Source organism: Kogia breviceps, chromosome 4 (assembly GCF_026419965.1).
Source record: "Kogia breviceps isolate mKogBre1 chromosome 4, mKogBre1 haplotype 1, whole genome shotgun sequence".
NCBI classification, from domain to species: Eukaryota; Metazoa; Chordata; class Mammalia; order Artiodactyla; family Physeteridae; genus Kogia; species Kogia breviceps.
Window position 1 is genome coordinate 109,786,512 of NC_081313.1, and position 72,089 is coordinate 109,858,600.

Sequence of the window (72,089 nt, forward strand, 5' to 3'; positions counted from 1 at the left end):
AGGTCCCATGAGGTGCAGTCCCTGCTGAAATTTGCTGACAGCCCTGCCTCAGGCCCCCATAATTGCAGTTGTGCTGATCTGTAAATTCAGCTTCCTCAAGATCTTTTTCCAGACTCTTACAGGCTTCTTTGACCCTCCAAGGAGCTAGAAATGAAAACTGAGTCCTTCTTTCTGGTTCTCTGTGTGATAAGCTTTATTCTCCCACCTTCCACCTTGAGAACCAAGGAGAGGGGTGAGGGCAGGAGAAACCCAGATGCTCCTTCAAGCCAGCCCTCCCTTCCCGGCCAAGGACTCAGCCCCTCTTGGTGGCACAGCAGCCTGGCCCTGGGGTAACAGCCCATGAACAGCTGAATTAGGGGTGTTGTGACCTGCACTGTGATGCCCAGAAGACTGGGCTATGGGTCCAGAGAGTCCCGCTGACCACTCAGGGAGTGCCCTGCCCCCTCCTCCACCTGTGGGTCTCCCTGCCCAGCTTATCTGCACTGTAGCTCCATCCTGGGGCACATTCTTACCCAGGGTAACAGCTTCTTGACTTTAGTCCCCATGCTAACCCCTGATTTCCTTTCTACAACTCTGGGTAATTTCCTGGTTTATCATTTTCTCACATAATGTTCAAAATTTTCCCATAAAATAGTCCTTAGCACCTCTGAAAAGAGGTGGAAGTCTAAAAAGAAATGAGGGTAGTAAAGCAGTCTCTAATAAGCAAGGACTGTCCTTCTGTGCCCCCTCTACCACAAGTAGGAAACTAGTTGGAAACCAAATTTTATCTTTGCTCCTGTCTGATGTGGACCATCTGTGGCTGAAGGCAGAGGCTAGAAATCCCAGGAAAGGCTGCCAGAGGCCTTACCTGTTCCTGCAGGGTCTGGGGTTGGCCTCAGCCATGTGGGCTCAGAGACCTGACTGACCAGCCCTGTGAGCAGGTCTGTCTCCCCAGTCTGACTGGGTTAGCGAATCTCAGAGGCTGAAGCACCACACCATACACCAGCTTCTTTACCAATATAGGCAGCAGTGGAAGGACACTCGGCTTCTCTCCAGGGTATTCTTGGCCTAAAGGAACATTTCATGGGAAGCCAGAGCACAGTTACAGACTCAGAGGAAATCTCAGAGGATGCAAACTGGGTAAGAAATATCATAGGAGCTAATATGTCCCAGATCTTCATCTTCAAGTCCTTAGTGAACTGATATTACTCTTCTTTCATCTTCGCATAAACCTGAAAGGAAGTACAGTTATTATCCTCACTTCATGGATGAGCTTAGAAAGGTTGAGAAACTTGCTAAGGTCCCATGCTGGTTAGCTGACCTCCATGGCAAGAACACCCAGGGCAATCGCAAGTACGCATCTTCCCTGGAGAACATCTCCTGTCCTACCAATGGCCTGGTGACTCTTGCCAGGCCACTTCTGAAGGGTGCTGACCTATCTCTGCTTGTCAAGGTCCCTAGAACAGCCCAGAGTGCAGCTCAGATGCACCAGCTCTTCACACAGGGCCAGGCTCCTCCATGGAGCATGGAATGGTGGACGACGAGCTGAGTCAAGGTGACCCCTGAAGCTTTGGGTCTGGGTGTAGACAAGTCTGGTGCCCACAGCACCTGTTCATCAACTCTGGCTTGCACGAACCCACCCCCACACCTGCCAGACTTGGGCCTGGGGTCAGGTTCGGATCCCTGTGTTAAATGGGCTGTTCTGACTCCTCACCACCTCCCCCTCCCACTTCATGCAGTGCCTTCTCAGCTTGTGTTCCTGTCCACTCCCCTGCCTGTTCCTGAGGCACCAGCCTCCTCAAGCTTCTGGCCCAGCTTCTCCTTTCTTCTCCAAATGCTCATTCTCAAGAGTGCCTTGGGTTGTTTGCACTGCCTAATAGTAGATCCCTTCCAAACTGCCCCCACCCTCTTTTCGTAGTCTCACCCAGTCCCACTGGAATTGGTCTGGGAGGATAGAGCTCAGAGGCGCTGCCAAGGGATGGTTCTTCCCCTACAGGCTCAATCTTAAGCTGACTGTCCTACTGTGACTCCACTTAGGTTTCTACAGCACAGGGAACTATACTCAATATTTTGTAATAACCTACAAGGGAAAAGAATCTGAAAACATATATATATATATAACTGAAATACATATATATTTTAAAATATAAATCTAAAAATATATAGTATATATATGGAGATATAGATATATATGTATCTGGATCACCATGCTGTACACCTGAAACTAACGCAATATTATAAATCAACTACACTTCAATAAAAACTAATTAACTAATTAAATTTTTTTAATTAAGAATTTTTTAGGTCAAGTATGGTCTATCCTCTGCCAACCTTTGCAATCTCATCCGTCTGCCTTTCCCAACCACTGGTTTAGTGTTCACATGGCAGGTGTCTGGGTTGGAGCAGATTGCCTGGGTGCCAGGGGGTGGCCCATGTATCCACCCGCCCCACATAGTTGACTCCAGGCCCTTTTGGTCAGAAGGAGCAGAGGCAGGGTTTGAACCTGTAAATGAGGCTGCCAGGATCTAGCCTTCCTCATGATCCTGGGCAGCACCCAATGAAGGGCAGCACAGACTGCATCCTCCGTAGTCATATATAAGTAGGATGACCACATAGGACTCCTCAAGCTCACAACTTCAGATATTCCAGGCACACTGTTTATAGCAACCAGCCACTGATATAGCAACCTGCTTCTCTGGGGTATCCCAATCTCAGCTGTGCTGCTTACTTCTCACTTTCTGCTCCCGGACTCCTCGGACGCTGAGGCATGGAACACATATAGAAACCTGCTCAACATGCATGGGTGTGCAATCTGAAAGTACTGGGGGGTTAACACCCAACAGGGCACACCTGAACCAAAGAAGGGTGGGAACCTATGGATTAATGTTGCCTACTTCTGAATCTTAGACATTCCTGAGACACATTCCCCCAGGTCCCCACAGCTATAAACAACCCTACACTGTACCTTTGTACTTGCTTTTCTTCTTCTCTGTTTTACTCTCCACCATCCCTTACTCCTGTTCCCTTAGAGTCATTCCCAAATAGAAGGCAGTCTAGAAGACAGACTTGCAAGGAAGGGATTCTAGAACTGGAACAGTCCCCTTTCAAACAGAGATAAGGACCTCATTATTGTTAGTAAGTAGGATGGTAATAATCCCAGCATGCAGTAGCATCATTTACCAGAACTCCTATGATTAGAGATTAGGAAGAGATGCAAGGGGAAAGTGAAGCATTGGCTTGTGTCAGTGCTTTTTAGTCAAGGGCTATTTTGCCCGCCAGGGGACATTTAGCAATGTCTGGAGACATTGCTAAATGTCTGGTACCACTAGGAGAGTGTACTATGGCATCTAATAGGTAGAGGCCAGAGATGCTGCTAAACATCCTAAAATACATAGGACAGCCCCTCACAAGAAAGAGTCATCTGGCTCAGAATTTCAATAGTGCCAAGATTGAGAAACCCTGGTTATGGCACATAGAACATATGAGGACAATAGTGATTATAAGGATGATGGCCGTGACTGGCTTTTGCTAAGTGCTTTAGAAGCCTTGAAAAAAGAAAATGATAGTCCCAGGTCAGCCAACTCTAAGCTCAGGGTACACTGTGAAAGCCAGGAGGCCTCCATAGAAGCTTTTTTTTTTTTTTTTTTTTTTTTTTTTTTTTTTGTGATATGCGGGTCTCTCACTGTTGTGGCCTCTCCCATTGCAGAGCACAGGCTCCGGACGCACAGGCTCAGAGGCCATGGCTCACGGGCCCAGCCACTCCGCGGCATGTGGGATCTTCCCGGACCGGGGCACGAACCTGTGTCCCCTGCATTGGCAGGCAGATTCTCAACCACTGCGCCACCAGGGAAGCCCCATAGAAGATTTTAAAGGGACCTTTATCTCCTGCAGCCACAGGACAGACTGTGTTGGAAATCAGACCCAGGGCTTATTTAATTGATTTAACTATAAGGGTAGGAGAGCCACAACAAAAGGCTGCATGCACAGCTTTGTTAGGCCTATGACAAAGTCGTGGCCCTGATACAAAATACACAGAACCCTGGAACACGGAACAGGGACATTTGGGTCAGTTAATTGAGAATTTTTAATTCCTGGATTCCCCCAAACCTTCAAGGCCAGCAGCAGCAGCTTTCTTCCCCATACTACAGGAGAGTAGCCTCTCCTTGCCTGGAATCCCTGCCAAGACTCCTCCTAAGGCAAGTGGCTCCAGAGGTGACACCTATCCTCCTCCGGATCCTCCCTACCTCCCCTCATGGTCTCTATACTAGAGTTAGATTTCAGCATAGCCTAGGTGGGGAAATACAGTCCCTGATCCACAAGGAAATAGCATATATATTGAAAAAATGACAGGACCTATGCTCTGGTAGGAACAGGGGTAACATGTGTGGGAATTTATTAACCTGGAAGCATTCTCTCATTACACTGGGTTTAACATCCAAGCAAGGATACATAAAACCATCTTTATATGCTTCTGAGATGGCTCTTCGGTACTTGGATACAATTATGCCCTATGGAAATGAGGTGGAAGTGCCAGAACTTTCTTAACAGTATCAAAGGAGTCAGAAGGCCCAGGGGAGTGAGAATGTTAGATTGTTTTTAACACGCAAAACCAGAGAACCTATCACCAGATTATATTCCCAAGCCAAGTTCATCAGACACTCCCTTCACTAAGGCAATACAAAATGCATGGGTGCGGATCTCTAGTGTTAGTGGGGATGGTAGGATTCTAGAATAGCAGAGGCTGGATGGTGACACTTAAACAACAGAGGCAGGGTGGATGTAATTACAGACCAAAGAGGCAACCAGAGGGCTTCAACCCATGGGAACTGTGGTGATGGCTAATATACCATGCCTTTCCTAGGAGTTAAATAAATGGGCAGATGACTATTACTTGACTTGTATAACAACCTCACCCCCAAAAGGAAGAGCTAGTGATCAGAAGGCTGATGACAACTGCTACAATGGAAAATAGTATTTCCTCATAAATTTCCCAGATCCAGGCCAGTTCACGAGCTCAGAGCCTATTAATTGAAAAGGAGGCCAAGTCTCTTTAAGGAAGAACCCTCCTATACTGCTAAAAGTATTTATGATAATTACTTCCCCAATCTTTCGCTGTAAGGGATCTGTGGCTATCTCAGACTACCCAGGCTGCTATAACAAAATACCACAGACTGGGTGGCTTTAACAATAGAAATTTATTTCTCACAATTCTGGAGGCTGGAAAGTCCAAGATCAAGTGCTGGCCAATTCAGTTCCTGGTGAGAGTCTTTTTCCTGGCTTGTAGATACCTCTCTGGTGTCCCTTCTCATAAGGGCACTATCCCATCATGAAAACCCCACCTTCATGATTTTATCTAAACCTAATTATTTCCCAAAGGCCCCATCTCCAACCATACTTCCACACTGGAGGTTAGGGCTTTAACATATGAATTTGGCGGGGGACGCAATTCAGTCCACAGCAGTGGCCTTTAACCCGAGTAACTCTGGCCTGAGCAAAGGGAAAGACCCAGAGCTGTCAAGAGCTGTTGGATACAGAGTATGAGCTGGCCCTGATACCAATGGACAGGAAGCACCGTTAGAGTCCCCCAGTTATAGTAAGGGCTCATGAAAGCCAGGTGGTAAATGGAGTTCTCCTGCAAGCAAGTCTAATGGATTTAAAGATCCACACTGGATCTTAGTAGTTCCCTGGTCCCTAAGTGCATAACTAGGAGAGATACACTTAGCAGCTGGCAAGACCTAACATTTACTCCCTGTCCTATTAAATAAGAGCAATTATGGTAGGAAGGACCAAACAGAAGCCTCTAACACACCCACATTTTTGACCAATTTATTACATCAGAAGTAAAACCGGGCTTCCCTGGTGGCGCAGTGGTTGAGAATCCGCCTGCCGATGCAGGGGACACGGGTTTGTGCCCCGGTCCAGGAAGATCCCACATGCCGCGGAGCGGCTGGGCCCGTGAGCCATGGCCGCTGAGCCTGCACATCCGGAACCTGTGCTCCGCAACGGGAGAGGCCACAATAGTAAGGCCCGCATACCACAAAAAAAAAAAAAAAAAAAATCACCTCCTTGGAGGAATTACAGAGATCAGCACCAACATCAGAGGTTTTCTTCTTTATATCCTTCAGTATGGAGGATCAAAAGCTGTTTGTTTTTATGTGGGATGAATAGCAGTACATATCATTGTCTTGCCCTTAGGTTATGTTAATTCTCAGGCTCTCTGTCACAATATAGTATTTAGTGCCTTTGTCTTGATAATCCATAGAACATCATGATGGTCCACTATACTGATGACATAATGCTAATATATCATAACCTAGTGAGCAGATGTCCTAGTAAGACACATTCATACCAGAAGATGGGAGATACAAAGTATGATTGAGGGCCTTCCATGCTGGTGAAGGTTTTTTTACCTTTTTGTTCCAGAGTGAGTTACATGTATATAAAAGTTGACAAAGTAGTAAAATGAACCCCTAGGACCAATATTATGGCCAATCTTATTTCATCTATATCCTCACCCACTTCTTTCATTCCATATTATTTTGAAGCCAACTGGTGAAGTTATTAGGGATCCAGTAGTCTGAAGCATGCCAGGCCATCCTCTGTAAGGTAAAGGCAAGTTGTTGTACCCTGTACCTTCTACCACTAATGAAAAGACATAGTGCTTGGTGAGAATACTACTCTAACCCATTTAATGGGTACCTTAGAAGGTTCCCACCTTTGAGTGAAGCCCAGAGCAAGAGAGAGCTCTATAAGGTGTCCAGCTATAGTACAAGGTTCCCTGCCATTTGGTCCACATGATCCAGCACAATCAATGCTGCTAGAGATAGTCATGGTGATAAGGATGCTGGGTAGAGTCTCTGATAAGCCATAATAAAAGAGTTTCAGTAAGATCCCTAGGGTGCCAGAGCAAGGTCATGCCTTCTGCAGCAGGGAGCTCTTTGCCTTTTGAAAAGCAGCTATTTGGCTAGACCTGACAATGGGACATCAAGGGTCTATGCAACTAGAAATATCCAGTAAGAGTTAGCTATTGTCAAATTCTATCAAGTCATAAGATTAAGCAGGCACATAAGCAATCCATCATGTAATAGAAATGGTAGAGTCAGGATCAGGATTGAGCAGGTCCATACAGTTCAGGTAAGTTAATAAACAGGTGGCTCAGACTCCATGACACCTACACCTCAGCTATACCAACACTTCTCCCTCAACTCAAACCTATGGTCTTATGGGGGTGGTTCTCTATAACCAACTGATAGAGGGAAAAAAATACTCAGCCCTGTCTCACAGGTGCTATCAGCCAAAAAATGGATTGTTTGCTGCAACACAGCCCCACTTAGGAGTGGCCCTAAAGGACAATGGTGAAGGGAAATCCTCCAAATGGTCCAGCTATAAGCAGTGTACTTGGGCATTCATTTTGTATGGCAGGCGAAGTGGTTCAAGGTATGGACTTACATATACTCATGGGCTATGGCAAACAGTTTTGTGAAGTGGTACCTGCTGGCTCTCACACATGTACACCCTGAAAGTGCAGGGGTGTTAACCAGTGGAGCCAGAACTAGTAAACAAATGCCTCCTCATTCTCTAAGGCTCTTTAGAAGGTCCCAGCTGGATCAAATCCCACTTACCCACAGCAATTAGGGCTGGGAAAAAGCTAAGGCAAGTGAAAAGAGTGAGGCACTTGCCTCAGGTGCAAAATTTAAGGGGGTGCCAAGAAATTCAATAATCAAGATAAATATTTTAACATAGTATTTTTAAAAATCGAAACCAATATAAAAATCCATGATGAACAAAACATCAAAATTTTAAGATACAATCAGTTATTACTAGTTTTTTCCTTTGGTCTCAAGCTCTAATGTCACAGCACATCACTGTCACTGATCCTGGTCAGTACCAATGACCAGCTCAATTACACAGTCTTGTGTCAGTCTTACCTCCTTCCCTGTTCACTCTCCCTAGTCCTTCACTCCTTTCCTTGGGATCACTACTATAAATAAATGATCTCCACATAAGTTCTTATCTCAGACTTTGATTTTTTATTGGGGGACAGGGGAGGCTGAAATCTAAGCTAAGTAAGACAATGACCACAGGAAATATTGTTCAAAGAAGGATTCTTGTGAAAGGAAAGGGAAACACTATTAACAATTCTACTGGACTAACAGGCATAAATCAGAGCTGTCTTGGCACATCTAGACATATGGTCTTATTACACATAAGGAAACTGAGGTTCCAAGAGGGTAGGAAGCCCCTCTCCCTGTAGACTGGAGGCTACAAAAACTGAGGCAGAAACGTCTCCCACCTCTTAACCAGGGCCTGGAGAAGCAAACACACTTGTTCAAAATCTTCAAAGAGATGGGCCCTTCAGCCTGTCAATCACAGCTGCCTCAGGAACCCCAGGACTCCCACCGCAGGCCCAGGCTAGCTCACACAACAGCAGAGGGGCCTTAAGCCTGGACACAAGCAGACTGGTCCCTGCTCTGGTTACCCTGCCAGAACTGGGCGGCAAACTGGACCTTCTCCTCCTCCCTTCCTCCCTCCCTCCCTCCCTTTGTTACCAGACCATGGGCTGTCCCTTCCGCAAACTTGAGGCCTCCACTCCAAGAAGACTCTGGCAGCCAACCTCGATGAAGAGCCCCAGTGGATCAAAATCAGAGCCCAGGAGTGGTGACAGCTGGGCCTCCATTACCGTGCTCTCACAAAGGACCAAGCTCCGTGCAGTATGTTCTCCAGAGGCCCCAACAGGATCCTGGGACGACCTGGTAGTCCTTGCTCCCCACCTCCCCTCAGTCCGAGATTGTCTCTGACGCACCGCGATCTTGATCGTCCCTGTTTCCCCCTTTTCAAGGCTAGGCTCCGGGCTGTCCCGAAGTCGCCGGCAGGTGACTGAACCCAGCTTGGGGGTTAGTGAGCGCCGGGTGGGCGGGCGCCGGCCACTTTCGCTGCGGCGGGCCGGAGGAGAGGGCGCGCTCCTGTCGTCCCTGCGCCCACAGATTACCGACCCCACGCACTCGCCCGTCAGCGCCCCGCTCGAGGCCTCCTTCGGGCTGGAAGCGGCAGAGGAGAGACCCCTGCCCGGGACGAGGCCTGTGGCGACGCCAACAGAGAGGGCCGAGGCCCGACCTCTCAAAGACCTTGCTCTGCGGCCTCGGACTTTTCCCATTCGCCCGCTCGCCCGTGAGGCCCTCCCTACCCGGCAGCCCGGGGCTGGGCGCTCAGCACCTAGGGCGCGCGGGAGCCGGGGATGGGGCGCGGGAACTGGGCCTCTTTTCCGTACGGAGGCGGCACCGCTGACCTCCTAGCCTCGGCGGGGTGTCGCGTGGTCGCCGGGGGCGGGGAGCAGAGCACAGGCGGAGCCGCCCCGGAGCCCCACCCCAGCCAGCCGGCTGCCTCGCCCTGCCCCGCCCCGACCGGGATCGGGGTGTGGTCCCGAGTTTCTACCGTGGCTTCCAGCTTTGCGTCCAGCTCCCGGGAACCTTCCAACGCCCTCAGTCCGTTTCCTGGGAACGGTGAAGGCCGCACGCCTCGCTTTCCCTCAGCCGGCCTGGCCCGCGAAAACGTTCTGACGCCCCTGGGGAACGCCCTCCACTGCGCGACACTGTCCGGGGAACGCTCTTATCCCTCGTTGCCAACTGCAGAGCAGCGGCGGGGAGCATGCAGGACTACGACGAGGTGACTTCCTTCCTGGGCGAGTGGGGCCTTTTCCAGCGCCTCATCTTCTTCCTGCTCAGCGCCAGCATCATCCCCAACGGCTTCAACGGTATGTCAGTCGTGTTCCTGGCGGGGACCCCGGAGCACCACTGTCGGGTGCCGGACACAGCGAACCTGAGCAGCGTGTGGCGCAACCACAGTCTCCCGCTGCAGCTGCAGGACGGCCGCGAGGTGCCTCACAGCTGCCGCCGCTACCGGCTCGCGACGATCGTCAACTTCTCGGCGCTCGGGCTGGAGCCGGGGCGCGACGTGGACCTGGAGCAGCTGGAGCAAGAGGGCTGCCTGGATGGCTGGGAGTTCAGCCAGGACATCTACCTGTCCACCATCGTGACCGAGGTGGGTATGTGAGCGACCCAGTATCTGCATCAGTCCCCTCTCAAGACACCCTGGCAGTACCTGGGTCAGCGTCCCCCACTCCTCATCAAACCTGGCCAGCAGTCACCTGGGTTATACTTCCAACACAGGTGTGCAGCCCAAGAGAGCAGGACTCAGGCTCATTCCCCATCGGTTTGTCTCGTAGGGAGGGGATGAAGAAGGGAGAAGGAAAGCAGTTGTCAACTGCCTTTTCCTCTGGCAGTTTCACAAAAGACGAAATTGTTTCCCAAGAGCCTATATACTGCCAACCCCAGGCTCCCCAGATGGACAGCCTGAGTCAAGTTCCTGCCGTAGGCATGAGGAGGGGGTGTGGGGGATGCTGCTGAGCCACATGTAGACACAAAGAATAATCTTGCTGCTGGGCAGGGCATGGGCAGGTGTGGTCTGTTCCCTGGCCACAGGCTTCTGGAAGCATCACGGGGTCTCCTGCTCTGCCATACAACTATGGTAGGGCTTGGGTCCTGTCCTGATCCTCCAGTTTCTCTGAAAAGGAGCAGATGGCCTCCTGATACTGGTGGAGTACAGGGAACTAGAGGAGGCATAACCCTGGCCCCAGGGCACTCATGAAGGGACAGACTCACAGAGACCGTCTGAGCATAGGGCCCAGTGGTGGACAGAGGCTCCGGCTTATGCCATTAGCCCCTTAGCATCCTAAGTGGTTTGGTGGCAGGATTTCTAAGTTTCAGCAGTCCGAATACACACGTACTTTGTCCTCTGCATTTCCTGCTTTGCATCTGGTAAGGGCCAGGAGATGCTACGTCAGGGCACATCTTCTGGGAAGGGTATCCTCACAGACTAGTTTCCTGCTATTAATCAGGCAGGTAGGATCCCCAGTTTTTGGCCCATCCTCTGCACTATGTGAAAACCTGAGCATGGCCTCTGCTAGTCTTTTATCCCCTTCCCCAGCACAATGTGGCAATAATTAGATACCATGTCTGGCCTTGTGCTGAACACCGGGCTATACACATCTGGGGTGTGGGGTCTGCTTTTGAAGCTCAGATACCCACAGGGACACTGGCTGTGTTAGAGAGAGCTAACATCAAACCTGGTTAATAGCAGGGTTCTGGAACCTGAATTCAAATACTGACTGGCTTGTTGTGTGACCTGGGGCAAAAAAAAAGGCCCTCTCTGTGGGGATAGCAGGGTGAGGAACTACTCTAAGAAGGGATGATAAATTTGAACTGAGTCTGGAAATATGAGCAGGACTTGTCCAGGCAAAGAACATGGAAGATTCTGGGAGTGAGATTTCATAGATCAGTGTGGCTTGGAGTTCAACGGATGGCAGGTGAGGCTAGAAATGCCTACAGGGGCCTGTACACAGTGGGCCTTGTAGGAATGTTGAATAGTTGAGTATATTCTGAGGACAGCAAGGAAATAGTAAGGGTTCCAAGGAAGGGATAACATGGTCAGATTTGTGTTTTTAGAAAGGACTGTCTCAAACTGCTATGAAAATCAAGATCAGTGAGGAAGCTGTGGGAGTTGCCTTGGCAAGAGATGGGTGGCCAGCTGGGAGTGGTGGCTCTTGAGTCTATAAGACCTGTAGAAAGTGGTCTCAGCCTATGGAGCATCTCTGGATTCCCCCAGCATTGGTTCCATGCCTACCTTGGGCCCTGAGGTGGCCATGCTTCTCTGGCTTTGATCCCCTAGCAGGGGCTCCTAGTGCTTACACACCCTCTGCCCACAGCCTGATCCTGAGGGATCCAAAAGTAGGGGCCAGCTCACCCCACCTCAGTTCCTGGGAGTGTGGTCAGCATCTGAGCTGGAGCTGGCCCTACTGGCTGCAGCCCTTCTTGACAGCTGGATTGACCTGTCTCTTTCCCCTTCCTTACTGGTTTTGTTCACCTCAGGGTGTGAGGGGTAGGTAGCTGCTGGCTTACAAGTCCATAGCTATCCCTGTTGTACCCTGCTCACAAGGGCCTGTGGACACCTCTGGGAATGCACATCATCACACACTCACACACATGCACCAGGATTTGCTTTTTCAGCAGCCTTTCCCTTCCTTGCTTCCTTTTTGGGTGCTGGGAGTAAAATAAAAGGCAAAGGAGCACTAGTGGTTGGGAGGAAGGAGGGGAGAAGCATGAAAGTGAGTAGGGTGAGTGGTTCTCCCTAGAAAGGTGGTGGCACAAGGAGGAGCTCTGGAGTCAGACAGATGGGTCCGTTCTTTTTTTTTTTTTTTTTTTTTTTTTTTGCGGTACGTGGGCCTCTCACTGTTGTGGCCTCTCCCGTTGCGGAGCACAGGCTCCGGACGTGCAGGCTCAGCGGCCATGGCTCACGGGCCCAGCCGCTCCGTGGCACGTGGGATCTTCCCGGACCGGGGCACGAACCCGCGTCCCCTGCATCGGCAGGCGGACTCTCAACCACTGCGCCACCAGGGAAGCCCAGATGGGTCCGTTCTGACCCCACCCCCAAGCACTGGGCTGACTTCAACAGGTTGCATCACTGCTCAATCAATGCCTCAATTGCCTTATCTATAAAAGGGGACACAAGCAAATGAAAATATGCTCAACATCATTAATCATTAAGGAAATGTAAATCAAAACCACAATGAGATGTCACCTCACATCCATTCAGTTTGCTATTAAAAACAAAAACAAAACAGAAAAATAACAAACAACGATGTGGAGAAGTTGGAACCCTCATGCACAAAATGTAAAATGGTGCAGCCACCACAGAAAACAGTGTGGCAGATTCAATAAATTAAAAAATAGAATTATCGTATGATCCAACAATATCACTTCTGGGTGTATATTCAAAAGAATTGAAAGCAGGATCTTGCAATATTTGTATACCCATGTTTGTGGCAGTATTATTCACAATAGCCAAAGAGGTAAAAGCAACTCAAATGTCCAGCAACAGATGAATGGATAAATAAAATGTGGTATATACATACAGTGGAATAGTATTCAGCCTTGAAAAGGAAGGAAATGCTGACACAATGCTGCAACATGAATGAAACTTGAGAACATTATGCCAGGTGAAATAAGCCAGACACAAAAAGACAGAAACTGTATGATTTCACTTATATGAGATATGAAGAGTAGTCAAGCTCATAGAAACAGAAAGTAGAATGGTAGTTGCCAAGGGCTGGGAGGAGAGGGAAACAGGGAGTTATTTAATAGATATAGAGTTTCATTTTGCAAGATGAAAAGAGTTCTGGAGATTGGTTGCATGATAATGTGAATATATTTAACTCTACTGAACTGTACACTTAAAAATCGTTAAGATGGTATATTTTATTTTGTGTGAATTTTATTACAGTTGTTAAAAATGAGAATCATAAGAATGTCCAGCTTATCCAAGTTGTTGGGAGGATTCAATGAGATCATGTGCCATGCTATATCCCATAGCACCAGCAAAATGGGCATCATAGGTGGGTGGATGAGGAATGGAAAGGGCAAGACCTCATCACCTCTGGCTGGGCACCATGGGCATTGTGGGAGCTGTTCTAAGGTCCAGGTTGCAGCCGTATAATGGTGATGAGACTTGCTGGAGGCAGAGCCCCTTTCCCAGGGTGGAATTCTAGGGCCCAGAGAATAGGACACAGGACTGAATCTACTGTGCCAGGGGGAGAAATGGCCTCAGCTCCCCAACAAGGTCAAGCCCAGGGGCCCTGAGTAACTTCTCTGCATCTCTCTGCCACCATACAGGTAGAGGGACCACCCTCAGATTGTCTCTGCTTTATACCTCTGAAGGGATCTCCTAATGGGCATACCCTCTGGGACAGAGAAGCCCACCTGAGCCAACCCTCTGACCCTTTCACAGGGAAGACGGGTCAGCCAGGGGCCCAAGGATGGCACGTTCTGCTGTGGAAATACCTTTTAGAGAATGCCAGGAGGCGGGAACCTGGTATCTGAGTTGGGAACTGTGTGGGTGTGTCTGCCTGTGTGTATAGGTGTATAAGGTAGTTTCCTTCCTCTAGGAACTCATGGGTGGAGCTGCGGGCAGCTATGCCCTTCACCATGACAGAATGTCCAACAAAGGGCCTGGGCCTCTGGAGGCACTAACCTTGTGCTGTCTTTCTTGGGACCTGGGGTCAGGGCTTGGACAGAACAGAACACACTGATTCTCCACCCACAGCCCAAAGGTATGAAATAGGAACAAGAGAGCCTTATCCTCTGCTAACAGGGTGCTTATGGGGGGCACTAGGAGCAGTGAAGGCGGGAATGACGAGACAGACCGAGCCTGGCATCTGACTGACAGCTACATGGGACTCCATGTGGCAGCTCATATGGATGTACCTCTTTTGGGGCCTGGGTGGGCTCTGCCAAAGGTGAAGAGTTTAGGCTGTTACCTTTCTATCAGGTCTGCAGGCTGCCCTGGAATACTGCTGGCTAGTGTGAGACTAGCAACTTGGCTGTTGGGACAGCCTGAATATTAACCAAGTTCACAACCCAGACCTGCCCTCTGGCAGATTCCAAAGGGGATAAAGTGGGGACCTCTGCCTCCAGCCAGCACCAACAAACTTTTATTTCCAGTCAGTGCTTCAGAAAGAGAACAAATAAAGGAGACTGAGGGGCTTTCCCTAGCTCTGGCCTGAATTTGCTTCCCTGTTTGTTTATCAGCTGCCTCACGCCAAGCAGTTTGCCTGTTGCCTCTAAGCTCTGTTCCTCTGACAAACGCCACCAGGATCTCAGAATGTGCCTTTGTTTCAAGGCTGCTTCACCCAAAGCTCCTGCCAAGTTTCTGGACAAACAGACTTTGTCCATCTCTCCTGGTGGGCAACAGAGCCCTCACACTTTGTCCGAGAGGTAGGGTGGTGCGTTGACAAAAACAAGGCTTGGCAGAGATGGTCAGAAGAGCTGCAGGTGCCTCGGGCTTTGGAAGGGACTGTTATTTCTTCTTTGTGACAAGCTATATTCGATTTATATTCAAGACTAATGCAGGCCTGCCTTGTTATCTGAAACCTTGGTATGGTTTTAAGCATGTCTGTAGAGTCCAAAAAAAAAAAAAAAAAAAAAGGCAGGGATCCCCATTTGAAGCAGAGAGAATGGAAGCTCTGGGGAAAGGCTTGGCTGACTTACATGCCCTAGCAATTGGCACAGACAGTCCAAGGCTGGTGGCTCCTGCTCTGTGTTTGCAGGACTGGAAAGCAGGTTCATAGTGGCACCTTCCAGAGTTGCCCCTTGGTGCTACGTGGCTGGCACAGACCCCATCCTATTTGCTCTCATTCCCAGAGTGGAGCCTGGTAGAGCTGTGTTGGATCTAATGTCAGGATGCAAGTGGGAGAGCCAGGTCCCTGAGTGCCCCTTCTTCCCTCAGGCCCCTCCATTCCCATCCCCACCATCCCATTTAAACTACCTGGGTCTTCTGCTTTGGCTCCACCTCTGATGACCACAGAACCGAGGCCTCTCCACCTATGGGTGCTTTTTCTTTACCTCTAATATAAAGAAAAAAAGATACTGAGAACATTTTAGGATTTAGCCTCCCTCCATCTCCTGAGCTTCAAGTTGCAGAGGCTAATTAATACCTGGTGAGTGCAGCCAGGAGACTGGAAGATCCCATCCTCCACTCAGCCCATATTCATATAGTGGTGCCTCTACTCCAGACTGAGAATATTGAGGCCCTGGTTCCCCTTGTCCCTGCTTATTGTAGAGTGGAGATTCCATGCCAGGAGAGGCAAGCCAAAAAGAGGGATGCTACCACCTCCAACCAGCCTCTAACTCATAAGGCAGGGGTTGTCATTCTCAGGGCACTTTCCCTTCCCCCCAGTCCTGGAGCAGGGGCTCAGAGATTTTCCCCAGTGGAAAAGTAGTCCATAACAACAGAGAGCTCTGAAGCTGTCCCCACAGGAAATAACTTCATTTGAAACAAGATGTGCAGAAGTTGAAGCCTAAGAGTGCTCTTTAAAACAATGGAGACTGTGGTAGTAAACAATTAAGAGGAGACTGGTAGCTCCCTTTGAGCAGCAAGCTAACCCATAGGGCAACTAGATTACCAGAGAGAACCAGAAAAAGAGACAGCTCAGAGCAGTCAGAACAAACCTCAAAGACTTGCCTCAAAACTACTCCTTCAAAGGGGCTTGAATTTAATTGAACTAGACTATAGAATGATTTGTGCCCCAGAGCATTGTTGAAAACAATAAAGGAATGAGCCAGTAATTGGTGGAGCCTAACAGCTAGGTGTGATATCAGCAGAGGCAAACAGCTTAATAGAAACACTGGGGAAAGAGACAGTCAAAAAGAGCCCTGCTAAAACTATTGTCATCCCAGGGTGACTGTGTATATGCCCAAGGCTGTGCCCTCTGAGGAGCAACATCAGAGGCTTCACACTGCAGGGGAAATAGTCTTCACTAAGGGTCCAGCCAAGTCATTAAACAAACAAACAAACAAAAACAAAGACTAGCAGCCCCAGAGTTGGGGGGGCTGTTAAGTGCTCAGAATTTCCACAATATATTTCCTGAAATGTCCAGTTTTTAACCAAAAATTACAATACATGCAAAGAAACAGGAAAATATGACCCAAACTCAGGGAAAAAAAGCAGGAAATAGAAATTGCCTGAAAGGGCTTAGATGTCAGATCTAACAAAAACTTCAAAGCACCCATTATAAATATGTTCAAAGAACTAAAGGAATTCATGCTTTAAAAAGTAAAAGAGGGGCTTCCATGGTGGTGCAGTGGTTAAGAATCCATCTGCCAATGTAGGAGACATGGGTTCAAGCCCTGGTCTGGGAAGATCCCACATGCTGCAGAGCAACTAAGCCCATGTACCACAACTACTGAGCCTGTGCTCTAGAGCCCGTGAGCCACAATTACTGAAGCCCACATGCCTAGAGCCCGTGCTCTGCAACAAGAGAAGCCCCTGCAATGAGAAGGCCACACACCACAACTAGAGAAAGCAGGCACACAGCAACAAAGACTCAACACAGCCAAAAATAAATAAATAAATTTATTTTTTAAAAAACAATTAAAAAAGTAAAAGAAGGTATGATAACAATGTCCCATCAAACACAGAATACCAATTAAGATATAAAAATAAAAGCTATAAAAAAAAGAATCAAATAGAAGTTCCAGAGTTGAAATATACAGTAACTGAAAGTTAAAAATTCACTAGAGAGCCTTAATAGTAGATTTGAACAGACAGAAGAAAAAATCAGCAAATTTGAAGACAGAGCAATATAAATTATGTAACTCAAAAAACAGAAAAAAGGAATGAAGAAAAATGAACAGGGTCTCAGAGAAATGTGGAACACTATTAACTAGACCAACATGTGCATAATGGGAACACTAGAAGGAGAGGAGAGGAAGGAACAACAAAAAAAAATAAACTTCCCAAATTTGATGAAAAACATTAATCTACACAGCTCAGCAGCTCAACTCCAAATAGAAGAAACAAAAAGAATTTTACACACAGACGCATGATGGTAAAGTTATTTACAGTTAAACACCAAGGGAAATTTTTAAAACAGCAAGAAAAATAGGACACATACAAGGAAACCCCAATAAGATTTACATTTGGCTTCTCATAAGAAACAAGAGAGGCCAAAAGGCAGTGGGATAACATATTCAAAGTGCTGAAAGAAAGAACACATCAACCAAAAATGTTGTATCTAGCAAAACTATCTCTTAAAAATGAAATAAAGACATTCGCACACATGCACACACAAACCTGAGATAATTTCTTGCTACCAGTGCTGCCTTACAAGAAATACTAAGGAAGTTCTTCAGGAATAATTTTTTTTTTAATGCACAACTTATTCTCTGAAAACTACAAGGCATCTTTGAAAGAAATTAAAGAAGATGTAAATACAGTAAGTCCCCTACATACGAACCTTCAAGTTGTGAACTTTCAAAGATGCAAATGTGCATTTGCATGTCCAATCACATAAGGCCTGAGTGAAACTGCAGCTTGCCCTCTGTCTCTCATTGCTGATGATCCTTCAGCTCTACCATCTCCCACCTCCTCTCCCTCCTCCAGTCAGTAACTCTTCTTGCCTGTTCACTCGATGCCAGCCCCTGTATGCCAACTGTTGTACTGTACTACTGTACTTTTCAAGGTACTGTACTGTAAGATTAAAAATGTTTTCTTTATTTTTTGTGTTTGTTTGTTTGTTATGTATTCTTTGTGTGAAAAGTATTATAAACCTATTACAGTACAGTACTATATAGCCGATTGTGTTAGTTGGGTACCTAGGCTAACTTTGTTGGACTTACAAATGTGCTCTCAGAACAGAACTCGTTTGTATGTAGGGGACTTATTGTAAATGGAAAGACATCTCACGTTCTGTTCATGAAGCAGAAGACAATATTGTTAAGATGGCAAAACTCCCCAAATTGATCTACGGATTCAATACAAAAGGTGTTTAATATCATTAGTCATTATGGAAATGCAAATCAAAACCACAAGGAGATATATCTTAACACCCCTGGGATGGTTAAAATTTAAAAGACACACAATAGGGACTTCCCTGGTGGCACAGTGGTTAAGAATCTGCCTGCCAATACAGGGGACATGGGTTCGATCCCTGGTCCAGGAAGATCCCACATGTCGCGGAGCAACTAAGCCTGTGTGCCACAACTACTGAGCCTGCGCTCTAGAGCCTGTGAGCCACAATGACTGAGCCCGTGAACCACAACTACTGAAGCCTACACACCTAGAGCCGGTGCTCTGCAACAAGTGAAACCACCGCAATGAGAAGCCCGTGTACCGCAATGAAGAGTAGCGCCCCCCTTACCACAACTAGAGAAAGCCCACGTGCAGTAACAAAGACCCAACCCAGCCAAAAATAAATACATTTTTTTAAAAAGACACACAATAACAAGTGTTAATAGGAATATGGAAAAATTAAAACCGTCCATTGCTGTTGGGATTGTACAATGATGCAGCCACTTTAGAAAACATTTTTCAAGTTTCTCAAAAGGTTAAACATAGATTTATCATATGACTCAGCAATTCTACTCCTCATATATACCCAAGAGAAATGAGAACATATGTGCTTGCAAAGTCTTGTATACAAAAGTTTATAGCAGCTTTATTCATAATAGCTGAAAAGTGGAAACAATCCAAATGTCTATCAACTGATAAAAGGCTAAATAAAAGGTGGTATATCCATACAATGACATATTGTTCAACCATAGAAAGGAATGAAGTACTGATATTTAGTACAACAACATGGAGGAACCTTGAAAACATTATGCTAAGTGAAAGAAGCCAGTCACAAAAGACTATATATTGTATGATTCCACTTATATCAAATGTCCAGAATAGGCAAATTCGTAAGTATATTAGTGATTGCCACAGGCTGAGGAAAGAGAATGGGAAGTGACTACTAATGGGCATGGGGTTTCTTGCAGGGGTGATGAAACCATTCTAAAATTAGATAGGGCTGATTATTGCACAATTCTGTGAATATAGTAAAAACCACTGAATTGTAAATATAAGAATGAATTTTATGGTGTGTAAATTATACCTCACTAAAGCCCTTATAAACAAAAAGAATTAAGTAGCCAGATTTTTTTCCCCCCAAAGGTCAGGAAATTTCCAGTTTTAAGTCTGCAACTAAGTTATAAAGAAGAAATTGTGGGTGGATATATATACTGTTATTAACTAACTACTACTTCCTCTTCTTCCCCCCGAATGAAAAATATAACTATAAGAGAACACATAGAAATCCATTCTTAAATGAACTATTGCTAGTTTTTCATTCACAGCTGTCTCTGAGATTGAAGTCCATTTATAAAGGGATTTTACACTTTGTGGTAAAAGCTTTTCTGGTTTTTAGTCATTGAATAGAAAGTTCTCTTTTCTAACAATCTCTTCTGCCTAGTCAGGTTTAAGTATAACCTGCTTTGCTTATTCATTAATGCTGTTTGTTATAAGTCATGGTTTTGGTTAGGACAAAGGCATGAGATCAGTAGAAAGGGAACTACCATTTAATGAGGCCTGTAATGTGTCACTGTCAGACATACTACTTACATTTCCTGTTCAATGCTCATAACAACCTCAAGAGGGAGTATTATTGTCACCTCTTTGAAGATGAGAAAACAGGCTAATGGATGTGAGTGAGTGGCCCAAAGTCACACAGCTGGAAGTGGTAAAACCCAAGAAAGCCTGTGCTCTTTGCTCAACATCAGGCTGCCTTCCAGAGTTCTCAGTTCTATGCAGGTCACAGGGATACACTTATCTTTATGGTCCTTTATGGCTTTAGTAAAGGCTAAAATTGCTAGACTTTGGTTACTTGGAGAGTTCAAGGTTGAGGGTGATTTTCAAAGGACAGTGTGTGAGGGATTTCCCTGGTGGTGCAGTGGTTAAAAATCTGCCTGCCAATGCAGAGGACACAGGTTCAAGCCCTGGTCCTGGAAGATCCCACATGCTGCGGAGCAACTAAGCCCGTGCGCCACAACTACTGAGCCTGTGTTCTAGAGCCCACGAACCACAACTACTGAGCCGGCGTGCCACAGCTACTGAAGCCCACCCTCCTAGAGCCCGTGCTCTGCAACAAGAGAAACCACAGCAATGAGAAGCCCACACACTGCTACAAAGAGTAGCCCCTGTTCGCTGCAGCTAGAGAAAGCCCGCGCGCAGCAACGAAGACCCAACGCAGCCAAAAATAAATAAATAAATGTAAATTTAAAAAATAAAGGACAGTGTGTGACACCACACATTTCCAAACTAATTTTCCATTACTAATTGTTCAACATTCATTCATCGACAATTTGTTAAGCATCTACCACGTGCCTAGCCTTGTACATGCATTAGTTATCTAGAATGATTATATGAATGTGTTCAGGTTTTAGAACTCTGTCCATCTGGAGAAGGTTGAGCTGGGGGTGCCTCTTTTCCTCTCTAGCCAGAGAGCACAGTGGCCCAGAGCAAAGCCCACCCCACCCAGGACGGCTGGGCTCATGCATGCACATGTGCACACCTGATCTGTCCTGTAAAGTATGCTTGACCTTGGGCTTTGTGGAGGCAGTGACCATGTCTGCTTTGTGCCCCATACACCTGGCCCAGAGCATGTGCTCAGTGATGGTTGAATAAATGGTTAAGCAATTCCTTTTACCAATCCACTAGAACTCAGGCTAGTCACTTCATTGCCCTATGCCTTCATTAACTCATTTGTAAAATGGGGATAAAGAGAATACCCATTTCACATGGCAATTTTGAGATCCCATGAGTAATACAAGGCACACAGTGAGCAAACAATACACTGTACTTGTCCTTCCTATTATTATTACTGTTGAGGGCATGAGACGCATATTCTTCTAGGCCAAGAGTGACCTCATGTCCCCTATTACCTTGTGATGTGGTTTTCTGTTTTTTAAAGCAGAGCTGAAGGCTAGATGGCCCAGCCAAATGGAGCTTACTCTGCTCTGTTAGGGAACATTGGTCTAAGACTTTGAGGATGAGATAGACACAGTAATCCTGTGAGAGCACATTCAGTGCCTCAACCCGGCACAGTTTGGGACATTCTGCTCTTTGTCTATGGTGTGTGTGGGAATGTGGGTTATGTTTCAGTAATGGTAGTATTTGACCTTAAAGCACAGCTCCCGAGCAATGCCAGGCAGCTCCTCACCAGGCCATCAGCCATTAGCCTCTGAGCTGACTGTGTGTATATATGTATGTTTGTGTGTGCATGTGTGTACACACATGTGCAGAGACCCATGGGACAGTTCTGTCTCATCAAGGAAAAGACTGTCTCCCACTGGTCCTGCCATGTCATTGTTAACCACAGGGAGTTCCCTGGGACCTGGCTATTGAAGCCCCAAGACACACCCCCTACAAACTCCCAAGGGACTGGGGCAGGCAGGGCCTGGCCTCCTTAAGAATAGCCCCGTGGAGAAAACAGCACCCCTTACAGGCTGGCAGCTGATTTATTGGACCCCAGTTCCATGAGCCTCAGCCAAAACTATCTGCCAATCTTGTCGTATTACCAGGTCTCTTGCAGCTTTTGAAAAGACTCTTTGGGTACAGTAATTCCCCAAGCGGGAACCCAGCCTTGGAACCAACCATAAGTAGCCATGAGGTCCAGCTGCCTTCCCCTGCCAGGTGTGAACAGGATCTCCCTGCATGGTGTTGACAGGGCTTCTTGGGCCCCTCTTCAGGGAAGGAAGGGGGACCTAGGACCATGGCCTCATGGCCTCCAGTAGGAGAGCAATGGGGAGCTGGCCCTCACCTCACCTTTCTCAACACCCAATTCAGAACTCCTTTCCTTGCTCCATTCCCCAAAGAGACTAGGCTTGACCCACAACCAGGGCCAGCTTCATGGGCATCAACCCATGCAGTCACACAGGACCCCACACTTGGTTTTAATGCTCTGCTATTGACGTCTTGAAATTTTTTTAAAATAAATTTATTTATTTCTTTTTGGCTGTGTTGGGTCTTCGTTGATGTGCATGGGCTTTCTCTGGTTGCAGGGAGCGGGGGCTACTCTTTGTTGCAGTGTGAGGGCTTCTCATTGCGGTGGCTTCTCTCGTTGTGGAGCACGGGCTCGTGGCACATGGGCTTCAGTAGTTGTGGCTCGTGGGTTTCAGTAGTTGCAGCACATGGGCTCTAGAGCGCAGGCTCAGTAGCTGTGGCACACGGACTTAGCTGCTCTGCGGCATGTGGGATCTTCCCGGACCAGGGCTCGAACCCGTGTCCCCTGCACTGGGAGACAGATTCTTAACCACTGCGCCACCAGGGAAATCCTGACGTCTTGAAATTCTTAATCATTTTTGAACAAGAGGTCCTGCATTTTCAGTTTGCACTGGGACTGCAAATTAGGTAGCTAGTCCTGTTTACTACCTTTGCTCATGCAATGCCTGGCTCCACATCTAACAGCCTTCCTCTTTCCTTTCTTTCTCTAAGTGCTATTTATCCTGCCCAAAGGCAATGTCCTGACAGAAAAATATTTTTAAGAACACAAAGGAGAGCACGTTATCTTTGGAAGAGCTTTTCTGCTTGACTGCAGATGGAATGGTGATGGTTGATAATGGATGCATTAACACCCCTACCAAACTTGGGATTTTCTTGGCTCTGTCCAAGGCTAAAGGCTGTGGTGTGGGGGAGATCTTCTGCCCCAAGTCCTGGTGTCATATTCCTTGAAGAAGTGTAAGGCGTAATAAACTCATTTTGTCTGGCCTTTGGAGTTCTTATCCAAAGCGGGACATGGGTACAAGGTTAACTTCTGAGGCCCAAGTTGGTATTTACTTGCTGTGACTTCAGGCAAACACCAGTCTCAGAGCCTAAATTTACTCTTCTGCAAAATGGGTTATACTCCACATCATGAGGCTCTGGGGCCACAATCACTAACCTCTTTGTGTGTTGGGGCGGATCCCAAGATCTTTTCTGACACTTTGGCAAGTGATGTTTTAGAAGTGGGTGGTCATTAATTCAGGTACATGTCTTGTCTACCCCTTCTGACCCGCGGCCTGGCAGGGCACATGAATCTGGCCATACAGTTTTGGAGGGTTTGGTGCCCTTTCCCCTGAAGCCTATTCAGGTAACCCAGTTGAAGCAACACTACTTTGGGTGTGGTTTCAGACTTATCCTCAGTTGTGCCTGAGGGGTAGAGAGCAGAGTTTCCTGTCCACGTTGTTTTTCTTCTGCAGAGCTGGGCTTGGGCGTCCCGCCTGTATCCAGCATTGTGAGAACAAGGAGAGGCAGATTTATGAATCTTGTTATTGTCTCCAGGATGGGGGTGTTCTCAAAGACATTATCCTCAACATCACAGAGTGGTCCCTTTGTGGAAGGAAGTATATAGGAGAGGCTTTTCTCAGGTCTCAGTACTCAGAAAAACTGAGCTTTTGCAGAATGAGTTTATCACTTTGCACACCGTGATCCTGAGAGCCGAGCTGCTGGGATATTCAAAGCCAGATTTCAGGGCTTCCCTGGCAAGCAGACAGGCCTTTGGGCAGGACAGCCAGAGGTCAGTCTTACCCCTGGTTTGGTTATTTTGTAACCCCTCCTCCCCTGAGATTTTCATTTGCCCGGATTCCCTTAGCTTTTTGTTGTACACATTTCTCTTGTATGTATCCTTATAAATGCCTCTCTCTGCTGCAGATGGGACATGATATAAATATGTGAACTCATTTATAAATCTATTTCAGGGAAGTTGTGAGGATTAAGATCTAGATTGCTTTGGGAATGTCATGGGAGCAGCACCACTGCTGAGTGGGCCTGGGATTGGGTGGGAGGCAGGGGATTTTTCCTATAGTTTGGATCATCTTGCCACACACGGCAACGCCCTGACCACAGCCCCGAAATACTTATTGGCACCACCTGCTTGTTTTTTAATTAATGAAAGCTCACTGAGCACACTGAAATTTCTGCAGCCTCCCCTTGAGATTTTGCTGAATTGACTTAAGAGCTGGAAACTGAAACTCTGCCTCAGACTCTCATTCTATGGGTCCACAAGCAGGGACTTGCTAGGGCTACCAGAGCCCACAGGGCCCTGGGGAATGGGAGGGATCGCACTTCTGTGGGGGCTGCATGGGTAGGATGGTGGAGGAGTGCAGAGGGGAGATAAGGAGCACTGGAGAGGGGTGGGAACCCCACCCCTAGCATAGTGGAGCCCCGGATCAGGCCCTAAGTGTGGCCTACGGTATAAGTGGGCCAGGGAGCACAGGGTTCTCTGGAGGATTCTGTTCAGAAAATATAATCACAGGCCCCTGGGGACCGTGTGCACTTTTCAACAAAGTAGAGGAATCTTTTACAACTGGATCATGTGACCATGCCCTCTACCCTGCCCTGCAGGCATTTCAAACACCTTCCCTCCATGCTGGGGTGCCTTCTGAAGCAGAAATGGCGTCTTTGCTTCATACTGCTTCACAGCTGAGGGGTCACCAGTCAAAGCCATGCCTCAGCTCACTTCTCAATACACAATGTAAGCAGGGCCAGAGGTATCACCCTCCTTTTTGGAAGAGGAGCGTGAGCCTCAGGCAGAACAGTGACTTGCCCCAGTAAATGGTAGCGTCAGGAGTCAACGCCAGGGCTGTGAGGCCTATGCCCTTTGCATAAAAGTGACGGCCTGGCACAGGGGAGGAGAGCCTGCCTGGCTGCCATGCTATGCCCTTGGAGCTGGGCTGGAGGATTGGGCTCACACTTTACGTTTTCCCTGGCAGTGGACTCTGGTGTGTGAGGATGATTGGAAGACACCCCTTACTACCTCCCTGTTCTTCGTAGGCGTGCTCCTCGGCTCCTTTGTGTCTGGGCAGCTGTCAGACAGGTAAGGGTACTGGGAGGGAGGAAGGGTGATTGTCAATTCACTGCCTGTTTGGGGGTTGGACTGAATTTAGGGTATTTTCACCCAGAGAAAGGGAGGCCCCTTAGGCCACCAAGTGAGTGTTAGAGGAACCATGATGTCTCCTCTGTCCTCTGCCCTCAGCCCCTTGCGGGGACCCATTGAAAAGTGGAGCCCTTATATCACCAAACCCCTCGAAAATATACACTGCTGCCTCCCCACTGCCTCCCCACCCCACCCCTAGCTCTTGGATGCCTTGTGATCTATTCACAACCAGCCATCAGCCAGAGTCAGGGCCAGACTCCGGGGAGTACCTTTCCCTAACAGTGCACCCACCTCTGCTGTGGGTCAGGCCCCTGGCAGGACACTGGGGCCACAGAGCTGACTCAGGCTGGTTCTGGGCCTCCTGGGGCACACAGTCAGGAGGAGACAGCATCGCAGCTCTGGGAGATCTGCCCTCACTGGCCCTTGAATGTTCTTGGGTACCAGAGCAGGGAGGTGGCAGTGCTCAACAGCAGTGTTGGGGAAGGCTTCCCAGATGAGTGGCTGTCCCTCCCCCAGTCATGAAGCCCAGTGGGACCCCAGACCCAACAGACTGAGAACTGAGTTTGGAAGATGGGGTGGGAGACTGTTCTGCTCACACCTGTGTTCCCTTCTAGCCATTGGACACTATCAGAAAGTCAAATTAAGACTCTTATTAAAAAAAAAAGACTTAAGCCAACTATAGTGTCATTAATGGACGTTGCTGGAAGCTACACTTTCCATAGAGCAGTGGTTCCCAATTTGGGTTGCATAGTAGAGTCACCTGGGAAATATTTTTAAGTCGCAATACCCAAACTGCATCCAATTGTCTACATCTGGACGATAAGCATGTTGGAAGGCAGGTGCTGGCACCGGTATCTTTTAAAGCTCTCTAGATTCCGGGCACAGCCAAGGTTGGAAACCACTGACATAGGACTCTTGGCTCTGGATTGACAGAATTCTCATGTTGCTGATATTAGATGTATCTGCAATCTGTACTGTACCCACATTCCAGAAATATGGTGGCAGCTTCTACCCATGACTTATTCTAAAGAGTAGATTTCCACATGGTCCTTGCATAAGCTGCTCTGTGCTTTCGAGATATGGTGCCTCTATAGGAGGCTCAGAATCTCAAAAGTTACCTCCTGGGCAGATGGATGCCTGAGGCCTCACCAAGGAAGAACCTGGGAGGGAGTGACAGGAAGAAAGCCTGCCACAGCCCTGAGAAAAACAAAGTCTGCAGCAATGCCTGACTCAGGGTTTCCACATGCCCTGATGACAGTGCTGCTGTGAACTTCACGGGCCATGTCTTGTCCTGTGCTGTACTCTACAGGTTTGGCAGAAAGACCATCCTCTTCGCAACCATGGCTGTGCAGACTAGCTTCAGCTTCCTGCAGATTTTTTCCATCAACTGGGAGATGTTCACCATGTTATTTGTCATCGTCGGCATGGGCCAGATCTCCAACTATGTGGTGGCCTTCATACTAGGTAGGAATGGCTTCTGACCTACAGGGCTCCTTACAACCCTCTGAGAGGCCTAGGAAGAGGGGGCCACTGGAGAGGGTACAGGGAGTGCTCTCAGCACAGAAGGAAGCACCTCATCTCATGGGCTGTGCTTCCAAAATGTGATCAGCCTCGGGGATATATGTGCCGGTGGGGGAGGCTCTAGCCACAGGTGCTTTGATGGGTCGCAGGCAAGGCAGGCATGCACAGGGAGCCAGCTCCGTGCTGGGCCCTGAAATGTGACAATGAAGAAGAGCTGCAGCTGGTAAGAACCAGCCAGGTAATAACTGAGACACATTTCAGGAGCACAGGGCTCGGGAGAGGGACAGAGGAGGGGATCTTGAGGGAGAGACAGCCTAGGGGTGTCTTTGTTCTGAACAATGAAAGCTTGAGGTTTCTGCCTGGGCTGGGGCCAAAGGGTGTTCCTGGCAGCTGGGCATGGCCCATGGAGGTACTTAGGGTAGATGGTTTGCCCAGTACACAGGTGGAGGAGGCACGTGCAGACAGGAGTCTGGTGCCAGCCAGCCATCATTGGGCAGATCAGGCCTCACCCCTAAGTCAGAGCCCAACCCCAGAGCATATCAGCTGCATGCAGGACAAGCCTTACTGCTGAGAGCAGTCCTATCTCCTAGCAGCACCCTTGCTTCTGGAATATCAGGCTGCATGAGGGCGACTCACAAGCTAAAGGTCGTGAGGAGGCTCCCAGGGCCTTTACCAGCTTTTCCGGGGAGGCAGCAGGGTGAGCTCTGGGCAGGTTGATAAGGGTCATCCGCAGGAGTGAGAGTCCCCAGCAGGCTCTCTGAGCCTACCTGCTCCCTCTGAGCAGGTGAGAGAAAGGGAGATGGGGGCACATTGGGGATAATAGACACCAATTCCCATAATCTCCAGTGTGATCATATTTCCTTGTTGGCTGTCCCAGTTTGTCCCTATTGTCACAGAGTAATTACCAATAGTGCCCCTTTAATGTAAGTCTAATGATTCTTCTTGTCTCAAAAGTCTGAATCTAGTAAGATGATTCTGGTCACTTTTGAGATTCTGGATGACTCATTGGCTTTTGAGATCCTGTATTCTCTTAGTTGAGGATGTGTACACCCTGTCATGTTGCCAAGATGGACTGTTCAAATTCCACTCCTTTAATCATTTGTGAAGAGCCCCTCTCCACAGGCCCAGCCTCAGTGTCTGAAGAGGGAGGAGGGGAGGGTATGCTGAAGCCACACGGCCCCAGCAGAAGCACCCTCTTCAGCAGGCCCCAGCAGGATGGGGCCTCTCTACTCCCTGCAGAGGGAAGGAGGGGAGCAAGATTTTCTTAAAGAGGGTCATTTGAGGAGAGGACCCAGAAAGCTTCCAGCCAGTGGTACTGGAAACTGGAGATTGGAGGAATTCAGGACAGAAGTTATACCTCCTGATGCCTGATGGCCCCAAGGACACAGGGCTCTTGGACACAGCAGAGCCTGTTGTTCTCATGGTTTAAACCCTGCAGATTCCATGGTCCGTTTTTTTGTTTTTGTTTTTGTTTTTTGTGGTACGCAGGCCTCTCACTGTTGTGGCCTCTCCCGTTGCAGAGCGCAGGCTCTGGACGCGCAGGCTCAGCGGCCATGGCTCACGGGCCCAGCCACTCCGTGGCATGTGGGATCCTCCTGGACCGGGGCACGAACCCACGTCCCCTGCATCGGCAGGCAGACACTCAACCACTGCACCACCAGGGAAGCCCCCCATGTTCCTTTTGAGGACCGCCCTATACCTGGAAAGCCTAATGGGTAGCTTTGCTTGGGCCAGAACATACCAGAGACTAAACAGAGGAATCTGCCTGACTCCAGCAGAGCCCTTTAGGAGGACCTAAAGAATCACCTGAAATGGAAGGGCACAAGGTCATAGCGAAGCCAGAGAAGCCCTGTCATTGGGATCAGGAGCCAGGTGGCATCTGTACCATGCACGGCATCCCCCAGGTCCTGCTGAATGGCAGCATTGAGACCTGCCCTTCCACGGGCAAAGGGTGCTTCTGGAGCCATGGAGCCTCCCCTGTGTGAGTGGATGCGGCCAGGAGAGCCCACCCCAGGCCTCCTGCAAGAAAGTCCCTGCCCAGCTGACCTTGACACTACAACCAACTTCCCTCCCTGCTCCCCATGATGAGACGAGTGAGAAGGCCAAGGGGAAAGTGAGATCTGTAAGATCAGTCAGAGCCTAGATGTACAAGCCAGAAATCAATGGGTGGGATGCTGGGTATAGCAGGCTCCCCATCAGCCTGGTCCAGGGCTGTGGTAGGGTGCTCTGGGAGCCTCCCTGGCTGTAGTGTTACTCTACTGTGCTCTGCAGGAAACTGCTGACTTTTGTGCACTGGTATGATCCTCCTTATACTAGATTCTCAGGCCTGAACGTTTCAGAGTGTCGCTGAGAATCAACCTGCCCCCTGGAGCAGCCAGACTCTCTCGTCAGCACCTGGGGTAGGGTGGGGTGGGGCAGACTTGGTGGAGGCTGACTTCTGGCAATGCAGCAGCGCTCTCTGGTGTTCCAGGACTAGCATAGTCAAATTCTGGGTTTTATTTAACTAAAAGAAACCTAAGCTGTGGATCTGGTCTGCGGTTCTGTCTGGGCCTTCCCTTTTGCCCTCTGGCTCTAGGGAAGGGTTGGCAAGAGTCTGTGATGATAATCTCCCGTTTTAGGAGTCTTCACATTAATTCAGGAAGCTGAATTACTACCACTCTCAAAGCAATGCAAAAATGGATTTTCTCTTTGCTCTGCTTTTTGACAATTATAAAGCCTGCCAGAGTCACAGGAGACAAGAAAAAGAAGGGAAGGAACGGTGCTACTTAAAGGAACAGAACGTGGATACACCTGGAAATGAGGGAGCTGCCAGAATGATGCTTGTTCAGGAGGAAGTGACCACACAGGACCAAGGACACTGGCCCTACCCACAGTCTAGCTCCCCCTCACAATCTCCTACTGTTTCCCAGAAATAACGCCTTTGACCTGTCCACAGCCTCTGGGTGAAATGCCAGCGGCATCCTCCTTTATCTCTCATAACCAGCTGCTTGAATTTATTTTGTCTCCTGTCTTGACTGATCCATTAATTCAGTAGTTTCCCAGTACTCCTAACATCAACCTCCTCTGCAATATTTGTTCCAGCATGCTGAACTATTTAAAGTTCTGCTTCCTCTGAGGTCTAAATGTATTCTTCCTTTTGATAAGTACATAACTGATGGCATCTTCCTTTATAACTTTGGCTACCCTGAAGCTCAGGCTGTATCAACTATGCAGCCTTTATCATCCATACAGTTTTTTAATGGAGATATCGTTTGCATACCATAATGTTAACTCTTTAAAGGTGTATAATTCAGTGGTTATCAGTGTATTCACAAAGTTGTACAATCATCAACTCTACCTAACTCCAGAACATTATCATCACCTGCCATTAGCAGTCACTCCCCCACACTTCTCTCTCCCCAGTCCCTGGCAACCACTAATCTACTTTCTGTCTGTGTGGATTTGTCTATTCTGGATGTTTCTGATAAATGGAATCATACAATATGTGGCCTTTGTGACTGACTTCCTTCACTTAATGTTTTCAAGGTTGGTCCATGTTGTAGTATGACTCAGTATTCCATTGTATGGAGATGCCACATTTTGTTCATCTCTTCATCAGCTGATGGACAACTGGGTTGTTTCCACTCTCTGACCAATTTGGAGAATGTTGCTATCAACATTTGAGTACAGGTGTTTTGTAGATCTGTTTTCAGTTCTCTTGGGTATGTACCTAGGAGTGGACTTGCTGGGTCAGGTGGGAATTTTATGTTTTACCATTTAAGGAACTGCCAGACCGTTTTCCAAAGTGATCCATTACATATTTTTGTTCTTTTCTCCAAGGCATAGCTTTTCACCTTTCTTTGTATTTTACTTTAATGTTACCATTATTTTATTTTATTCAAATTATAAGCTACCTCAAAACCTTCAAGGGATGAGGTGGGATATAAATACATTAAAAAGATGCTGGGGCTTCCCTGGTGGTGCAGTGGTTGAGAGTCCGCCTGCCGATGCAGGGGACACGGGTTCGTGCCCCGGTCCGGGAAGATCCCACATGCCGCAGAGCGGCTGGGCCCGTGAGCCATGGCCACTGAGCCTGCGCATCCGGAGCCTGTGCTCTGCAATGGGAGAGGCCACAACAGTGAGAGGCCCTCATACCGAAAAAAAAAAAAAAAAAAAAAAAAAAAAAAAGCTGAAATTTGCTGGCAGCCCTTGTTTGCACTGAACTGTGTGAGGGAAGAACCGGGGGGACCCAGGGAGGAGGAAGGACTCACTCCTGACTGTCCTCAAGGGGCTCACATCTGGTTGGCAGAGGCAGCCATTGCAGTTGTTATAGAGAATGTGGGTCATGGCCTAGGAGTGTTGGGAGGAGCTCCTATAAATTTTCTGGGTATACGCAGAAATAGGAAAGGTTACTTTTAACTAGAATGATCTGTGAAAGTTTGTAGAGGAGAGAAGGGAAGCAAGGGAATATCTGCTGTTTTGATGAGAATTCTGAGTATTTTCCAGGGAGCAAAGAGAGGTTCTGCTGTCTTCCACCGGGTCTCTTGGTCAAAGGCACTGTACTTTCCAATATTCCCCTGACATCTGGCACATGTCAACTGTTTCAGGATGAAAGAATTAATTATTCCTGAGTACCTACCACATACCAGACACTTGACTAGGCCCTTTATCTACATTATCTCAGGCCTCATAATAATAGCTCCATGAAGTAGGACTTACCAAGTCACTCTAGTAGCAAATGAGCATCAATGAGCCCAGGCTCTGCACATGACTAATGGAGGCCACTCCTATCCTAGGGCCCTTGGGTCCTACCCCATATCCTGGCAACTGCACCACAGTCTTGTTTCTTGAGCTGGGATCTGCAGACCTCTGTTGGTCATTCATGGAGGGACAGGTCCTGCCTCCAAGTGAAATGGATCCAGTGGTTCCTGGGCTGACTACCACAGAAGGGCCCTGATCAACATGGTAGTAAGCCTGGCACTCTCTGAGTCACTCCCTCTTGGAGAAAGTACTCAGATGCTGGTGGTGGTGACAGGCAGTGGGCAAACACTCCTGGCCAAGACACGCCTCTTTGGCTTAGATGTCAGAGTCTCACTCCCAAGTGATACTCAGAGGCCCAACCAGACCAAGACCAAGTGGGCTTTGTCCTAGGAGTAAAAACCTAGGGGTTAAAGGAGGCCAGGACAAGGATCGCCAGTCAGCAGAGCCAGAAGTCACCAGTCACCTGTCTCACTGCCAGCTGAACACATGGAGTTTCTAGCACCTGTAGGCCATGAAACGTCTGCAGGAAACAGGACTCCTCTCCCAGTGTCCCTCAGAGGGGGCTGGTTGGCCTCTAGTGAGTTCAAAAACCAGCCCAGGTTCGGAAAACACAAATCCTAACTTCTAAAAGGCAGGTGTGGCCTCACCCATCTCCCACATGTCTCCACTAGGACCTCAGTTGAAGGACTGATTGATAAGGCCAAGGCTTTGCTCCCTGGTAATTTTTTTTCCTGGACAGTATCCACAGGTCAAACTGATCAGGCTTAAAACCTGGCTGTCCCACTTAGTACATATGTGTGAATTTAGGCAATCTGCTTCAACTCTTTAAGTCTCAGCTGATAATGTATAAAATAGAAGTAATATTAGTTCTTATATAATTGTTGTGAAGATTCAAAGAGTAATATATGTAAACACTCAGTCTGGAACCGGGCTCGAAGTGCCTACTCGAAACACTGCTAGCTATGAAGATGATGATGAAGATGATGATGATAGTGTTCAAGGCAGGGTGATTGTCTAAAAGTCAGTGAGCAGGAAGTCGTGCTAACAGGAATTATTCAGGTTTGTGCCATCTGTGTTGCTCCACAGAAAGGCAGAGGGGTAGATTTATGAAGCTTCTGTCCCCCATGGGTACTCTGCAAAGTTAGAACAACTCTGTTCTGGCCTGAGATACAAGCTTAGAGAGGGAGATTATCCAAGAATCCAGTGGTGTAACTTCTCTCTCTTCTCTCATCAGGGTCATGGAAGTGTGAGGGAGCTCCCTTGGCCTCATGAGTCTACAAGATTCTCACTTGGTCCTGGGCACTTTCTCTTTTCCACAGTCACATCCTCTGCTGCTTCACCTCTGAATCTCTGCTTAGGAATAAATCACCCCCTATTCATTCTCATGTCATAATAATCACAGCCGAAGTGTTTAGAAACCATGGCATGGTGAGTCTTCTTATGGAGTGGTAGGAAGGTCATTAATGAGGTAAGAAAAGATCTGGAAACAACACTCACGATCCTGAAAGAAGTCTGGCTCTATTCCTGAAAATGAGCTTAGAGGCTGAGAAGTGCCCTGGTTGGTTAGGGCTATTGTCTGCAGTCCAGGTTGTGAGGGATACACAATCCTGCCCATTTCTATCAGTCTGGCTTTTAGAAATGGCTGTTCAAGAGGGAACCACTGAGGCACATCTTCAGTTATGCTGAGTGAAGAAGAAGAGAGGTGAGGACAGGAACAAGTAGGAGGTGAGAAAGGAAAACCAACAGAAGTAGTAATTTTACTGCTTCTCTGGAATTAGCCCTTAATTCCTTAGCCTGTGTTCAGGGTATCTAAACATGATTGAAAAACTCTCTCTTGAAAGCCAAGCCTGAATGACCTTTGAATGATCTATTTTGTAATTTCTGGGCTACTTCTCAGTAGTGGTGGGCAGATCTCAAACAAAAGACAGAGCTGTTGCCATTGGCCAGATCTCCGCCCTGGGGCAGAAGACCAAGAGTGAACTCTGGGTAAAGGGCCTGGAGTTTTGTGACAACAGAAGGAGCTTGTTCTTGGACTCCTTGTCTCAAATCAAGCACTCCAAGGAGCAGGCAACATCTCTGAAAGAAGTGGGGCTGAGTGATCCAGTGTGGTGCTGAGCAGAGCAGGAGCCTTTCCCAGAACAGGGCCGGATGCCAAGCAGTCTTGGACCTTTGTGGTGTTCTGGGAAAGCTCTGTGAGCTCCTTCTGTGTGTGGACAGCTCCAGGGCTGCCGCCTGCCAGGCCGGAACAGCAGCTTCTTCTTGTCTTTCATTGGGCTGTATGGACTGTGATTGCCTGGGGCTGAGCCTTGGGCACAGTGTAGCTTCAGCGGAATTCAGTCCTGGGTGCCCTGCTCTGTGCACTTCCAGAGCCAGCTGGATCCTCTTTATGATTTCTCAGGGCTCAAGGGTGGCTAAGGGTGTCCTAACACAACTCAGTAACTGAACTCTCCACTGTTTCCGAAACCCGTGTCTGCTTATTTACAGTGGAGAATTGTGGGAAAGGCTGAATGCCCCATAATCCACTCGCCCTCAGAAGAGCTCCCCCACCCCCACCCCACTCCCGCTCCAGTCGCCTGGGACACCCTTTCTGCTCCTTACCCTGGGGCTCTTAATTTGGAAATGTGGCATCCTCAGAAGAGGTTACCTCTTAGGGCTGGTCATGATGTTCCTATGACATGAGGAAGCCTTTAAAAAATAAAAATCTGTGGCTCCTTTAAAATCTCATGAAAACTCATCCTTCTCTGAGGTGGTAAGTCTTGGGTCACGTCCCACCTTCCTCCACCCTGAGCGCTCCTGCTCTGGGCCATGAGGCAAACACCTTTTCCCTTTTCTAAGTGGTTATGTTTTAAACTCTAACTGCCAGGTAATGATGTAAAAAGCAAATATTAAAGTGAGTTAAAATACTAATACTCCTCCCTTGTTTTGAACAGGAACAGAAATTCTTGGCAAGTCAGTTCGTATTATATTCTCTACGTTAGGCGTGTGCACATTTTTTGCAGTTGGCTACATGCTGCTGCCGCTGTTTGCTTACTTCATCAGAGACTGGCGGATGCTTCTGCTGGCGCTGACGGTGCCGGGGGTGCTGTGCTTCCCGCTGTGGTGGTGAGTGTGGCTCTGTCCCAGACAGCCCCCTGCTGTGGGCCAGCAGCCTGGAGCCCAGAGCCTGGGGCTGACTGTGGCGTGGGCTTGCTGATCTCACTGGAACGGGCTGGGGCCTCAAAGCCGGGGTGGGCCTATGTGCTGGGGTTTGATTCCCCACCATCCCACAAAGCACCATTCTCAGGAAATCCAGTCCCCCTTAGGCTCTCCCCCCATCTTATCTCTTACTGGTGGTGGTTGTTTGTGGAGATGGTCTGTTGGGTTTTGTTATTTTTAACTCTGCCCCCCTGCTCTTCTGACACTTTTCTGTTGCTAGGAAATCTTGTTCTCCTCATGGCTACAACTAATGTAACTTCCTCAAACTTCCCTGTCACGTGATGATAGCGTCTGAGATGTCACTGTTTATCTGCTTTGTCTTGAAGGGCGAGAGAACTCCTTCTGTTTAATGAGTTGTTAGAGAAAATGTTCTCTTCTCTCCTCCCACTACCCTTCAACCAAATTTTGGCACGTCAGTGTGGGAATATAACAAAGTGTTGAGACACTGGCCCCAGTTTCACCCAGTATGGCTATGGGGAAGATTTTAGATGAGAGAATAGATTAAGAATGATGGAATAAGCTCGCAGCCATACCCTTTTTGGGGAGGGATTCCCCATTTCTTTGATTTTTCCATATTTAAGCAAAAGGAAAGGGGATTTTTCCCATTATTGGGTCTGGCTCTCTCTCTCTCTCTCTCTCTCTCTCCTCTCTCTCTCTCTCTCTCTCTCTCTCTCTCTCTCTCTCTCTCTCTCATTAATTAGTCCTGGTTTGGTTTCATGATGTCAAAATCAAATCTCCCAGCAGTGACTGGTTTTACTGAACTGCTTTATCTCTACTGGCTCACACACAATGAAAGTTTCTCTGATCATTTTTTAGAGCTCAGAGGTTAGACTAGCCCTCGCGGTTGCCCTATCGTGTGGACACACTGCCTAAGGAAGTTTTCTAGAAGGGCCTTCATCTTGCTGCAACTGTTAGGCAGCTGTAGAGACTGACAGGTAGTACATCTTGATCTTGTTGGACCAGATGGCTCTTGTTAGACCACTCCAAACTACTGTCCTTTTATGACCTCTAAGACTGCTATGATTTACCAGTGCAGATTCTTGGCATGGGTGTGTATGGGGGAGAGAGAACACTTTTTTTACTTCCCTAGAATTTGAGAGACAGTGTGTTAGAGGTTAGATACTATTCTGATTTCCTTACCCAGTCTGAGAGCAGGGCAATTTTCTGGAATGAGAATCATCAGCAGCTGCAGCATCATCATCATTATCATCATCATACCCTCTGTCCCTCTCTCCACAACCCCCCTGCTAACTGAATTTATTTTAAAAGATGTCTTGTCTTGGGCTTCCCTGGTGGTGCAGTGGTTGAGAGTCCGCCTGCCGATGCAGGGGATACTGGTTCGTGCCCCAGTCTGGGAAGATCCCACATGCCGCAGAGCGGCTGGGCCCATGAGCAATGGCTGCTGAGCCTGCGCGTCCGGAGCCTGTGCTCTGCAATGGGAGAGGCCACAACAGTGAGAGGCCCGCGTACTGAAAAAAAAAAAAAAAAAAAGTAAATAAAATATAAGATTAGTTTCTTCAGTCACACTAGTCACACCAGCTCAATGACCACATGTGGTTAGCGGTTGCTGTATCGGACAGCGCAGATACAGAACACCAGTGAAAGTTCTCTTGGACAGCACAGCTCTAATTACTGAAACTAAGTGACCTAACATCATCACAGTTGCTACAGGGACCAACCAAGGGATATATTCCAAAAAATGCAGACTGGGTTCATTTTTCAACCCATGTGCTTATAGTAGGCTAGTGACGGAAGCTGGGGGTTGGCTATTCGATACGTTGTGTTTTGCTCTGAGATAATTCCTATTGAGGCTTTGGAGGGGCGTATTAATTATAGGAAGACTATATCTGCTACATATCATTTATTTTCTAGGATAACTTAATACTGACAAATAAGTAAGGAAAACAAGAGTTGGCAGAAGAATGGCTAAGCAATTCTGAGAAATAAAGATTAGGAAAGAATAGAAAAATTAAATAAAGTATAATAAATAGAAATACAAAAAATAGAAAAATTAGGAAAGAATAGAAGTCAACCATGTTTGAGCATCAGTTAAAAATGTGGATAGATTGTGTAATAAAAAAATATGTTTCTAACTAACACAACATTGTTAATCAACTATACTCCAATATAAAAAATTTTTTTTAATGTTTCTAGGCATTAAAAAAATAAGACCACATTGGCTGTGGTCTGGTTTCAGTACTCACTGAGCTGAGAATCTGTTGAGAGCCATGCGGCAGCCCACAGGAAGGTGTCAGTGCACTTACCTCCTCCTCTGACTGCAGGAAAAGCCTGAGAAACACAGATGCCCTCTTTTACCCAATAAACGTGAGCATCACCAGCTGGGGCACCAGGGATGTTCCTAGGGATAGACACACTGAAAAGATACTAGACTGTGTTTCTTTTATGAGCCACACCATCTATGAAGTTATGGATGGTGTTCTCCAGGTGCCCTGGCTTAAATATACCCAGTTAATGTTACCCCTTATAGTGTGGCTCTGGCTTCAAGTACAACTAATGATCTGTCTTTTGATTTGATCATAACTTTGAAACTTGAAGGTGCTTTTATTTATTCCTACAAATAATGGAAATCATATGAGTCCTCCCTCTTGATGTTCTTTAAAAAGACAAACTAGAATTTTACAAAATAAAAATTATTCAGGGGCAACTTACAGTTGATAGCATCAACCTTGCTACTGTGAAAAATTATACAACATTCAAATGAATTTTAGGTTTATTCCTGAATCTCCCCGGTGGCTGATATCCCAAAGAAGATTTAGAGAAGCTGAAGATATCATCCAAAAAGCTGCAAAAATGAACAATGTAGCTGCCCCAGTGGTGGTTTTTGATCCTGTGGAGGTAAGGATTTGCAAATGTTTCCTCCTGAGATCAGTTATGCATTCTTTATTTTTCAAAGTCTTTTAAAATTTATTTATTTATTTTTGGCTGCGTTGGGTCTTCATTGCTGTGCACAGGTTTTCTCTAGTTGCAGCAAGTGGGGGCTACTTTTCGTTGCACTGCGTGGGCTTCTCATTGCAGTGGCTTCTCGTTGCAGAGCACAGGCTCTAGGGCACAGGCTCAGTAGTTGTGGCACATGGGTTTAGTTGCTCCGTGGCACATGGGATCTTCCTGGACCAGGGCCTGAACCCATGTCACGTGCATTGGCAGGCGATTCTTAACCACTACACCACCAGGGAAGCCCCAGTTATGCATTCTTGATTATGGAATTTAATTTGATTCAATAGGTTTTGAGTGCCTATTATGTACCAGGCACTGTTCAAGGCCTTAGAGACACAATGATGATGAAGTTCTGAGCCCTCCTCAAAGGGCTGTGGGCCAATTAAGTGCAATAATATATGTAAACTGCTTAGCATATAGCAAGTGTTGATTAAATATTAGTTCCCTTCCCTTTTGCAAGTTTATCTCCAACTTTTTATTGGTCTTGCTCCACACCATTGATGCAGCTACATACTGGTGATTTTTGAATGTCCAGATTAAGAGGGAAAAATGTGTTTGAGGGGTATTCCACCCATGGGCTCCCCACTGTACTCTGAATCTTACCAAAGTCTGCTGGGGAAGCTGTACATGTCTTTAGTCTTGCTATGTTTAGTCTAGAACCTTAAGGCCTGAGAGCACAGGCTGGAGGATTCAGCCCTGCAGACAGGAGGCCACGAGGAAAAGCAGATATTCAGTGGAAGCAGATTCACTTCCTGACAGTCAGTGAGGACTCACAGTGTCCTTGGCCATGCCTCGTGCCAGCTCCTAGAGAAAACAAGAAAAGTTAGACACATAAGGAGCATAGAATGTAACCAAGAGTGTTAAGAGGATTAGATGGAAGGTAAGTGATGACATGAAGGAGGAAGTCCCCAAGGAGTGGACACTGTGAGCCAGCAGAGAAAGAGAGTAGAGTGACTCAGGGCTGAAGAGGCAGGTCCAAACCAGGGAGGACACTTAGATGCATGGAGAGGATGGGGCAATGGCACTCCTGGCCAGAGGGCCAGGAACTCCTCAGGACACTTCAAGAAGACTATATGCTTCTTAGTCTTTATGCTTGCCCCATGCTCACATCTGCGCTCCTGGCCACCCCAGGACTTTGGAGGGTGGCGAGCATGCCAGTGCTCCACCCTGAGGGCTTCCTCCATTCCTGGCCTTTGCGACCTCTGACAGAAACAGATACCCTGGTGATGGCTGGAGGATTAATTACAGTGGCTATGAGCCCAAGCTTTCAGAGAGCTGCCAGGACAAATATGTCTTAATCCTTTGCTCTTCAGATCAAGAATTCCATTCCCAGCCTTGGTCAATATAACTGGATGCCTGATCCACAGGTCCTGTCTGTGCCTGATACCACTCCCAGAACCTTCCAGGAGGACTGCTAGTTCCCAGTAGTTTATGCAGGGGCTTTCTTTGTTGGGATAACAGGGTTATACTGCCAGGGGCATGTTCTAGAGTTGTACACTCCACGTAGTGCAGAAGCAAAAAGGTAACATGGCTGTGAGCTGAATGAGGAGGTGTCTGTTTTCGGAAAGAAGGATGCTAATATTTGGGAAGCATCTGCTACAAGGGCAGGTCTGGCACTCTTCCTTCCTTTGTAGTAAAAACTCCTTCCTCAGCCTCTTACTGAACACACATCATAGGGCCACAGAGTCATTGTACTTTATCCTGAGGAGATAAAAGGCTCCACCTCAGAGCCTTGAAACTTTTTAGTTTCAATTCTTTTTTTTAAATTGAAGCATAGTTGATTTACAATATTGTGTTAGTTTTAGGTGTACAGGAAAGTGATTCAGTTATATATACATAAATATTTTTTTCAGATTATTTTCCACTATAGGTTATTAAAAGTTATTGACTATAGTTCCCTATGCTATATAGTAAATCCTTGTTGCTTACCTATTTCATGTATAGTAGTTTGTATCTGTTAATCCCATACTCCTAATTTATCCCTCCCACCCTCCTTCTTTTTGCCATTGGTAATCGTAATTTGTTTTCTATGTCTGTGAGTCTGTTTCTGTTTTGTATGTAGATTCATTTTATTATTTTTTTGATTCCACATATAAGTTATATCATATAATATTTGTCTTTCTCTGTTTGACTTATTTCACTAAGTGTCATATTCCCTAGATCCATCCATGTTGCTGCATATGGCAATATTTCATTCTTTCTTATGACTAATATTCCATTGTACATATATACCATATCATCTTGAGCCAGTCATCTGTTAATGGGCACTTGAGTTGTCTCCCTGTCTTGGCTATTGTAAATAGTGTATTGATAGTTTCAATTCTAATAAGCTTGATTATCTAGATTCCTAACACATGGCAAGTTAACTTCAGTAAATTAAAAGTAAAGGAAGGAAGCCCATCAACAGTGGTATGAAATTGCCACCAACCACTGACAGCTCACATCTTTTCCTCAATGGTGCAGTAATTATAGTAATAGTTTAAATGTATGGGGTATCTACCATGGTTCAAGTACTATGCTAAGATTTATATATATGATCTCATTTAATCTTTTCAACTCTTGATTATTATACCCATTTTACAGAGAGGTAAACTGAGGCCCATAGAGGATAAATAGTAACTTGCCCAAGGTCTCCTAGTTAACCCATGTGTGTTCTGACACTGAGACAACAACAGGAGAAGTATTAAAAGCAGATATGGACCTCAAGGCAGTTTGGGGCTATATGGCACTACCCACTCAACAGGCCCTAAGGCTCAGTGTGATTAAGGTCACCCATAATGGTGCCCATGAGTCAAGGCAAGGCTATGTTAGCAGTCAGGATTTATATAAAGAGACAGTAAAGCCAATGTTATATATTTTAAAGGCTTCTGTCTAAAATGGGCCACAAACATTTTTAAACGTTATAATAAGCATCATATATTTAGATGCACTTATTCCCTGCAAATTCCAGACTTCTGAGCATGTTCAAAGTGATGTGAGACTTACGTGCATAAGAATATACTGTCATACAACCCTCAGAATGGGAGAAAATATTTGCAAATGAAGCAACTGACAGAGGATTAATATCCAAAATTTATAAGCAACTCATGCAGCTCAATAACAAAAAAAAAACAACCCAATCCAAAAATGGGCAGAAGAACTATATAGACATTTCTCCAAAGAAGATATACAGATAGCCAACAAACACATGAAAGAATGCTCAACATCATTAATCATTAGAGAAATGCAAATCAAAACTACAATGAGATATCATCTCACACCGGCCAGATTGGCCATCATCAAAAACTCTAGAAACAATAAATGCTGGAGAGGGTGTGGAGAAAGGGAACCCTCTTGCACTGTTGGTGGGAATGTAAAATGATACAGCCACTATGGAGAACAGTATGGAGGTTCCTTAAAAAACTACAAATAGAACTACCATATGACCCAGCAATCCCACTACTGGGCATATACCCTGAGAAAACCATAATTCAAAAAGAGTCATGTACCAAAATGTTTATTGCAGCTCTATTTACGATAGCCAGGACATGGAAGCAACCTAAGTGTCCATCAACAGATGAATGGATAAGGAAGATGTGGCACATATATACAATGGAATATTACTCAGCCATAAAAAGAAATGAAACTGAGTTATTTGTAATGAGGTGGATAGACCTGGAATCTGTCATACAGAGTGAAGTAAGTCAGAAGGATAAAAACAAATACCGTATGCTAACACATATATATGGAATCTAAAAAAAAAAATGTCATGAAGAGATTAGTGGTAGGATGGGAATAAAACACAGACCTACTAGAGCATGGACTTGAGGATATGGGGAGGGGGAAGGGTAAGCTGTGACGATGTGAGAGAGTGGCAGGGACATATACACACTACCAAATGTAAATTAGATAGCTAGTGGGAAGCTGCAGCATAGCACAGGGAGTTCACCTCTGTGCTTTGTGACCACCTAGAGGGGTGGGATAGGGAGGGTGGGAGGGAGGGTGACACAAGAGGGAAGAGTTATGGGAACATATGTATATATATAACTGATTCACTTTGTTGTAAAGGAGAAACTAACACACTACTGTAAAACAGTTATACTCAAATAAAGATGTTAAAAAAAAAAAAAAGAATATACTGTCATAGCCAAAGATACTTCCTCACCACCTCTCAATCTCATGGTTGTGTGCATTACTTTAACAACAGGAGCTAACCCCCATGAAGCAGCAGAAAGTTTTCATTCTGGACCTGTTCAGGACTCGGAATGTTGGCACAATAACAGTCATGTCCTTGCTGGTATGGTAAGTAATAAGAGATCTGGAAATGGGACATACAGAATGTAAATATACAACTGATTTTCTTTAATTCAAGGGACAAGGTCAAGTCCTGGGTCTTCCTAAGGCAAAATTACAATTTTAGAATTCTAAGTTATTTGGAAAGGCTTCAATTTAATTCGTGGAACTGGATACTGAAAAAAAAAGTCACAGGAAACAATATTTAGATCTGCAATACTGTGACTCACAGGGAAATGGTTCCCTGTTCCTCCTAGAGTTACTGGGATTAAAACTAATGATGTCCCTGATGCTTGAAGCTGAGACGCTAATTCAGCTCCTGCTTCCAGAAGCTATACTGACAATTAATCAGTGAAGTTAGAATACCCCGAATCCCCACTGCCTGCATTGGAGTTTTGATAAGCTTTTTATACTTGCTCATAGGAATCTACTGAGTGATTTTAAGGCCTAGAAATAACAAACTGACTTTGTAGGCCAGATTTAATAATGTATCTGCCAAGAAATTAGGAAGAAGACAAAAAGAACATGCCTACCCCATGATGGCAGCACAAAAAATGATGGTAATCAGAACAGGTAGAAGATGGTGGTGTGGAAAGACACAGAGTTCGCGTCTCCTCACAACTAGGGCGTCTGCTGGATGCTGGTGGGGGACCCCAACGCCCAAGGAGATGGGAAGAACCCCCAAGTGCACTGGTAGAACATGGGAGGACTGAGGGGGGTGAGGAGAAGTGGAGGCCAGACAGGACTGGCGCCCCTGATGGGTGGCTCAGAGTGGAGGAGAGGTTTCCATGCCTGGAGGGACCCTCGGGGGCTTGGATCAGGGGGAGCACACCCAGCATTTCCCCTGATGAATCGGCTGGGGAAGTCTGCCTAGCTCTCGGGCCGGGTCCTATGCTCTCAGAGGTCCCCTCCAGGCCAGGCTGGTCTCGGGGGTGTAGGAGGGAGGCTGGAAGAGAACTGGAGAGGCAGGTGGGAGGGGCCTTTCAGGATGGGAGGAGCAAGAGAGGAGCAGAGGGTATTTGCCCTACCCACTTGAGTCCAGGAAGCATGCTGGGCTCCCAGGTGGGTTCCCCCACCCTCTGAGACCAGAGGCGATGGGCACACCTGAGCCCCTTCTGCTCTGTTGAGCCTAAGCCCCACCCCCAGTGCCCCCCAGGGCCTTTTCCAGCCCTGTGGGTCCTAAGCATAGGCCTTGCCCACTGCCCAAAACTTGCCCCTGCTTAGACCCCGCCCTCCACAGCCAAGGCCTTTTCCACCTTTTTTTTTCTCCATCTCTTTTTTAATATCATGGTTCTGTTTTACCTTCCGGTTGTTGTTTCATCTATATTTTTATTTTTATATTTTTTCTAACATATCTGTCAGTTTCCTAGTCTAGTTTTATTTTCTACTTTGTATTGTTCTCCTTTTTTTTTTTTTTTTTGCCACCCCACGCAGCTTGTGGGATCTTGGTTCATGACCAGGGGTCGGGCTGAAGCTCCTGTGGTGGGACCTCCAAGTCCAAACCACTGGACAAACAGAGAACCTCAGACCCCAGGGTATATTCATTGCAGTGAGGTCTCCTGGAGGTCCTCACCTCAGCACCAAGACCCAGCTCTACCCAACAGCCTACAAACTCCAGTGTTGGAAGCCTCAGGCCAAATAACCAGTAAGACAGGAACACACTCCCACTCATTAAAAAAAAAGGAAAAAAAATGAGACAGCAAAAAAAATATGTCACAGACAAAGAAGCAAGGTAAAAACCTACAAGACCTAATAAATGAAGAGGAAGTAGGCAATCTACCTGAAAAAGAATTCAGAGTAAAGAATCTCGGAAATAGAATGGAGGCACGGATTGAGAAAATACAACAAATGTTTAACAAAGATCTAGAAGAACTAAAGAACAAACAAACAGAGATGAGCAACACAATAACTGAAATGAAAAATACACTAGAAGGAATCAATAGCAGAATAACTGAGGCAGAAGAACGAATAAGTGAGCTGGAAGACAAAATGTGGAAGTAACTGCCGAGAAGCAGAATAAAGAAAAAAGAATGAAAAGAATTGAAGACAATCTCAGAGACCTCTGGGACAACACTAAATGCACCAACATTCGAATTATACTGGGTCCCAGAAGAAGAAGAGAAAAAGAAACGTCTGAGAAAATATTTGAAGAGATTATAGTGGAAAACTTCCCTAACATGGGAAAGGAAATAGTCACCCAAATCCAGGAAATACAGAGAATCCCATACAGGATAAATCCTAGGAGAAACACACCAAGGCACATACTAATCAAACTAATAAAAATTAAATTCAAAGAAAAAATATTAAAAGCAGCATGGGAAAAACAAAAAATAACGTAAAAAGGAATCCCCATAAGGTTATCAGTTGATTTTTCAGCAGAAACTCTGCAGGTCAGAAGGGAGTGGCAGGATATACTTAATGTGATGAAAGAGAAAAACCTACAACCAAGACTACTCTGTCTGGCAAGGATCTCATTCAGATTCGATGGAGAAATCAAAAGCTTTTCAGGCAAGCAAAAGCTAAGAGAATTCAGCACCACCAAACCAGCTTTACAACAAATCCTAAAGAAACTTCTCTAGGCAGGAAGCACAGTGAAGAAAAAGACCCACAAAAACAAACTCAAAACAATTAACAAAATGGTAATAGGAACATACATATCGATAATAACCTTGAATGTAAATGGATTAAATGCCCCAACCAAACAACACAGACTGGCTGAATGGATACAAAAACAAGACCCATATATAAGCTGTCTACAAGAGACCCACTTCAGACCTAGAGACACATAAAGGCTGAAAGTGAAGGGATGGAAAAAGATATTCCATACAAATGGAAATCAAAAGAAAGCTGGAGTAGCAATAGTCATATCAGATAAAATAGACTTTAAAATAAAGACTGTTACAAGGGATAAGGAAGGACACTACATAATGATCAAGGGATCAATCCAAGATGAAGATATAAAAATTATAAATGTTTAAGCACCCAACATAGGAGCACCTCAATACCTAAGGCAAATGCTAACAACCGTGAAAGGGGAAATCAACATTAACACAATAATAGTAGGGGACTTTAACACCCCACTTACACCAATGGACAGATCATCCAAACAGAAAATAAATAAGGAAACACAAGCTTTAAATGACACAATAGACCAGATAGATTTAATTGATACTTATAGAACATTCAACCCGAAAGTGGCAGAATACACTTTCTTCTCAAGTGCACATGGAACATTCTCCAGGATAGATCACATCTTGGGTCACAAATCAAGCCTCAGAAAATTTAAGAAAACTGAAATCATATCAAGCATCTTTTCTGACCACAATGCTATGACACTGAAAATCAATTACAGGAAAAAAAAACTGTAAAAAACACAAATACATGGAGGCTAAACAGTACGCTACTAAATGACCAAGAGATCACTGTAGAAATCAAAGAAGAAATTTTAAAAATACATAGAAACAAATGACAATGAAAACACAACGACCCAAAACCTATGAGATGTGGCAAAAGCAGTTCTAAGAGGGACGTTTATAGCAATTCAGTCTCACCTCAAGAAACAAGAAAAATCTCAAATAAACAATCTAACCCTACACCTAAAGCAACTAGAGAAAGAACAAAGAAAACGCAAAGTCAGTGGAAGGAAAGAAATCATAAAGATCACAGCAGAAATAAATGAAATAGAAATGAAGAAAACAGTAGCAAAGATCAATAAAACTAAATCAATAAAATTAGAAATGAAAAAGGAGGAATCACAACTGACACCACAGATATACAAAGGATTATAAGAGACTACTACATACAACTATATGCCAATAAAATGGACAACCACAAAGAAATGGACAAATTCTTGGAAAGGTACAATTTTCCAAGACTGAACCAGGAAGAATTAGAAAATATACACAGACCTATCACAAGTACTGAAATTGAGACTGTGATTAATAATCTTCCAACAAACAAAAGTCCAGGGCCAGATGGCTTCACAGGCGAATTCTATTAAACATTTAGAGAAGAGCTAACACCAATCCTTCTCAAACTCTTCCAAAAAATTGCAGAGGGAGGAACACTCCCAAATTAATTCTATGAAGTCACCATACCCTGATACCAAAACCAGAAAAAGATATCACAAAAAAAGAAAATTATAACAATATCACTGATGAACATAGATGCAAAAATCCTGAACAAAATACTAGCAAACAGAATCCAACAACATATTAAAAGGATCATACACCTGATCAAGTGGGATTTATCCCAGGGATGCAAGGATTCTTCAATATATGCAAATCAATCAATGTGATACACCATATCAACAAATTAAGGAGTAAAAACCATATGATCATCTCAACAGATGCAGAAAAAACTTTTGACAAAATTCAACACCCATTTATGATAAAAACGCTCCAGAAAATGGGCAGAGAGGGAACCTACCTCAACATAATAAAGGCCATATATGTCAAACCCACAGCAAACATCATACTCCATGGTGAAAAATTGAAAGCATTTCCACTAAGATCAGGAACAAGACAAGGATGTCCACTCTTGCCACTCTTATTCAAAATGGTTTTGGAAGTCCTAGCCATGGCAATCAGAGAAGAAAAAGCAATAAAAGGAATACAAATTGGAAAAGAAGAAGTAAAACTGTCACTGTTTGCAGATGACATGATACTATACATAGAAAATCCTAAAGATGCCACCAGAAAACTACTAGAGCTAATCAATGAATTTGGTAAGGTTGCAGGATACAAAATTAATGCACAGAAATCTCTGGCATTCCTATATACTAACAATGAAAAATCAGAAAGAGAAATTAAGGAAACAATCCCATTTACTGTCACAACAAAAAGAATAAAATACCTAGGAATAAACCTGCCTAAGGAGGCGAAAGACTTGTACTTAGAAAACTATAAAACTCTAATGAAAGAAATCAAAGATGACATAAACAGATGGAGAAATATACCATGTTCTTGGATTGGAAGAATCAATATTATGAAAATGACTCTACTACCCAATGCAATCTACAGATTCAATGCAATCCCTATCAAACTACCAATGGCTTTCATCACAGAATTAGAGCAAAAAATTTTACAATTCGTATGGAAACACAAAAGACCCTGAATAGCCAAAGCAATCTTGAGAAAGAAAAACAGAGCTGGAGGAATCAGGCTCCCTGACTTCAAACTATACTACAAAGCTACAGTAATCAAGACAGTATGGTACTGGCACAAAAACAGAAATATAGATCAATTGAACAGGATAGAAAGCCCAGAGATAAACCCACACACATATGGTCACCTTATCTTTGATAAAGGAGGCAAGAATATACAGTGGAGGAAAGACAGCCTCTTCAATAAGTGGTGCTGGGAAAACTGGACATGTACATGTAAAAGTATGAAATTAGAACACTCCCTAACACCATACACAAAAATAAACTCAAAATGGGTATATAATGTAAGGCCAACCCATTAGGTAATGGGTATGTAAATGTAAGGCCAGACACTATCAAACTCTTAGAGGAAAACATAGGCAGAACACTCTATGACATAAATCACAGCAAGATCCTTTTGACCCACCTCCTAGAGAAATGGAAATAAAAACAAAAATAAACAAATGGGACCTAATGAAACTTAAAAGCTTTTGCACAGCAAAGGATACCATAAAGACAACCCTCAGAATGGGAGAAAATATTTGCAAATGAAGCAATTGACAAAGGATTAATCTCCAAAATTTACAAGCAGCTCATGCAGCTCAATAACAAAAAAACAAACAACCCAATCCAAAAATGGGCAGAAGACCTAAATAGACATTTCTCCAAAGAAGATATACAGATTGCCAACAAACACATGAAAGAATGCTCAACATCATTAATCATTAGAGAAATGCAAATCCAAACTACAATGAGATATCATCTCACACCAGTCAGAATGGCCATCATCAAAAAATCTAGAAACAATAAATGCTGGAGAGGGTGTGGTGAAAAGGGAACCCTCCTGCACTGTTGGTGGGAATGTAAATTGATACAGCCACTATGGAGAACAGTATGGAGGTTCCGTAAAAATATAAAAATAGAACTACCATATGACCCAGCAATCCCACTACTGGGCATATACCCTGAGAAAACCATAATTCAAAAAGAGACATGCACCACAATGTTCATTGCAGCACTATTTACAATAGCCAGGAATGGAACCAACCTAAACGCCCATCGACAGATGAATGGATAAAGAAGATGTGGCACATATATACAATGGAATATTACTCAGCCATAAAAAGAAACAAAATTGAGTTATTTGTAGTGAGGTGGATGGACCTAGAGTCTGTCATACAGAGTGAAGTCAGAAAGAGAAAAACAAATACCATATGCTAACACATATATATGGAATCTAAAAAAAAATTGTACTGATGAACTTAATGGCAGGGCAGGAATAACAATGTAGACATGGAGAATGAACTTAAGGACATGGGGTGGGGAGGGGGAAGCTGGGGAGAAGTGAGAGTAGCATCAACATATATACACTACCGAATGTAAAGTATGTAGCTAGTGGGAAGCAGCAGCATAGCACAGAGAGATCAGCTTTGTGACCCCTCTAGGTGCTTTGTGACCCCTCTAGGTGCTTTGTGACCACTTAGAGGGGTGGGATAGGGAGGGTGGGAGGGAGGCTCAAGAAGGAGGGGATATGGAGATATATCTATGCATATGGCTGATTCACTTTGTTGTACAACAGAAACTAACACAGTATTGTGAAACAATTATACTCCAGTAAAGATCTATTTTTAAAAAAGATTAATAACATTAAAAAAAAAGAACTAGTAGGCTCCTGCTGCAGCTAGTCTAATTTTAGAGCCATCTTGTATTGCAATTAGAAGTCATCAATGACAGAGTTTATGCCCCTGAATTAAGCAAGTCTGTCCTGGGCATGTGGCTTTCCTCACAGTTGATCTCCTTAGTTCTTACATGCACTGATACAAATGTACCTTGAGCAGTGGCACTACTGAGCCAATAATAAACTAATCACTAGTTTTATCTGAGCTGCTCTTATTACCAAATGTGAAAAATCACTAAGATCCCAGAGCAATAAAGTTTCATTTTTTATTTTGTTTTGGATTAGCCCTTGTACTACCCAACATAGTAGAGTATGTGTAAAAATATCTGATATTGTTCCTGAAAACATTTTTCAGGTGTCCTCTGCTTTTCAGTCATGTTGATAATAAGTGCATTTCTGCACAGAGGAGTTTGCATAGTGTAGTGTTTTTTCCACAGAGAAACTTTTATGTGGACGTTAACTATAATGACAGGATATGCAGTGTGCACTATGTGATACCTTTTATGGGACTTTTACTTTCTTCCCTACTAAAGTGATTTTTACTAAATCAATTGGAATTTACTATAAGTGGATCCCACAGTATTACCTATATTTCTTCTTCTCCTCCTCCTCCTCCTCCCCCTCCCCTTTGCCTTCCTCTCCTTCTCCTATTCTTTGGGGGGAAAAATGAAATATGGATTTTATGTTCACTGATGTGACTGACATTCTTTCTTCAAATAATAGCTCTGAAGGAATGAGAATATACAAACTCTCCTATTGAAACTTGAAATTAACTAGATTAGGATAGGTATTCTTGAATATTGGTATATCTAGACTAGTGCTGTCCAATAGAACTTTCTGCAATGATGAAAATGTTTTATATCTTTTTTGTCCCTTATGGTAGCCACTAGCTGCATGTGGCCACTAAACAATTGAAGTGTGGCTAGTGCCAAAGTGAGGGACAAAATTTTAAATTTTATTTAATTTTAATTTATTTACTTTTTCTTTTTTTTTTTTGGCCACGCTGGGTCTTAGTTGCGGCACGCAGGATCTTTGTTTCTGTGTGCGGGATCTTTAGTTGCAGCATGTGGGCTCTTAGTTGCGGCATGAGGGCTCTTAGTTGCAGCATTAGGGATCTAGTTCCTTGACCAGGGATTGAACCCGGGCCCCCTGCACTGAGAGCTCAGGGTCTTAACTACTGGGCCACCAGGGAAGTCCCTAATTTATTTACTTTTAAATAGCCATATGTGGCTATTTGTAAGATAGCAACATCTAGACAATTCCCTGACCATCATGAAATTGTAAGGAGACTCAAGCCATCCTTTTGTCATTTTTGTCTTTTTTCTTTTGTCTTTCAGGATGATAACCTCAGTAGGTTACTTTGCTCTGTCTCTCAACACTCCTAATTTACATGGAGATGCCTACCTGAACTGTTTCTTCTCTGCCTTGATTGAAGTTCCAGCTTACATTATAGCCTGGCTGCTACTTCGAACCCTACCCAGGCGTTATGTCATAGCTGGAGTACTGTTCTTGGGAGGAGGTGTGCTTCTCTCAATTCAGTTAGTACCTGCAGGTAAGAAGTTATCCAATATTAACAGCTTAACAGAAAAGATCCACACCTTGACCGGGCTAATTATTAGTCCCTGTTCCCTATTTATGTACCTTTACATCATAAGTCATTCTTAAGTCAGTTATACAAGTGACTAACTCTGTGATTTCCCAATGTTCAAAATTACTCCCTTCAAATAGAAGAGTTAGCCTTAGAGAATCAGAAATCACCACCTGAAAAGGAAGAGTAATGCTCCCAGTCATCCCCTTCACAGAAACATTCACCTAAACCCTCAGACCTCTTTCTCTGAGTCATAATCCTGGTTCCCAATTTCTTGGTACTTTCTTGGTATTTTCAAACCTGCTCTCTGATGTGTATATTCAAGTGTTAGAGTTGGTAGTACATGCCAGTTCCAGTATAAATTCAGTGATTTTTATGGTCTGTAATCTTTAAGTAGTTAGAGAGCACATGAAAAGATATATGCTTCTCTTTTCCCCTTATGTCTAACTTTCTCATATTGTTAAAATGTTAAGCCAACAGATTTTTTATATATAGTACTATGCATAGAAATATATATTTCTTAATAATAATAAACAGGATAAAAATAATTGGTCCTTCTCTTCAAAGATTAAACTTAACTGTATTAACATGCTAACAACTAACTATGAAACTGTTGTAATAAATAAAGGTGGACAAGGTCACAGAATGCATAAATGATCTAGAATAACAGAAGAGCGAAGCTCAAAGCAACCCTTCACGCTCCATCTTTGTCCATGTCCAATTAGTAAGGCTTTGAAGAGACTGTATAATTTGGGGAATATCTTTATATTATAAAACATTCCTATACGAGCAAAAAGGACAATACAAGCAATTGTTAAGAAAGTATCACTTCTAAAATCACCTCTGTTTACATTGGGTCTCTTTTCCAGATTACAACTTCTTGTCCATTGGTCTGGCCATGTTAGGAAAATTTGGGATCACCTCTGCCTTCTCCATGCTGTATGTCTTCACTGCAGAGCTTTATCCAACCCTGGTCAGGAACATGGCTGTGGGGGTCACATCCATGGCCTCCAGAGTGGGCAGCATCATTGCTCCCTACTTTGTTTACCTTGGTGAGATGCTTCTTATCAGTCTATTCTTTTTTTAAATATAAAAGTAATAGGTTTTCATTATGAAAAATGCAAACAGCATAGAAAGTACTGGAAGAAGTACAAGTTCACCTCTACTCTCTTAGTTCCCCAAATCACAGCCCTCAGAGGAACTACTATTAACAGTTTGGTGAGTAGCCCTTCAGACATTTTGTTTTGAACAATATATATATATATATATATTTTTTTTAAACACACAAAATGATATCATAAATATTGTTTCACAACTTTTTTAAAACTTAACATTGTATCAGAATATTTTGCCATATCCATATATATAGCTCTTTTAGTTAGTACATAGACTTCCAATGTATGTATACACATAATTTATTTAACCAAGTTCATGGATGAACACTTAGGCCATTTCCAAGTTTTTGTTACCATACATAACACTGCAGTGAACATTCCTCTACGCACCCCACAGCCTTTGTATATTTGGATCAGTGGATTGCTGGAGCAATTTTAAAATGTCATAGATATCGCCAAATTGACCTCTAAATACTATCCCAGTTTACAATCCAACTATTAATATATGAGAGTGCCTGTTTCTCCATATCCTTACCAACAATGGGGATTATCCAATTTTTTAATCATTGATAGTCTATTATGTGAAAAACGGATATCATTGTTGCTTTCATTTCCTTTTCTTCAATTATGAATGAGGATGAGCAGTTTTTCATATATTTATGAAATTCTATTTATTTTTAAGAGATCTGACTGTTCATGTCTTTTCCCATTTTTCTAATGGTTCATATCAACTTTAGATATTTGATTTTGGGAGCTCTTTGTAATTGAAAAATTAGCCCTTTGTATATATATTATAAATATTTTTCCTAGTTTATTATTTCCACTTTGACTTCATGACTTTATTTGCATTGCTGGCAATTTTAGCTTTTATATAATCGAATTTATAAATCTGGAATAACACCACAGAGGGGCTTTAGTGGGATGTTCAGTGGATCTAGGATCTGGCACTCCAAGCTAAACCTCATCAAGAACTCTACTGGCGAGAGATGTAGACACAGCTCCTTATTCTTCCTAGTCATCCATTGGTTACCTACTGGTTAAAACACACACACATACACATCCCCAAAGACATATGTGAATTCTCAGAAAAGGTATACTCTAAATCCTTACAGAGAAAGAGAGACATTTTCCACACAGCTGCCCTGAACACCTGAGAAAGAACATTATTATATAGAATGGTGTCGTTTCCCCTTTGTTCTTCCCTATACTTTCAAACCATGGTCATATGGTCTAATGGTGGACCATTGGTACATAAGAAATGGAGGAGTCTGAGAAAGAACTTTGTATTCCACAGTAGTGGCTCCTGTTGGTGACACAGAGGCCTCAGAGAAGCTTCAAGATTGATATTTTTTTGTCTAATAAAATTCTTGGGTGTGTTATTCCTCTGTAATCTCTGTATGCAGAAGGGAAGCAAGATGAGGAGCTATTATTCCCCTGTCTGAGTAACACCACATAAAGAAGAGGTGGAGTGGTTCTTCCAATTACATGTAAAACCAAGACATATAAATGCTGCAAAAAGAAACCACAGTGCCTGACATTTATTGATTTAAATTGGATTGAATATATTAATTAGGTTCTTTTAAGAGTCTCACAGCTCTGTGGACCAAGCTTTCCACATCAGCCTACTGGTTTAGGCAAAAGCAAAGGTCATATCAGTCATAACAGCCAGTAGCTGTCCCTGCAACATCCTGGTCAACCTCTTTCCCCTTCGTGTTCTCCCACCCCCCATCTCCAGTGACCTCTGCCTTAAGAGGAGAACTTTGGAAGGCAAAAATTTCTATCAAAGGAACATTTATCACACATGATTAAGTAGTAGCTTAGAGAATGCCAGTTGACATGAAAGACCTTATGATTATGCAAAATTGAGTAAGTGAATGATGGAAATTCGGAGGCAATGACATCTGCCAAACAGAAACTGTGATATTTTGCACACTTTTTTTCTTCTGTAAATATTCAGGTTTAAAACTGCTCTCAAATACTGTTTGCCACCTTTACAAAATGATTCTCAAGAGCATCTGGAGAAACTCTGTATCTAATTGATATTCTTATGTCCTGTGCCTTACAGGTGCTTACAACAGAGTTCTGCCCTACATCCTCATGGGCAGCCTGACCATCCTGATTGGAATCATCACTCTTCTCCTCCCTGAAAGTTTTGGAATGACTCTACCAGAGACCTTAGAGCAGATGCAGAAAGTGAAAGGGTAAGTGAAACTTTAAAAAAATGATATCAGAATTCCTCAGAAAGAATAAACATGAAAGAATAAATAGGAAAATTCTGAAAAGAAAGTGTAATAAGTGGAAAGTAGCTCTATCAGATAATAAAGCATATTATTAAGCAATGGTAATTAAAACAGTATGGTGGTGATAGAAGAAAAGAAATCACTGGAATGGAAAAGAGTTCAGAATTAAACTGAAGAAAATATGAGAATTCAGTGTGTGATAACAAGTAGCACTTCAAAATCAGTGGGGAAAATTTAGATTATTCAGTAAAAGGTGTTAGAACATTCAACTAGCCATTTTGGCTAAATAAAAAGCTTAAATCTTACTTCAAAATACATCAGGATAAATTCCAGAAAGATTAAAAATTGAGAACTGAAAACATAAAGTGATAAATATACCAGAATAAAACATAAATATTTTTATAACCTTAGAGAAGGCCTTTCTGGGCATATTATGAAAAGCAAAGAGCCATAAAGGGAAGATTGATATACCTGATTATGTAATTTTAGAAATTGTTGGTACAGCAAAAATGAAACCATAAATTAGAACAAAGGTCAACAAACCAGGGGGAAAATATTTGCAACACACAATATAGACATAGAGTTAATAAATTTAAGATGCAAGAAGCTCTTAGAGATCAGTGGGAAAAAGACAAACAACTCAGAAAGAAAACTGGCAAAGGTCATGAACAAACAGTTTATAGAAAAGGAAATTTCAGTGGCAAATATATACATAAAAAAGAAATACTTTAATTAATACATATTAATTAAAGCATAAAAAATGTCAATGTCATTTTTTGGCCTATGAGATTGTGCAAGGGTTTTCCTCCTGATATCAACCAATTCTGACACCAAATAGGTGTCCTATAATTTCATCCAGTTATGATTCTAATTACTTAGGGCTAGAATCAGACTCTACAGGTTAAAGGCTCACTCCCACAAGACAGCCTTCTCTTCAGATGCCAGCCACAAATAATGGTTCCCCAAGGTTATCCACATTTCTGGCTATTGGGGAGGGGGAAATTTACCCTTTTACCCCTTTAAGGTCTCGTGGCTAAACTAATCATAAAATTGACACCAGTCAACAGGAGAAAAATAAACAAATTTTAATTCATTACACAGAGATCTCTCAGAAATAGGACCTAAGAAATGGCCAAAGCAGACAGCTTTTACACTTTTTAGACAAAGAAACAATAAATTTGAGAGGAATTGACAGGACAAAGAAACTTAAGTTTGAGTGCTTAATTAGTAAGGAATTTGATCAAAGTTTGGGCTTGTGTAGTAAGTTAGTAAAGAAGTAACAAGGTTTGTTTATAGAGATTTCTTGGCCCAGCCCTGGAATTCCCTGTCTTTGGTAATAAGGGTGTCCTTCTACCTACATATGCAGGGGTTGCACCTTTCACATGAGGGATTTATTCCCTGCTTTCAGGGGCACAGAGGAGGCCAGAGTTTCCTTTTGCATCAGCTGCTTCACAAGCAACTTCAATTCAAAATAATCAATATGCCATTGTGGCAAATTTTGGGGCAGCCTGCCCTGAGCGCCAACATGTCCATCTTGGCTACAAAGTCTGTTATTTCTACAACCCTCCTCTTCACATTCAGGAATTTGCTAGAATGATTCACAGAACTCAGGAAAACATTTTACTTACTATTACTGGTTTGTTATAAACAACACAAATGAACAGCCAGTGGGAGATGTACACAGGGTGAGGTCCAGAAGGGTCCAGAGCACAGGAGTCTCCGTTCCTGTGGAGTTGGGGAGCATCGCCATCCTGGCCCATGGATGTGTTGGCCAATTCAGAAGCTCTCTGAACCCCAGTGTTTAGGGGATTTTATGGAAGTTTCATCACATAGTCATGATCAATATTGATTTGACCTCAGCCCCTCTCCCCTCCCTGGAGGCTGGAGGATGGGCTTCTAGTCAAGGCTTGGTCTTTCTAGCAACCAGCCTCCATCGTGAAGCTATCTAGGGACCCACCGAGTCACCTCATTAGAATAAGAGGCAAGACACTATTACCCTTGTCACTCAAAAAATTACAAGGGATTTAGAAGCTCTATGTCAGGAACCAGGGACAAAAATCAAACATCTTTCTATGACATCATAGATTGGCAAACATTTAAAAGACTAATGGTATGGTAGAAGTTTAGATTCTAGAGTGAAACTGCCTGGCCTCAAATCCCAAATCTACTGCATAAACTTGGGAAATTTGCTTACTTTTCACTAATATTCCCATCTGTTATATGGAAATAGTTCATATGGCTTTTGTGATGTCATACAAGATAAAGTGTTTTTAGTGTGTAGCCATGATAAAAGTCTATATGTGAGTGGATTCTGATCCCAAACTGAACATGTATAGTGAAAGATGCCCATTTTTTATAAGTTGTTTCTTCTAATGATAAAACTACTTCAATATCAACTTTAACTTACCAAGAACTTCATGCTTACCACTCTATTCTTTCCTCAGGAAAACTATAAAATCACAAAATACTAGCTCTAGACTCATGAGGTTCTTACTAGAGTTAAAATAATTACCTGTTCATTGATTGGAAAAATGTTTTTCAGTGTCAGTTTGGCATTTTGAGGAGGGGAGTCTTAAATATTTAATTTTCTTTAGCACTTGTCTTATTTTCAGGTTCAGATATAGGAAAAAAACAAAAGATTCAATGGAGAAAGAAGAAAATCCCAAAGTTCTAATAACTTCATTCTGATAAAATTCCCACCCTATTTGGTGAACTGAAAAACAGATCCTAAGACTATGAAGACACTAAAGCCTTTCCTGATGAAATGGACTATGAAGATTAACACTGAAATGGACCTTGCTATCAAGAAATGCTTGACATATGGCAAACTCTGGACCACGCTTACAGATGAGCTCCTTATTTTAAAAAACAAACCATTTCCAGAAAGTCCTCCGTACTAATTAATTCAATGAAATGGGTTTGTAGGATTTTTACAAAACGTGTTGGTCAAGGACTGGTAAATCCATATAAAGATTAACACGCATTTCCAAATACATATACTATCCAAATTTTTTAAAAAGTCATTGAATTAACACAACTATCAGGCTTGGGTGTGTGTGTGTGAGTGAATAAACCAGCACGTTCAAAATTACAGTAGTTTTTGAAGTGAACTCATACACTGCTGTAGCCAAATGATTATAAGGAGTATTCCTGTCCAGGAAATTTTATATACTCCTTTGAGAGGAATTGATGGCAGATATTAATAGCATTTTACAAGTGAAATGCAGCAAGAGATCAAGTAGCCTGGCTCAGATGGCCTGTCAGCCTTTAAGAAGGGAACCAAGGCAGTTCCTAGCTACAATTTCAGCAGCTATGGCTCACAGCCTACTGAATGGTCCACATTTGTTGTGCTCTCTGTGAACACTTGACTAAACTTTCTGTTCACTAAGACTGGCTTAAGAGACCTTTTTTTTTGGTAAATAGAGAATCAGGAAAACTGCAAACTAGTTAGATTGGTAGAGGTTGTTTGTGTGCCCCATAGCCAAGATGGGTCAGCACCCAGGAAGAAGGCTGTCCAAGCCAAGAATCTGGAGAGCCTTTTAAAACAGTTCTTTCCTTTAATACAACCCTTCCTAAATCTGGTATGCAGTTGTATCCTCTTCAACCAAGGGTGCATCTGGTTCCAGGAATGAGCAAGGTAAAAGGTAAAAGCCACTAATGGGATAATGTATTAGCATAAACTCAGAAGATGAGTGTCAGCTCTGTGTCTCACCACATTTTAGGCATGCTGACGTGATAACATAGCAAGAAGTTCGTCTTGGAGACCTGGGCAGCATGCTTTCACCAAGGGCGGCTCCTCTTGGAGCAGCATGTGACAAGCTACTGACCCTTTAACATATCAGTGCAATGGTGCACCTGTAGAATAGGCAGCCACTAGTTTTTAATATGCTGCTTGGTGGCATCATCTCCTAAAATTAATTATCCCCAAATGTAAATATTCACTATCTAAATATTTTTCAAAGGAACCTTTGATGTAACAACTTGGTAAACAATCCTTATTTCTTTAAGATCTTTATCTGGAACTTTTCTGATTAACTCAGAATTTTTCTTTATATTGCCATATTTCTAACACATATTTTATATCCTACTGACACATTGATCCCACCTTTAGATTGTTACTTTAAAATCCAGTAGAATATCTTAGAATAGTTTATGCTTTGTCATTGGGGACTCAGGTGCACAGCTTCATCCACCCAGCGCCTTTATCTTCCCCACCGACGCAGCCTGTCCAGATCACCTTTCCACCTACCCTGCCAGACAGTAGCTGCCTGTCCTGCAAAGAGCAGGCCCTGCTGCCTTTCAGGAAGCGCTCCTTGAACTTCCTTCCCACCAGCAGTGACTGTTCACTCCTCTGTGCTCTTCTGGTACTTGTTACCTTCACTCAGTTGGGCTCTTGTCTAGTTGTCCCCCCCAACACACAACATGTCTGTAAGCCTTCAGGAGGCCAGGGACCTCACTTTGCTTATCTTTTTTATCCCTTGCAGTGCTGCTTACTGTAGTGCTTTCTTGCATGTAACAGGCATTTGAGGATATTCATTTTAATTAACATATTTTGTAACACTAGCATGGTGAAACTGTTATGTTTGAAACATAGACACTTGAATTTTTAAACACTGAAGTATAAAATGCTTAAAGCTTTTTCTAAATATAAAAAGTAAGGATGTGGACTTCCCTGGTAGTGCAGTGGTTAAGAATCCACCTGCCAATGCAGGGGACATGGGTTCCATCCCTGGTTCAGGAAGATCTCACATGCCGCAGAGCAACTAAACCCATGTACCACAACTACTGAGCCTGCACTCTAGAGCCTGCGAGCTACAACTACAGAGCCCACGTGCCACAACTACTGAAGGCTGTGCACCTAGAGCCCATGCTCCACAACAAGAGAAGCCACTGCAATGAGAAGCCCACACACCAAAACAAAGAGTAGCCCCCAGCTCACCTCAACTAGAGAAAGACTGCGCACGGCAATGAAGACCCAATGTAGTCAAAATTTTAAAAAATTAATAAATTTTTTTAAAAAGTAAGGATGTGATATAATTGCCTTTTACTGCTGTTTGTATGGGTGTTTTATATTTTATAATAGTAAGAGATGACTTTTTAAAATCTGTTTATAAAAAGGCAACAAGTATACAAATGAATTACCTCTTTGGTAGGTCAAAGAGCAAGTAGATCAATGCATGCCAAAATAGTATGAGATTAAATTCAAGATATATTCCTGATTTTTAAAAACTACTTTTAAAATTAGGTCTACAAGGCAACTACCTGAACTTGCTTATGAATATCGGTCTCAGACTGACAGCCAATATAACACTGCATGTTAGAGTGTAACATGAGACACTGGAAGCATCCCATTAACAGTAGTTTTATGGATCCATGTTTTAACATCTTTTCAACATTTTTGGGTAAGTTTTAGTAACTATAATCATAATATAAAATATAGATAAGTAAAACTATTAGAAAATAGACAAAATTATCAATATTACAAGGAACATATAATGATATTCTATTTTTTAAATCCAAGAGAATTAATTAAATCTAATACCTAAGAGTTTCAATTTAAGTGGAGTCATATAAGAAGTGTCCCTAAATCAGCAACTATTTATGTACTAAAAATAACCAGCTAGAAAATATACTGGAAAAAAACAGGTTCCGTTCCTAATAGTCATAAGAACATAACATACCTAGAAGTAATCTCTAAATAGATGTATAAAACCTAAGTGAAAAAATTGTTCCATTTAATTAAGAGTTGAGTGGAGACATGCTGGGTTTTTTGTTGTTGTTGTTTTTATTTATTAGTTTTTTATTTTTGGCTGCATTGGGTCTTCATTGCTGTGCACTGGCTTTCTCTAGTTAGAGACATGCCATTCTTGAATGTGTAGAATGAATTCTGTGAACCTGCATTCTTACCAAATTAATTCACTATTTTAGTATAATTAAAATTAATATTTCAATGACATATTTTAGGAACTTAAAAAATAATTCTAAAGGTCATCTGAAAGAACAAATAGGCAAGACCATCTAAGAAATTTTTGGAAAAGAAGAGTTGTAAGGTAAAATATTCCCTCAGATTTAGAAATACAAAGATAAATAGGAAGGCCAGAAACATACCCAAATGTTTATAAAATTGTAACATATGATAAAGTGTATTACAAATTATCAAGAAAAGGATAAATTTTTCAAAACTAGTGCTGGGATAATTGATAAGCTAGGGAAAAATAGCATCTCACCATAAAAAACATACGAAGGGCTTCCCTGGTGGCACAGTGGTTGAGAATCTGCCTGCCAATACAGGGGACATGGGTTCAAGCCCTGGTCTGGGAAGATCCCACATGCCACGGAGCAACTAGGCCCATGAGCCACAACTACTGAGCCTGGGCCTCTGGAGCCTGTGCTCCGCAACGAGAGGCCACAACAGTGAGAGGCCCGCGCACCGCGATGAGGAGTGGCCCCCGCTCGCCTCAACTAGAGAAAGCCCTCGCACAGAAACAAAGACCCAGCACAGCCAAAAAAATAAATAAATTTAAATAAATTTAAAAAAAAAACAAAAACACATACCAAATTCTGGATTAAAGATTCAAAAGTAATAAATAAATAGATAAATAAATAAGCTGAAAGAAAATACAAGTGATTGTTTAATCTAAGGATGGATAGGGAATTAAAGATAAGGTAAAATAGATGTTGCTATAAACTTTAAAAAATTTCTGTACACCAAAAATCTTAAAATTAACACAAATTGGAAAAATATTAACAAAAATATATTGGACACAGCGTCCTTTCTGTTTATGCATCAATTTAAAAGTACCAGCTAATACTCCAGTTAAAGCAAATAGTAAGACGGTTAAGTGCATCTTTGGAGACCATTGTTCCTGGGCCTAATTCTGGGTCTGTCATTTATCAGCTGTGTAGCCTTGAGCAAGTTATACAGGCATACCTTGTTTTATTGTGCTTTGCTTTATTTGTGCTTCACTGATACTGCATTTTTTACAAGTTGAGGTTTGTGGCAACCTTGCATTTTCGGATGATGTTTAGCATTTTTTAGCAATAAAGTATTTTTAAAATAAATTTATTTATTTTATTTTTGGCTGCGTTGGGTCTTCGTTGCTGCGTGCGGGCTTTCTCTAGTTGCACGAGCGGGGGCTAGGGGCTACTCTTCGTTGCGGTGCATGGGCTTCTCATCTCAGTGGCCTCTCTTGTTGCAGAGCACGGGCTCTAGGCACGTGGACTTCAGTAGCTGTGGCTCACGGGCTCTAGACCGCAGGCTCAGTAGTTGTGGCGCAGGGGCTTAGTTGCTCCGCGGCATGTGGGATCTTCCCAGACCAGGGCTCGAACCCTTGCCCCCTGCTTTGGCAGGCAGATTCTCAACCACGGCGCCACCAAGGAAGCCCCAGCAATAAAGTATTTTTAAATTAAGGTTTGTACATTGGTTTTGTCTTTTTTTTTTAAGACACAATGCTATTGCACACTTAACAGAATGCAGTATAGTGTAAACATAATTTTTATATGCACTGGGAAACCAAAAAATTCCTGTGGCTCGCTTTATTGTGATATTACGGTGGTCTGGAATTGGACCCGCAATATCTCCGGGATGTGCCTGAGTCTTCCTAAATCTCAGCCTCTTCATCTGTAAAAGGAGGCTAAGCAGTTCCATGGGGTAATTATGGGGAGTACACGAGATAATGCATATATTTAGTCTAAGTGCCTAGCAGATTTAGATGTTTTCCTCTATCTCACATCTCACTGAACTCAAAAGTTAATCATTATAATCAACTTCCTTGCCCCCTTTCTTAATCCACCTTACTCTATCAGGCAAACTGCAAGGCTGGTTAAATCCAGCGCCTCTCCTACTTCCACCGGTACCTGCACAGCTAGATGTAGCTGGGAATAAAATATGCAAATCATGCTGACTGGTTTCATTTAAAATTAATCATCAGTCATCAAGAGGAACCTTACTGCTGACTGACAGTCGTGCTCCACTGCCCTGGCCCCTTCTCTATCCTTAATGACCTGTCTCTTCAGAACTCTAATATCTCCTCCCCCATGCTCACCCTCAGCTGTGTCTTTGCTTCCTATTTCACTTAAGCTCTTACCATCTTAATCCACCAACCTAACTGCATTTGTACCCATACACTCTGTCTTTTCTCCTATTACTTGAGATAAATGGTCTCTGCTCCTAGCACAAAATTCTGTGTGTGTGTGTGTGTGTGTGTGTGTGTGTGTGTGTGTGTGTGTTTCTGCACTTGGTGCCCTCACCCCCTTCCTTACCTACTCAAGGACATTGCTCTAGCAATTAATTCCCCTTGTCTGCCCCATGATCAATCTATCAATCTTTTCTCTCTCTACTGGATCCTTTTCATTCAGCATGCAGACATGCTGGTATTTCTACAATGCTGAAAAAGCTCTCCCTTGACCCCACTTCTGCCTTCAACTACTGCCCCATCTTTCCCCATCCCTTTACAGCAAAACTCCTCAAAAGAGAGTTCTGTATTTGCTACTGCTAGTTTTTTTCTACCAATTTTCTCTTGAGCCCAATACAATTAAGTTTTAGCCCCCGCCTCTTCACCAGAATAGCTTTTATCAAGGTCCCCGATGGCTTGCAGGTTTTGATCTGAATGGTCAATTCATAGTCCTCATCTTACCTGTCCTCTCAAGGGATCAGACAAACTGATTTCTCTTTCCTTGAAATGTTTTCTGGGACACCACATTTGCTTGGTTTTCCTCTTACTTTGTTGACTGTTCCTTCACAATTTCCTTTGCTGGTACTTTCTCATCTCCTCTACTGCTAACCATTAGAGGGCCCAGAATTTAGTCTTTGGTCCTCTTCCTTTTTTTTTTTAAAGCCCAGCCTTATGATTTTAAATACCATTTCTGTATTAACAACCACCAAATATATAGCGAGCTTAACTCCAGGCTCACACGCCAATTCAATATCCTCATGGATATCTAATGGGAATCTCAAACTTAATATGTCCAAATTAGTTTGTGCTCTTAATCTCCCCCACCTCCGCTCCACATCTGCTTTTCCTGAAGTCTTCCCTGTCTCAATAAGGGGCAACTCCATTTTTCCAATTGCTTTTCTCTCATACCTCACATCCAATCTGTCAATAAAGTCTTTGGCCATAATTTCAACATACCTAGAATCTAGATTCTGTTAGCTTCCTAACTGGTCCCTCCTCCTTAATCCTGCTCCTGCCCTCCTTCAGTCTATTCTCAGCATAGCAGTATGAGTTATCTAAATGAGATCCTGTTACTTTACTGCTCAAAACCTGTCAATAGATTCCCATCTCAGTCAGAGTTTTTAAAAGCTAAAGTCTTTACAGTGGTCTATAAGTAGGATGATCCCATGTCCCAGTTTTCCCAGGACAGTTGCAGCTTCTATCTATAGACCTAGTGTAATAATTAATACCTCTCCCACCTTTCACTCTAAAAATGTCCCAATTTTTAGGATGATAAATTGTATATGGTTACCCAAATTATAGGGCCCTACTCCATGTGTCCCACCCTTTACCTCCCTGACTTCATCTCCTATTACTCACTCCATTGTTGTCTTCATTTGGGCTACCCAGGCCTTGCTCACCTTTGAACACGCTGCATATGCTTCTTTTTTATTTATTTTTTTATCTTGATGAAGTATAGTTGACTTACAATGTTGTGTTTAATTTATGCTGTACAGCAAAGTGACTCAGTTATCCATATATATATTCTTTTTCATATTATTTTCCATTATGGTTTATCATACGATATTGAATATAGTTCCCTGTGCTATAAAGTAGGACCTTGCTATTTATTACATATGCCTCTGCATGTTCCCTCTTCTTGGGAATGCTCTTCCCAGGTATCTGCATGGCTGGTTCCCTTACTTGCTTTATGTCTTTGCTCAAATGTCACCTGCCTAATCAATCCTTCCCTAAGGACCCTACTTAAAGTTGTATCCTGTTCTCTCTTTGTCCTGAGCTTACCCATTCCTACTTCATTTTTCTCCATAATTCTTATCACTCTCTGACATCCTAATTTACTTCTTCACTTTGCATTCTTCTCTTTCCTCATGGAGCTTACATTCCATGAGGAGAACTTCTGTATCCTCAGCTATTAGAACAGTGCTTGACACATAGTAGGTACTCAATAAATATTTGTTGGAAAAAATGGATGAATGTGTTATTATTATCATTATTATAGTTAAATAGGCAAAAGGAATTATTAGTTTTCAAACAAGAAAACATTGGCCGGCCAATAAACATACAAAAAAAAGTGTTCTTGCTTCACAAGTGAAGTGACAATGTGATTCCATTTTCCATGTAACACATTAACAAAGATTATAGAATGGCTGTATTCGATATTGAGTATGATGAGATACACTCTCATATTCTTCTGGTGGGAATGTAAACGGGTTTATTTTTTCTAGAAAACAAACGGCGAAGTGTTTCCAGAGCCTTAAAATGGTTGGATTTTTTTTTTTGATGTAGTAACTCAAAAACTAAGAAATAATCAGAGATATATGAAATATTTATGCACATAGATGTTTATCAAAGCATTATTTGCAATCTTAAAAAATTAAGTATGGCCTAAAAAAGGAGGTGAAAGACTTGTACACTGAAAATATGAAACATTGCTAAAAGAAATCAAAGAAGATACAAATAAATGTAAAGACATCCCATGCTTATGGATTGGAAGACTCAAATATTGAAATGTCCATAGTAACCAAACCAATCTACAGGTTCAATTCAATCTCTATCAAAATCCCAATGGCATTTTTTGCAGAACCAGGAAAAAAACCATCCTAAAATTCATATGGAATCTTAAGGAACCCTGAATAGCCAAAACAATCTTGAAAAAGAAGAAAAAAGTTGGACGCCTCTCACTTCCTGGTTTCAAAAGTAATACTACAGGGACTTCCCTCATTATGCAGTGGTTAAGAATCCACCTGCCAAAGCAGGGGACACGGGTTTGATTCCTGGTCCGGGAAGATCCCACATGCCATGGAACAACAAAGCCCATGTGCTACAACTACGGAGCCTGCGCTCTAGAGCCCGTGAGCCACAACTACTGAAGCCCACGTGCCACAACTACTGAAGCCCGCGTGCCTAGAGCCTGTGCTCTGCAACGAGAAGCCACCACGATGAGAAGCCTGCACACCGCAACAAAGAGTAGCCCCAGCTTGCCACAACTAGAGAAAAGCCCGCGCGCAGCAACAAAGACCCAACACAGCCAAACATTTCAAAATAAATAAAATTTTTTTTTAAAGTAATGCTACAAAGCAACAGTAATCAAGACACTGTGGTACTGGAATAAAGTCAGATATATAAACTAATGGAGCAGAATAGAGAGCCCAGAAATAAACCCTTGCATATATGGCCAAGTGATTTTCAACAAGCATTCCAAGACTACACAATGGAGAAAGGACAGTCTCTTCAACAAATGTTTTTTTAAAAAACTGGATATTCACATGCAAAAGAATGAAATTGGACCCATACCTTATACCATATACAAAAATTATCTCAAAACAGACCTAAGCGTAAGACCTAAAACTATAAAACTCTGAGAAGAAAAGCTTCTGGACATTGAATTTGGCAATAATTTCTTGGCTATGACACCAAAGCACTGGTGACAAAAGTGAAAATAGACAAATAAGACTACATCAAACTTAAAAACTTTTGAGTGTCAAAGGAAACACCAAAACAAAAAGCAACCTATGGAATGAGAGAAAATATTTGCAAATCATATATCTGATAAAGGGTTAATATCCAGAATACAAAAAGAACTTCTACAACTCAACAACAAAAACCAAATAACCTGATTTTAAAATGGGCAAAGGAATTGAATAGACAGTTCTCCAAAGAAGATGTAAAAATGGTCAGCATGCATATGTGAGGCTGATCATCACTAATCATTAAAGAAATGCAAATCAAAACCACAATGAGGTACCACCTCATGTCCACTAGGATGGCTGCTATCAAAAGAACAGAAAACACATATTGGTAAGGATGTGGAGAAATTGGAATCCTTGTGCACCTTTCGTGAAAATGTAAGATGGTACAGCCATTATGGAAAACAGTACAGAGGTTCCTCAAAAAATTTAAAAATAGAATTATCATATCCATCAATCCTACTTCTGGGTATATATCCAAAATAATTCAAAGCAGGATTTCAAAGAGCTATTTGCACACCCATGTTCATTACAGCATTATTCACAATAGCAAAGAGCTGGAAGTAGCCCAAATGTCCATCTACAGATGAGTGGACAAATAAAGTGTGGTTTATACATACAATGGAATGTTATAAAGCCTTAAAAAAGGAGGAACCTCAAGGACATTATGCTAAGTGAAATAAGCCAGTCACAAAAGGACAAATTTTGTATGATCCCACTAATAAGAAGTATCTAAAACAGTCAAAATCATAGAAACAGAAATTAGAAAGATGGTTACCAAGGGTGGGGGGGAAGGGAGGAGGAGGAGTTAGTGCTTAGTACATTTTGGTTTTGCAAGATGAAAAAGTTCTAGAGATCTGTACACAACAATGTAAATATATTTAATACTATGGTACTGTACATTTAAAAATTGGTAAGATGGGGACTTCCCTGGTGGCGTAGTGGTTAAGACTCTGAGCTCCCAATGCAGGGGGCCCAGGTTCCATCCCTGGTCAGGGAACTAGATCCCATAGGCATGCTGCAACTAAGAGTTCATATGCCACAACTAAGGAACAGGCAAGCTGCAACTAAGGGGCCTGTGAGCTGCAACTAAGCAGCCTGCCTGCCACAACTAAGACCCAGTGCAACCAAATAAATTTTAAAAAAATTGGTAAGATGGTAAAATTTAATTTTTTTTAATCACAATTTTAAAAACTGTATGGAAATAGTTAAATAAATAACGGTGTGTTTTTATGAAAGAATATTATTCAGCCTTTAAAAACAGAGTTTAAAAATTATTTTTAATAACACAATACAATACTTGTGATATAATGCAAGTATTTTTAAAAGGATACAATAGTATTGACTAAATAATGAATGCATGCATGAATAAACTTTTTTTAAAGGCATAAAAAAACTAGAAGGAAATATCTTAAGGTATTAATAGTAGGTATGTTTGGATGGGGGATTATAGATGACTTCTATTTTAGTTTCTTTTCTGTAGTTTTCCATACTTCAAAATTATTACACAAATAACATTATTTTTATAATCATATAGAGGTCAAAATATTAAAATTTTTAATTTTTATTTTATTGAGTGTCAACTCAGTAAAAGTTTTTCTTTTTAAACTTCTATGTGATTATAAAGTGCAAAGTCCTGGGAAGCAAAGATGAAGAACATGAAGAATGTAAAATCGGAGCTCTCCATGGGCTCAGTCTAGCCAGATTATAAACTCCTTCCTTTGTGGCCTCAGCAACTAGCTCAGTGCCCCGACCTGGAGCTGAGCTCTGTGGAGGTGATAGCCAGGTCAAAGTCATTTTCTCCCATCCAGACCTGGGCATTTTTATCTCTCCTCTCACTCGGCTTGAACAGCAGTTACCTCTACCCTTATTTAGACCAAGTCAAACTTGCTCTGCTGAGGTGAATTACCTTACCACGAGGTTATATTTAACAGACTGCTGAATGGATCATAAAAAATTATGAGGATTTGAACTATCATCAGCCAGTGCCTCTGCGTTGGCACAGAAACATCTGAAACCTGATTTTGAGAAATCAGGAAACCGTCTCTCTCTAACACTGCAAATTTAATCCCTTTTGTCAAATACTTTCATTCTGAATCCCCTCTGTGCTCCCTGTCCCTGCATAGCCCACTGTCTCACCCTCCCACTGTTTACTTCCCTGCTACTGTGTCCTCTGAAACCCCCACTCCACTGTGAACAGACAGCTTTCCTCCATCAAGAACATCCCTGGTTGCTCTCTCCGTGTCCTCGCCTTGGCAGAGATCCAGCTTCCCCCGAGCACTGCACTTCCTCGTGGTCCTGTCTCTCAAAGGGAGGATCTTTCTTTTCCACTTCCTATGAACTTCAAAGCCAGGTAAGGGGGGCTTCCCTGGTGGCGCAGTGGTTGAGAGTCCGCCTGCCAATGCTAGGAGACACGGGTTTGTGCCCCGGTCCGGGAAGATCCCACATGCCGCGGAGCGGCTGGGCCCGTGAGCCATGGCCGCTGAGCCTGCGCGTCTGGAGCCTGTGCTCCGCAACGGGAGAGGCCACAGCCCGCGTACCGCAAAAACAAACAAAAGCCAGGTAAAGTCTCAGGATTTTCTTTGTTCCCCACTGTAACTCCTTCACTTTCACATAGATAAAATATCTCCTTTGAGGTTTATGCTGTACCCTTCTGGTTGCCATTACCAACAATCTGCCAGTTGTTTGTCCACATTCTGTGAGTTTTCTGGAACCTGACCTGAGGTATTGATGACTTGTGCTCAGGGTGAGTAATCCTACACCACATCCTCATAGTACTTGACCTTTAACCAGTTCTATAATCCTTCCCTGTCAAGGACACACCCTGGGCCCCGTCATCAGTCACAACAACTTCACTTCATTCCAGAACGTTTTATTTTCCTCACAACCCTTTAGCTTTGACCTTGCCATCCTTTCCTTTCCCTTCCAGTTTATACCTCACGATCCCCTCGATTCACTCACACCACTACCCTAGTCCTTTTGTGTACTAATCTTGCAAAATCTAAGCCCAAGATAAGTCAAACCATTTTACTTTTCACTCTCAATCTGCTCCTGAATTAAGATAGAAGGGAAGGAGGATCATTGATGGATTGGAGGAACATGTGGGTTGGAAGAGTGACAAGTGGGGTGAAAGTCCAGCTGTGATTGAAAAGGTAAATTTGTAGAGACAACAATTCACATGGTTGTTTGATCTTCTCTAGTGTTGCAGGACAGGAGTGAAATGCACAAACGGTTGGATTTGGGGATTTGCAGTACAGGTGAGCAGAATGACAAGACAATGGAGGAGGAACTGAGATTGAAACAAAGGACTGTAATATCTAGATTGAAGATGAAAGGGTATAAAAACATGACTTTTTTTTTTTTTTTTGGCTGTGTTAGGTCTTCGTTGCTGTGTGCGGGCTTTCTCTTCACTCTGTGGAGAGCGAGGGCTACTCTTCGTTGCAGTGCACGGGCTTCTCATTGTGGTGGCTTCTCTTGTTGCAGAGCACGGGCTCTAGGCATGTGCACTTCAGTAGTTGCAGCACGCGGGCTCAGTAGTTGTGGCGCACAGGCTTAGTTGCTCTGTGGCATGTGGGATCTTCCCAGAACAGGTATCGAACCCGTGTCCCCTTCACTGGTAGGCGGATTCTTAACCACTGTGCCACCAGGGAAGTCCCCAAAACATGACAACTTCTGTTGATTCTAGTATGCCATGTCCATCAACCTTCTTTCCCTTTTTTTGGTGTATGAGAACCTGGCACAGTGTTAAGATTGGAGTGTTCAAAAGAAGAAACTGCAGATCAGCCTACCTAATGTGGTAGGATCAGTACCATCTTTCTTGGACCATTCACTGCCAACAAAGACGTGACCATGGTGATACGAAACCTAAGGAGACTGAATGTAGTCAGTTGGTAAGGGCCGAGGGCTAGATTTCATTTTTCAGAATAATGAGACTAATAATTAATAGTGTAGACCACTATTGAGGCAGACCAACCAGAGTTTTAATTTGGCCCTGCCACATACTTACTATAATCACTGGGTAAATTACTTACTTCAGTTTCCTTATCTGTAAAGTGAGAACAATAAGAATATCTTATACAGCTGTTGTGAGGACTAAATGATGTCTTGAGCTATTGTTAGTTTTATTATTGTAATAATACAATAGCAGAGAGGGTGATATTTTCCCAGGAATATCTAATTTCTAACCTGGCATCTAGCTCAGAAGATTAAGATCTTCAATAACTTATATTATCCAAATTTAACTCAGTCAAAACCTTCTGATATTTTCCTATGGAATCTTACTCCAGTATGACTATATCCCATAAGGAGACCTATGTGTTCCTATGCATCTTCTCTCTTGGTTGATCTCATCCAGACCTGTGGCTACAAATACCATCTACATGTGGATAACTCTCTAATTTATATCTCATTCTGACCTCTGCTATGATCTTCAGACTCATATGTCCAACTGTCTCCAAACTTATATTTAAATTTAGGTTTAAAATATTAATATATTTAAATATCAGTTTATTTTTATATTAAAAATAAAACTCGTTTGCACAGGCAACAACAACAAAAGAATAGATAAAACTGAACTACATCAGAACTTAAAACTTCTGTACATAAAAGGATCCAATCAACAGAGTAAAAAACAGGCAACCTGTGGAATGGGAGAAAATATTTGGAAACCATATAAATTTATATATTTAAATATCTTTACTGGAGTATAATTGCTTTACATTCTTGTGTTAGTTGCTGCTGTATAACAAAGTGTATCAGCTATACATATACATATATCCCCATATGCCCTCCTTCTTGCGCCTCCCTCCAACCCTCCCTATCCCACCCCTCTAGGTGGTCACAAAGCAGCTAGCTGATCTCCCTGTGCTATGCGACTGCTTCCCACTAGCTATCTATTTTACATTTGGTATTGTATATATGTCAATGCCACTCTCTCACTTCATCTCAGCTTACCCTGAGTCCTCAAGTCCATTCTCTACATCTGCGTCTTTATTCCTGTCCTGCCCCAGGTTCATCAGAACCTTTTCTTTTTTTTTCTTAGATTCCATATATGTATTAGCATACGGTATTTGTTTTTCTCTTTCTGACTTACTTCACTCTGTATGACAGACTCTAGGTCCATCCAGCTCACTACAAAAACTCAATTTCATTTCTTTTTATGGCTGAGTAATATTCCATTGTATACATGTGCTACATCTCCTTTATCCATTCATCTGTCGACCGACACTTAGGTTGCTTCCATGTCCTGCCTATTGTAAATAGTGTTGCAATGAACATTGTGGTACATGACTCTTTTTATTTTTAAAATTATTTTATTTATTTTTATTTTTGGCTGCCTTGGGTCTTCGTTGCTACACACGGGCCTCTCTCTAGTTGCGGCAGGCGGGGGCTACTCTTCACCGCAGTTCCCAGGCTTCTCATGGGGTGGCTTCTTTTGTTGCAGAGCACGGGCTCCAGGTGCACGGGCCTCAGCAGTTGTGGCACTCAGGCTCAGTAGTTGTGGCTCACGGGCTCTAGAGCATAGGCTCAGTAGTTGTGGCTCATGGGCCTAGTTCTTCCGCGGCATGTGGGATCCTCCCAGACCAGGGCTCGAACCCATGTCCCTTGCACTGGCAGGCGGACTCCCAACCACTGTGCCACCAGGGAAGTCCCTCTTTTTGATTTATGGTTTTCTTGGGGTATATGCCCAGTAGTGGGATTACTGGGTCATGTGGTAGTTCTATTTTTAGTTTTTTAAGGAACCTCCATACCATTCTCCATAACAATTTACATTCCCACCAACAGTGCAACAGGGTTCCCTTTTCTCCACACCCTCTCCAGCATCTATTGTTTGTAAATTTTTTGATAATGGCCATTCTGACCAGCGTGAGGTGATACCTCATTGTAGTTTTGATTTGCATTTCTCTAATGGTTAGTGATGTTGAGCATCTTTTCATGTGTTTGTTGGCAATCTGTATATCTTCTTCGGAGAAATGTCTATTTAGGTCTTCTGCCCATTTTTGGATTGGGTTGTTTGTTTTTTTGATATTGAGCTGCATGAGCCATTTGTATATTTTGGAGATTAACCCTTGGTCAGTAGCTTAGTTTGCAAATATTTTCTCCCATTCTGAGGGTTGTCTTTTCGTCTTGTTTAAGGGAAACCATAAATCTTATAAGGGGTCAATATCCAGAACATAAAAATAACTCCTACAACACAACAACAAAAAAACGAAAAACCCAATTAAAATGGGCAAAGGACTTGAATAGACATTTCTTCAAAGAAAATATACAAATGACTGATAAGCACATGAAATGGTGCTCAACAGCACTAATCATCAGAGAAATACAAATCAAAATAGCAATGAGATATCACCTCACACCTTATTAGGATAGCTACTATAAAAAAAAAGAGAAAATAACAAGTGTCAGGGAGGACATGGAAAAATTAGGACCTTTGTGCACTATTGGTGGAAATGTAAAATGGTGCACTCCCTATGGAAAACAGCATGGCAGTTCCCCCAAAAATTAAAAATAGAATTACCATATAATCCAGAAATTCCATTTCTGGGTATATACTCAAAGATTTGAAAGCATGGACTTGAAGAGATATTTATACACCTATGTTCACATTATTCACAATAGCCAAAAGATGGAAGCAACCCAAGTGTCCCTGACAGATGAATGGAAAAACAAACTGGAATATTACTCATACATACAGTGGAATATGATTCAGCCTTAAAAAGGAAGAAAATTCTTTCACATGC

General features: G+C 43.4%; 1 protein-coding gene across 2 annotated transcripts; it reads left to right on the top strand.

Moving 5' to 3' along the window:
• Nucleotides 1-7,999: 7,999 nt before the first annotated feature.
• Nucleotides 8,000-59,101, top strand: SLC22A4 (solute carrier family 22 member 4). Of its 2 annotated transcripts, XM_059061824.2 has the most exons (10): nucleotides 8,000-10,017; nucleotides 25,095-25,198; nucleotides 26,568-26,722; nucleotides 34,450-34,621; nucleotides 37,444-37,570; nucleotides 41,856-41,950; nucleotides 50,100-50,314; nucleotides 51,220-51,402; nucleotides 53,531-53,666; nucleotides 56,318-59,101. In XM_059061824.2, the coding sequence occupies exons 1-10, from the start codon at nucleotides 9,625-9,627 to the stop codon at nucleotides 56,391-56,393; spliced, it is 1,656 nt and encodes a 551-aa protein (XP_058917807.1). In that variant the 5' UTR covers nucleotides 8,000-9,624; the 3' UTR covers nucleotides 56,394-59,101. The 2 variants fall into 2 exon arrangements, with proteins under 2 accessions (XP_058917807.1, XP_066887715.1); XM_067031614.1 differs by lacking the exons at nucleotides 37,444-37,570; nucleotides 41,856-41,950 and having other exon boundaries at nucleotides 56,318-57,631.
• Nucleotides 59,102-72,089: the final 12,988 nt, after the last annotated feature.

Coding starts and splice junctions, on each gene's coding strand:
- SLC22A4 (XM_059061824.2), top strand. CDS start 9,625: ATGCAGGACTACGACGAGGTGACTTCCTTCCTGGGCGAGTGGGGCCTT. Junction 41,951..50,099: donor GTCATGTCCTTGCTGGTATG/GTAAGTAATAAG, acceptor TTTGTCTTTCAG/GATGATAACCTCAGTAGGTT. Junction 51,403..53,530: donor TCCCTACTTTGTTTACCTTG/GTGAGATGCTTC, acceptor TGTGCCTTACAG/GTGCTTACAACAGAGTTCTG.